General features: G+C 37.2%; 1 protein-coding gene across 1 annotated transcript; it reads left to right on the top strand.

Moving 5' to 3' along the window:
* Positions 1–19,307: 19,307 nt before the first annotated feature.
* On the top strand, positions 19,308–35,885 carry AADAC (arylacetamide deacetylase). The gene is made up of 5 exons (XM_033204281.1): positions 19,308–19,550; positions 22,959–23,181; positions 28,130–28,199; positions 32,130–32,301; positions 34,968–35,885. The coding sequence occupies exons 1-5, from the start codon at positions 19,413–19,415 to the stop codon at positions 35,562–35,564; spliced, it is 1,200 nt and encodes a 399-aa protein (XP_033060172.1). The 5' UTR covers positions 19,308–19,412; the 3' UTR covers positions 35,565–35,885.
* The last annotated feature ends 36,204 nt before the right edge of the window (positions 35,886–72,089 follow it).

Genomic DNA, 72,089 nt, shown 5'->3' with positions numbered 1-72,089 from the left:
TATTGGGTGCATATTATTTAGGAGAGTTAGCTCTTCCTGTTGAATGATCCCTTTACCATTATGTAATGGCCTTCTTTGTCTCTTTTGATCTTTGATGGTTTAAAGTCTGTTTTATCAGAGACTCGGATTGCAACCCCTGCTTTTTTTTGTTCTCCATTTGCTTGATAGATCTCCTCCATCCCTTTATTTTGAGCCTATGTATGTCTCTGCATGTGAGATGGGTCTCCTGAATACAGCAGACTGATGGGTCTTGACTCTTGATCCAGTTTGCCAGTCTGTGTCTTTTATTGGAGCATTTAGTCCATTTACATTTAAGGTTAATATTGTTATGTGTGAACTTGATCCTGTCATTATGATATGAACTGGTTATTTTGCTCGTTAGTTGATGCAGTTTCTTCCTAGCCTCGATGGTCTTTACATTTTGGCATGTTTTTGCAATGGCTGGTACCGGTAGTTCCTTTCCATGTTTAGGGCTTCCTTCAGGGTCTCTTGTAAGGCCGGCCTGGTGGTGACAAAATCTCTAAGCCTTTGCTTATCTGTAAAGGATTTTATTTCTCCTTCTCTGATGAAACTTAGTTTGGCTGGATATGAAATTCTGGGTTGAAAATTCTTTTCTTTAAGAGCGTTGAATATTGGCCCCCACTCTCTTCTGGCTTATAGAGTTTCTGCCGAGAGATCTGCTGTTAGTCTGATGGGCTTCCCTTTGTCAGTAACTCGACCTTTCTCTCTGGCTGCCCTTAAGATTCTTTCCTTCATTTCAACTTTGGTGAATCTGGCAATTATGTGTCTTGGAGTTGCTCTTCTCGAGGAGTATCTTTGTGTCGTTCTCTGTATTTCCTGAATTTGAATGTTGGCCTGCTCTACTAGGTTGGGGAAGTTCTCCTGGATGATATCCTGAAGAGTGTTTTCCAACTTGGTTCCATTTTCCCCCTCACTTTCAGGCACCCCAATCAGACGTAGATTTGGTCTTTTTACATTATCCCATACTTCTTGCAGGCTTTGTTCATTTCTTTTTCTTCTTTTTCTTTTGGTTTCTCTTCTCGCTTCATTTCATTCATTTGATCCTCAATCGCTGATACTCTTTCTTCCAGTTGATCGAGTCGGTTACTGAAGCTTGTGCATTTGTCACGTATTTCTCGTGTCATGGTTTTCATCTCTGTCATTTCGTTTATGATCTTCTCTGCATTAATTAGTCTAGCTGTCAATTCTTCCACTCTTTTTTCAAGATTTTTAATTTCTTTGCGCTGGGTACGTAATTCCTCCTGTAGCTCTGAGAAGTTTGATGGACTGAAGCCTTCTTCTCTCATCTCGTCAAAGCCATTCTCTGACCAGCTTTGATCCGTTGCTGGCAATGGGCTGCGCTCCTTTGCAGAGGGAGATGCACTGTTATTTTTTGAATTTCCAGCTTTTCTGCCCTGCTTCTTCCCCATCTTTGTGGTTTTATCTGTCTCTGGTCTTTGATGATGGTGACGTACTGATGGGGTTTTGGTATAGGTGTCCTTCCTGTTTGATAGTTTTCCCTCTGACAGTCAGGACCCTCAGCTATAGGTCTGTTGGAGATTGCTTGAGGTCCACTCCAGACCCTGTTTGCCTGGGTATCAGCAGCAGAGGTTGCCGAAGATAGAATATTGCTGAACAGCGAGTGTACCTGTCTGATTCTTCCTTCCGAAGTTTCCTCTCAGGTGTGTACTCCACCCTGTGAGGTGTGGGGTGTCAGACTGCCCCTAGTGGGGGATGTCTCCCAGCTAGGCTACTCAGGGGTCAGAGACCCACCTGAGCAGGCAGTCTGTCCATTCTCAGATCTCAACCTCCGTGTTGGGAGATCCACGGCTCTCCCCAAAGCTGTCAGACAGAGTGGTTCGTGTCTGCACCGGCCCCCGCTGCTTCCCCTGTTGGTCTTCAGCTGTGCCCTGTCCCCAGAGGAGGAGTCTACAGAGACAGGCAGGCTTCCTTGAGCTGCTGTGAGCTCCACCCAGTTCGAGCTTCCCAGTGGCTTTGTTTACCTACTTAAGCCTCAGCAACGGCGGGCGCCCCTCCCCCAGCCTCACTGCTGCCTTGCGGATAGATCGCCGCAGACAGCTGTGTTAGCAGTGAGGGAGGCTCCGTGGGCATGGGACCCTCCTGGCCAGGTGTGGGCTATATTCTCCTGGTGTGCCTGTTTGCTTAAAGCGCAGTATTGCGGTGGGAGTTACCCAATTTTCCAGGTGTTGTGTGTCTCAGTTCCCCTGGCTAGGAAAACGGATTCCCTTCCCCCTTGCGCTTCCAGGTGAGGCGATGCCTCGCCCTGCTTCAGCTCTCGCTGGTCAGGCTGCAGCAGCTGACCAGCACCGATTGTCCGGCACTCCCTAGTGAGATGACCCCAGTACCTCAGTTGAAAATGCAGAAATCACCGGTCTTCTGTGTCGCTCGCGCTGGGAGTTGGAGACTGGAGCTGTTCCTATTCGGCCATCTTGCTCCGCCCCCCCAGAAACTTCATTCTTTAACACAGATCCCTAACAGAATAAGCATGAAGGAAATATTCAAGTAATTTTAATTTTAAATATTAGAAAACAAAATATGCTGGCTGAGAACAACAATTAATCTTACTGTGATTTTCATGGCATGAATACTGACAGAATGGAGTATTTATGAAGTATAAACTTCAGAAAAGGTAGAATTGAGAGGCACTGTGATTAGTTATAGAAAATTCTACACAACAATCTTGGATTCAGACATGAAAATGTATTCTTACTGAAATATTCTGTCAAAAGGTCAACTAGTAAAAGGCCAAGGGAAATGGAACACACAGCATGATTCTCAGTTGAAGGAGAGTGAGCCACTGAGGCGACAGGGCAGTTCCCTGGCTGATTGCCCCCAGTGTCCACACTGGCCCTTGGAGACCTATGGTTCTTTTCTAGTGAGGCTAACTACTTGGATACGAAGCCATTCATGATTTCCTTGAAACTTCTCTGTAGCAAACTGCCTTCTTGTAGCAAAAGAAAAAGATAATTCAAGGACATTTAGCCTGGATATTTACACCTGGCTTATATTTTTTAGGTGTTTCAACATTCTCTACTGGCATTTAATGCAGTCCCGAATAAGTGTGATATATGCCTTATTCTCAGGGTTTTTGTTTTTCTTTGTTTTTTCTATTTTCTGTTTTTTTTCTTTTTTTTTTTTTAAGAGATGGAGTCTTGTTCTATAGCCCAGGCTGGAGTGCAGTGGTCCAGTCTCAGCTCATTGCAACCTCTGTCTCCTAGGTTCAAGTGATTCTCCTGCCTCAGCCTCCTAAGTAGCTGGGATTACAGGCTGGTGCATTTTTGTATTTTTGGTAGAGACAGGGTTTTGCCATGTTGGCCATGCTGGGCTTGAACCCCTGGCCTCAGGTGATCCACCAACCTCGACCTCCCAAATTGCTGGGATTACAGGTGTGAGCCACAGTGCCCGGCCCTCTTTGTGGTTTTTGTTTGTTTGTTTGTTTGTTTGTTTTAAAGACAAGTTCTTGATCTCTCTGTTGCCCAGGATGGAGTGCAGTGGTGATCATAGCTTACCGCAGCCTGGAACTCTTGGGCTTAATTGATCCTCCCACTACTTTGCCTTCCAAGCAGTTAGGGCAACAGGCACACACCACCATGCTTAGCTATTTTTTTTTTTTTTTAACATTTTTTGTGGAGATGGGGTCTTCTTTTGTTGCCCAGGCTGGTTTTAAACTCCTGGCCTCAAGTAATCCCCAAACCTTTGCCTCCAACGCCCTGGTACTACAGGCATCAGCCACTACATTCAGCCTCACATTTTCATTTTCTATTAGTTACTTCATTTTCTAGTCATTTTATTAGCATATAGAGTTGGTCCTCTGTATATACGGGTTTTGCATACCACATATATTATATTTTTCATCCTCAAGTTTAATTTTTAAAAACCTGTGTGTAAGTAGACTCACTCAGTTCAAACTTGTTAAATGGTCCAGTGTATGTTGTTACTGGACTTGGGTCAGTTTCACTGGAATATAGCTTCAAGCCTTATTTTTAAAAAGTTATTCTGGAATTATTTATAAAAATGTTTATTTTGGGTCACTGTTTTGCTCTATTTTATTATTTGTATTTATTTTGTGTATATATATGTGTATATATATTATATATATATTTGTGTATATATATTATATATATTTATATACTAAAATAATGTCATTTCTCTTTGAAAGTTCCTAGTCTCTTTTTTACATTTCACTTCCTTGTGTTTGTTTTTTGGTTCTATCATATATAATACCTTGAGTTTCTTTACCTTGGTTTTATTTCTGAAGTTATTTGTCTTTTTTGCCTTATTCCTTTTCTGAGTTCTACCAGTACTAGTACTAGTACTAATTTTTAGTCACTCTTTCCTTCCTTTTGACTAGCAATCACTTGCCAATATCTGCCTATTATTTGAATATGTGTGTTTTTGCTTTTTAATATTTCTTCTATCTTATTTTAAAAAATAATTGTGAAATAATGTGTTATATATTTTGTTTTTGTAGTAACTTTTTTCTAGTTTGTTTTCTTCATGTGTCAGAACCTGTTATTACTTTTTATAATACATAGTAACTTGCATGAATGTTATGTATACAACTTTTCTATTATTAATACTTTAATAAGATGAGTTTTCTTGGGCAAACTATTACAAACATTTCCTGGGAAATAGAGATAGTCAAGATTTTTTTCCTTTATTTTTTGTGCCTAAAGGGCTCCTATTGCTACTATATGTGTGTGTATATATATATATGTATATTTATACATATATTTATATATAAATTTATAAATATTGAAAAATGTATACACGATTTTTATATATCAAATTACACCTATATATTGCTACACTTATATATAGGACTAACTAACATATCTGTCAATTAGATTGATAAATATTGATATAGCTATAAAACCCTCCTTCGTATTTTCATCTGTTTTTCTCTCTGGTCCTCCTGAATCCCCCAGTCTATTACTGGCAATACTTAGCAAAGTATATAGCCATTCCTTCCCGAAGTTATCTTCCACTATAGACTTGGTTTGTCTTGAGATCAGTTACCTCTGGACCCTACTGGGTAATCTGAGGGTTGTTTTTTTTTATTTCCACTTATCTTAGTAATCAAGTCTTGTTATGTTTCAGTCCTGCTGGCAGGAGTCTTTAAACTTGGCAAGGTGCTTTCATCTTTATTGCCAATACTTAACATCTTTTTTGAGGATCTGCCACCTTCAGAGCTCTCCACTCTCCCTTTTTGTCTTTCATTCTGCTCTATCACAGTTGTTTGCTGTGCAGTTCAGTTGCTTTGGTTCAACACTGCACATAATTTATAATTCATGGGTTTTCTTTGATTCTTCGTTTCTTGGAAGAAATAGAGTTTATCACCATGATTGTTGATTATTTGTTTACTTTCATGTTCTGTATGGTTTCCTGCAGAAGAAAAGCATAGATTTGAAGGAACTTAAAGCCCTGACTCCTTTAAAAAAGAAAAGAAAAGAAAAGAAAAACATGTATTTACCAAAGTACATCAGATTACCATAGAATCTGGCATGTTTTCAAAACCTCCATAAAATCATCACCCTTTCATGAAGTACCTTATTTTTTCCCCTCTTTTCCTCCAATCCTTCCAAAAAAAAAAAACCCAACAACTTGCTTGAATTTATTGCCATCTGGTCCTACCTTGTGGTTACCAATCAATTTGAGCATAATATATTAAAATGGTAATTCAAACTTTTAATAATTCAGTGATGAAGATAAATGGAAGTGACTGAATTGAATCAAGTCTCAACTAGTCTGTGATACAGCATTATCTTCTAGAGTAGCAATATCAATTATATTTAGCCACAGTGCCAATTCTGATAGATTGCTCAGCATGACCTTGAAAGGACTCTGAGGTTACAACTTAGGCTTAGTAAGAAATAATACTGCAATCAAGTAACACTGTCAGACCTATCCCAGACTAGGGATTATTAGCATTTGTGAAAACAGTTTTCTATCGTTACACCAGATTGTAAGGGTTTTAAGCTTTTAGGTTTGAGGTCATTTTCAAAAAAAAAAAAAAAAAAGAAATTAGTTTTATCTTCTGTTTTCTTTCTCTTTGCTATTGATTCTCACAGCCCTGCTTACTTCTTTTTCCTGGTATGGCCTACCTGAAGATACACTGGCTGGCCTCCAAAGCATGAACTTCAAAGTCCAGTGATAATTTGAGTTTCCAAATTGTTGAATAACCACACTGGGTAAACAAAGCTCTAACTTGGGTGTAGCCAGAGGCCTCGACACTGTTTAACTTTGAATAATTAGAAATTCAATTTTATTATGTTTTTCTTGGGTAATAGACCCTTCTACGATGGATTAAGATTCATCAGTAAACAATTTTGTATGTACACTGAGGGATATAAATTTCAGAGTTAGTCAGAATTTTATTCTATATCATTTAATGTTTCAAATTTACATCAAAAATTGCTTTTAGGTTATAGCATCAGTATAAAGAGAGCAAGATGATCAGTATAAAGATATGTCCATTAAGCCACTGCTCCATTTCATCATATTTCACTAAAGAGAAGACAGCTGAATAAAGTATAAAACTCCTGTCATTCAATTCAGATTTTAGACACTGGGCAATATGTTTTGAATACTGATGACTCCTCAGTCTTTTGTTATATATTTACTACACTTACTAATAGAATCTAAAGACTTGTGAGATTATAGAATGCCCTTGCAAAATATTACGCTTAGCACTTTCTCCCATATATTACAATTAGTTCTTTCACAGCTAAATTCCTATTTTTAGTTTGTGTTGCATATACCTTTCTGTATTATTTTAATAAAATATTTAGTTGAAACATAACAATCTTTCTTTACAGATGAAATAGCTGAGGCCAGTGATTTATGTTTTGAAAAACAGGTTTGTATTTCTGTACTTAACTGATTTAAATCCAGGGAGGACCAACTAAGCATAAATTACTTTTGTGAGAAAAAGTGGCAAACAATGCCCTCCCTGCTTACTGGTGCCCAGCAGCTGTCCCAAAGGGACGTTAGGAATTAGACCTACAAATAGCACACAATTTCAAGAAAGGACTGCTGTGATGTCACAATTGTAGCCAGAAGAATAGAACTTCATGCAGGTGAGGGTGAAACCCAAATGCTTAGTCAGTGTCTAACAGGATTTGGAGGCTGATTACTCCAGCAATAATGACCCAGATGTAGCATGATTGGGCAGGGAAATGGGATTAGCCACAGGAAACAGCAATCCTGCTAGATTCTGGGCTGGGCCCAAGGTGACCTCGATTTTAAGTTTCTACATAGACTCTCACACTCATGAAAGTTCAACAAATACTGAGGGATTGGTGACCACTGTGTCTCTGGTCATCTTCTCTCTTCTTTGGGCCTTTCATAATGTTGGTCACTAAGGAGCAGCATATTGGCTGCTCAGGAGTGACCACTAGTCTACATGCCAGCACTTACTGCCTCTGGGGACCTACATGAACAGTGTCTTAATCACTTTTACCTCAGTAGACTCATCTAAAAACTAGAAAGATATTACTGCTTACCAGATTTTAGTGAGAGCCAAATGGGTGCATGGATGGAAAGCAAGTATCTGGCAAGGATTAAAAACTCAATAAATAGAGTAGTTACCTGTATCTTTCTGCATAAAATTGCTAGTATTATCAGTGGATATTTGTGATTTTAGTTCCTGATGTAATCATATAAAAAGTTTTCCCAGCTAACATTTGCCAAAAAGATTTAAAAAACATAGCAAATCATGCCCAAGTGACATTTGTGGAAAAACAACTGACAGTTTTATATAGATAAATATATGAATTTCAATATAGACATACATATGAACACAGATTTCTATATGGATTAGGTATAGATTTAAATAAGACATATAACTCAATGTAAATATACATATAGTACATTATATAGGTGAATGTATATATTATGAAGTCATTATTATCTATATCTATCGGCCGGGCGCGGTGGCTCAAGCCTGTAATCCCAGCACTTTGGGAGGCCGAGACGGGCGGATCACGAGGTCAGGAGATCGAGACCATCCTGGCTAACACTGTGAAACCCCGTCTCTACTAAAAAAAATACAAAAAATTAGCCGGGCGAGATGGCGGGCGCCTGTAGTCCCAGCTACTAGGGAGGCTGAGGCGAGAGAATGGCATAAACCCGGGAGGCGGAGCTTGCAGTGAGCTGAGATCCGGCCACTGCACTCCAGCCTGGGCGACAGAGCGAGACTCCGTCTCAAAAAAAAAAAAAAAAAAAAAAAAAAAATTATCTATATCTATCTATAATAGCAGTTGGTTGGCTAATTGCTGCCTTTTGTTTTGACTATAACTAACTTCTTAACTTCAGAAAAAACCTAGTAACAACTGAATATATGATTTTGGATAAAATTAATCTGAGACAGCATTAAATAACAGAATAATTTTTATAAAAGACCTTTCAATAAATGAATTAGGAAATTAGACTATTGTAAAATTTAACTCAATGACTGTTGCAAAATCACTACTTTTAAAAACAGTGGTAGGCTTGGGAGCAAGATGGCCAAATAGGAACAGCTCCAGTCTCTATCTCCCAGGGCGAGCGACACAGAAGATGGGTGATTTCTGCATTTTCAACTGAGGTACTGGGTTCATCTCACTGGGGAGTGCCAGACAATCAGTGCTGGTCAGCTGGTGCAGCTCGACCAGCAAGAGCTGAAACAGGGTGAGGCATCGCCTCACCTGGCAAGCACAAGGCAGAAAGGAATCCCTTTTCCTAGCCAGGGGAACTGAGACACAAAACACCTGGAAAATCGAGTAACTCCCACCCTAATACTGCACTTTACCAAGGGTCTTAGCAAACAGCACACCAGGAGATTATATCTCACACCTGGCCAAGAGGGTCCCATGCCCACGGAGCCTCCCTCATTGCTAGCACAGCAGTCTGCGATCTAATTGCAAGGCAGCAGCAAGGCTGGGGGAGGGTTGCTTGCCATTGCTGAGGCTTAAGTAGCTAAACAAAGCCACTGGGAAGCTCGAACTGGGTGGAGCCCACAGCAGCTCAAGGAGGCCTGCCTGTCTCTGTAGACTCCACCTCTGGGGACAGGGCATTGCTAAACAAAAAGCAGCAGAAACTTCTTCAGATGCAAATGACCCTGTCTGACAGCTTTGAAGAGAGCAGTGTATCTCCCAACACGGAGGCTGAGATCTGAGAACAGACAGACTGCCTGCTCAAGTGGGTACCTGACCCCTGAGTAGAATACCTGGGAGACATCCCCCACTAGGGGCAGACTGACATCCCACACCTCACACGGCGGGGCACACCCCTGAGACGAAGCTTCCAGAGCAAGAATCAGACAGAAACACTCGCTGCTCAGCAATATTCTATCTTCTGCAGCCTCTGCTGCTGATACCCAGGCAAACAGGGTCTGGAGTGGACCTCAAGCAACCTCCAACTGACCTACAGCTGAGGGTCCTGAATCTTAGAAGGAAAACTAACAAGCAGAAAGGACAATCACACCAAAATCCCATCAGTACATCACCATCATCAAAGACCAAAGGCAGATAAAACCACAAAGATGGGAAAAAGCAGGTCAGAAAGGCTGGAAATTCAAAAAATAAGAGCACATCTCGCCCTCCAAAGGAATGCAGCTAATCGCCAGCAATGGATCAAAATTGGACGGAGAATGACTTTGACGAGTTGAGAGAAGAAGGCTTCAGTCCATCAAACTTCTCAGAGCTACAGGAGGAATTACGTACCCAGCGCAAAGTAACTAAAAATCTTGAAAAAAGAATGGAAGAATGGATAACTAGAATAATCAATACAGAGAAGGCCATAAACGAACTGACAGAGATAAAAACCATGACACGAGAAACACGTGACAAATGCACAAGCTTCAGTAACCGACTCGATCAACTGGAAGAAAGAGTATCAGCGATTGAGGATCAAATGAATGAAATGAAGCAAGAGGAAAAGTCTAAAAAAAAAGAGGAAAAAGAAATGAACAAAGCCTTCAAGGAGTATGGGATTATGTGAAAAGACCAAATCTACGTCTGATTGGGGTGCCTGAAAGTGAGGGGGAAAATGGAACCAAGTTGGGAAACACTCTTCAGGGTATCATCCAGGAGAACTTCCCCAACCTAGTAAGGCAGGCCAACATTCAAACTCAGGAAATACAGAGAATGCCACAAAGATACTCCTCGAGAAGAGCAACTCCAAGACACATAATTGCCAGATTCACCAAAGTTGAAATGAAGGAAAAAATGTTAACGGCAGCCAGAGAGAAAGGTCAGGTTACCCACAAAGGGAAGCCCATCAGACTAACAGCAGATCTCTCGGCAGAAACTCTCCAAGCCAGAAGAGAGTGGGGGCCAATATTCAACATTCTTAAAGAAAAGAAATTTCAACCCAGAATTTCATATCCAGCCAAACTAAGTTTCATCAGTGAAGGAGAAATAAAAGCCTTTACAGACAAGCAAATGCTTAGAGATTTTGTCATCACCAGGCCTACCCTACAAGAGATCCTGAAGGAAGCACTAAACATGGAAAGGAACAACTAGTACCAGCCATTGCAAAAACATGTCAAAATGTAAAGCCCATCGATGCTAGGAAGAAACTGCATCAACTAATGAGCAAAATAACCAGCTAATATCACAATGACAGTATCAAGTTCACACATAACAACATTAATCTTAAATGTAAATGGACTAAATGGACCAATTAAAAGACACAGACTGTCAAATTGGATAAAGAGTCAAGACCCATCAGTTTGCTGTATTCAGCAGACCCATCTCACATGCAGAGACACACATAGGCTCAAAATAAAGAGATGGAGGAAGGTCTACCAAGCAAATGGAAAAAAAAAAAAAAAAGCAGGGGATGCAATCCTAGTCTCTGATAAAGCAGACTTTAACCATCAAAGATCAAAAGAGACAAAGAAGGCCATTACATAATGGGAAAAGGATCAATTCAACAGGAAGAGCTAACTCTCCTAAATATATATGCACCCAATACAGGAGCACCCAGATTCATAAAGCAAGTCCTTAGAGACTTACAAAGAGACTTAGACTCCCATACAATAATAATGGGAGACTTCAAAACCCCACTGTCAACATTAGACAGATCAACGAGACAGAAAGTTAACAAGGATATCCAGGAATTGAACTCATCTCTGCACCAAGCAGACCTAATAGACATCCACAGAAATCTCCACCCTAAATCAAAAGAATATACATTCTTCTCAGCATCAAATCGCACTTATTCCAAAATTGACCACATAATTGGAAGTAAAGTACTCCTCAGCAAATGTACAAGAACAGAAATTATAATGAACTGTCTCTCAGACCATAGTGCAATCAAACTAGAACTCAGGACTAAGAAACTCAATCAAGGCCGGGCGCGGTGGCTCAAGCCTGTAATCCCAGCACTTTGGGAGGCCGAGACGGGCGGATCACGAGGTCAGGAGATCGAGACCATCCTGGCTAACATGGTGAAACCCCGTCTCTACTAAAAAATACAAAAAAAAACTAGCCGGGCGACATGGCGGGCGCCTGTAGTCCCAGCTGCTTGGGAGGCTGAGGCAGGAGAATGGTGTAAACCCAGGAGGCGGAGCTTGCAGTGAGCTGAGACCCGGCCACTGCACTCCAGCCTGGGCGGCAGAGCGAGACTCCGTCTCAAAAAAAAAAAAAAAAAAAAAAAAAAAAAAAAAAAAAAAAAAAGAAACTCAATCAAAACCGATTAACTACATGGAAACTGAACAACCTTCTCCTGAATGACTACTTGGTACATAATGAAATTAAGGCAGAAATAAAGATGTTCTTTGAAACCAATGAGAACAAAGATACAACATACCAGAATCTCTGGGACACATTTAAAGCAGTGTGTAGAGGGAAATTTACAGCACTAAATGCCCACAAGAGAAAACTGGAAAGATCAAAAATTGACACTCTAACATCACAATTATAAGAATTACAGAAGCAAGAGCAAACACATTCAAAAGCTAGCAGGAGGCAAGAAATAACTAAGATCAGGGCAGAACTGAAGGAGATAGAGACACAAAAAACACTTCAAAAAAATCAATGAATCCAGGAGCTGGTTTTTTGAAAAGATCAACAAAATTGACAGACCGCTAGGAAGACTAATAAAGAAGAAAAGAGAGAAGAATCAAATAGACGCAATAAAAAATGATAAAGGGGATATCACCACCGACCCCACAGAAATACAAACTACCATCAGAGAATACTATAAACACCTCTATGCAAATCAACTAGAAAATCTAGAAGAAAAGGATAATTTCCTGGACACTTACACTCTCCCAAGACTAAACCAGGAAGAAGTTGAATCCCTGAATAGAACGATAGCAGGCTCTGAAATTGAGGCAACAATTAATAGCCTACCCACCAAAAAAAGTCCAGGACCAGATGGATTCACAGCCGAATTCTACCAGAGATACAAGGAGGAGCTGGTACCATTCCTTCTGAAATATTCCAATCAATAGAAAAAGAGGGAATCCTCCCTAACTCATTTTATGAGGCCAACATCATCCTGATACCAAAGCCTGGAAGAGACACAACAAAAAAAGAGAATTTTAGACCAATATCCCTGATGAACATCGATGCAAAAATCCTCAATAAAATACTGGCAAACTGAATCCAGCAGCACATCAAAAAGCTTATCCACCATGATCAAGTGGGCTTCATCCCTGTGACGCAAGGCTGGTTCAACATACGCAAATCAATAAACATAATCTAGCATATAAACAGAACCAAAGACAAAAACCACATGATAATCTCAATAGATGCAGAAAAGGCCTTTGACAAAATTCAAAAGCCCTTCATGCTAAAAACTCTCAATAAATCTGGTAATGATGGAACGTATCTCAAAATAATAAGAGCCATTTATGACAAAACCACAGCTAATATCATACTGAATGGGCAAACCTGGAAGCATTCCCTTTGAAAACTGGAACAAGACAGGGATGTCCTCTCTCACCACTCCTATTCAACATAGTGCTGGAAGTTCTGGCTAGGGCAATCAGGCAAGAGAAAGAAATAAAGAGTATTGAGTTAGGAAAAGAAGATGTCAAATTGTCCCTGTTTGCAGATGATATGATTGTATATTTAGAAAACTCCATCATCTCAGCCCAAAATCTCCTTAAGGTGATAAGCAACTTCAACAAAGTCTCAGGATACAAAATCAATGTGCAAAAATCACAGGCATTCTTATACACCAGTAACAGACAAACAGAGAGCCAAATCATTAATGAACTCCCATTCACAATTGCTTCAAAGAGAATAAAATACCTAGGAATCCAACTTACAAGGGATGTAAAGGACCTCTTCAAGGAGAACTACAAACCACTGCTCAGTGAAATCAAAGAGAACACAAACAAATGGAAGAACATACCATGCTCATGGATAGGAAGAATCAATATTATGAAAATGGCCATACTGCCGAAGGTAATTTATGGATTCAATGCCATCCCCATCAGGCTACCAATGACTTTCTTCACAGAATTAGAAAAAACTGCTTTAAAGTTCATACGGAACCAAAAAGGAGCCCGCATTGCCAAGACAATCCTAAGTCAAATGAACAAAGCTGGAGGCGTCACGCTACCTGACTTCAAACTATACTACAAGGCTACAGTAACCAAAACAGCATGGTACTGGTGCCAAAACAGAGATATAGACCAATGGAACAGAACGGAGTCTTCAGAAATAATACCACACTCCTACAGTTATCTGATCTTTGACAAACCTGACAAAAACAAGAAATGGGGAAAGGATTCCCTATTTAATAAATGATGCTGGGAAAATTGGCTAGCCATAAGTAGAAAGCTGAAACTAGATCCTTTCCTTACTCCTTGTATGAAAATTAATTCAAGGTGGATTAGAGACTTAAATGTTAGACCTAATACCATAAAAATCCTAGAAGAAAATCTAGGTAATACCATTCAAGACATAGGCATGGGCAAGGACTTCATGTCTAAAATACCAAAAGAAATGGTAACAAAAGCCAAAATTGACAAATGGGATCTAATTAAACTAAAGAGCTTCTACACAGCAAAAGAAACTACCATCAGAGTGAACAGGCAACCTGCAAAATGGGAGAAAATTTTTACAATCTACTCATCTGACAAAGAGCTAATATCCAGAACCTACAAAGAACTCAAACAAATTTACAAGAAAAAAACAAACAACCCCATCAAAAAGTGGACAAAGGATATGAACAGACATTTCTCAGAAGAAGACATTCATACAGCCAACAGACACATGAAAAAAATGCTCATCATCACTGGCCATCAGAGAAATGCAAATCAAAACCACAATGAGATACCATCTCACACCAGTTAGAATGGCAATCATTAAAAAGTCAGGAAACAACAGGTGCTGGAGAGGATGTGGAGAAATAGGAACACTTTTACACTGTTGGTGGGATTGTAAACTAGTTCAACCATTATGGAAAACAGTATGGCGATTCCTCAAGGATCTAGAACTAGAAATACCATATGACCCAGCCATCCCATTACTGGGTATATACCCAAAGGATTATAAATCATGCTGCTATAAAGACACATGCACACATGTGTTTATTGCGGCACTATTCACAATGGCAAAGACTTGGAATCAACCCAAATGTCCATCAATGACAGACTGGATTAAGAAAATGTGGCACATATACACCTTGGAATACTATGCAGCCATAAAATGGATGAGTTTGTGTCCTTTGTAGGGACATGGATGCAGCTGGAAATCATCATTCTCAGCAAACTATTGCAAGAACAGAAATCCAAACACCACATATTCTCACTCATAGGTGGGAACTGAACAATGAGATCACTTGGACACGGGAAGGTGAACATCACACGCCAGTCCTATTGTGGGGAGCAGGGAGGAGGGAGGGATATCATTGGGAGTTATACCTGATATAAAGGACGAGTTGATGGGTGCTGACGAGTTGATTGATGCAGCACACCAACATGGCACAAGTATGCATATGTAACAAACCTGCACGTTGTGCAATGTACCCTAGAACTTAAAGTATAACAATAAAAAAAAGAAAATAAATAAATTTAAAAAAATAAATAAAAACAAACAAAAAAACAGTGGTTTACATGATTTCATTATATTTAATCATACATGTTAACATTATATACATATAAAATTTATTTTGTTGTTGGCTCATTAGGGCATATTAAGCTGCTTGTAATACTCCTGTAAAGAAAGAATGGACAATTGCATTCTGAATACAGCACCCCACAATGTCATCATAGTAGAGCTTCCCAGGATAATTTCAACCATATAGCCCAAGAAAGTTAGCTCTCAATTAAAATGGTTTTTGTAAACACCCATGAAATAATGTCCTTCATTCAGGATGTTGATCAAGTTGCTCTGGCCTTTCTCACTGAATCTAAAAATTTTAAATACATTTTTCAGATTAAGATCAAATAGAGCATTTATGAGAAACTTTCTCCATGATGGTCAGTTAGAATCAATCCCACTCCTCTTCCTACCTTAGCCCCCTATTCAAGGTCTTTCCTCATTCTGCCTTGTATTAAATATTATTTATGAGTACGGTTGAGCTTATTCATAGAGTCTATGATACATCTTTATGATTATCTCAAATAACTTTGTCTATATCTCTGGTAAGATCTTGTTTTGTCATTCATGTCTCTCATTTGGCTCCAAGGTTTTTGTTGGTGGCGGTTTTGTTTTGTTTTAGGATGATGAATTTACCTGATTCCACTTGGTCTCCACAGTATTTCACGCAGAATTATAGACCCATAATGGTATTCCTATTGAATGATGGGTAGATGAGGATTCATTTCACTTAGAATAATTCTTATTTTACAATATTTGAACTTCTGTATATTAAGGTGGTATCATTTTTCCAAGAATATGTAATTTAAGTCCATTTGGATCATATCAGATATTAATGTGCACTTCTTGGTTCAAAATTATTTTTGACACTTAGAATGTGTGTGTATGTGTATGTGTTTTATTTTAGACCCTGTTTGCTGAAATGTTGGGGCCAAACAACTTGATAGAGCCTATGATGTTCCTCTCAAACTTCCTAAAGCTTCCACCAACCTCAGATGAAAATATAACTGTGAGAAGTAAATTTAACAGCATTCTTGTCTGCATATGTGTGCCAAAATGGAAGCCAGAATCATGAAGAAGAAGCTTATTTTATAACCATGGTGGTGGCTCATGTTTGAGTAGTAACGGTAAGTATCAATTGTTGGAAAATTTATTTAATACAATTCTGATATTACTTTGACTACTCATATCATAATCTACAAATTAAATTTCATATTCTTGCTTCCTAAATTTATTTCATTAAAGCAACACAAATTAATTGAATTTTTGAAACCTCAATCTAAATAAAAGTTTAGTAACAGTTGAACTTTGAAATATTTTACTAGTTTTTTGCCCTACCTAAGAGTTTCTGACCCTTCCATTCACTGACAGAACTTACAAATTTCACAGATTTACTAAGCTCCTTTGTGAGCTTGCCAACATACTGTTGCATTGTGAGGTTGCTGACATACTGCTGGAAGTGACTTATTTTTCTTTCGTGGCTCAAATAAATAATTCTTTTCCAAATATGCTTTTCTCATGTCCCCAAATAGAGGTAGGAAAACTGCAGAGTTTCCATATACTAAAATTAAATATTGGCTGGGTGTGATGGCTCATGTCTATAACCCCAGCACTTTGGGAGGCCAAGGTGGGAGCATCACTTGAGGCCAGGAATTTGAGACCAACCTAGGCACAATAGTGAGACTCAGTCTATAAAATAAGTATAAACAATTGAATATTAAGGAATGATTTGCTTTCTTTGAATTGTTTCCTGCTTAACATCATAGGATTAAATAATGGGTTGTATTTTCCTTTTAATTTTTTCTTCAACAATATTATTATCCTTTCCAAGATCAAAACGTACTCCAGAAAAAATGCTTCAGTTTTCCTGTTTAATAAAACAACTAGTATTTTTTTCATGTGGAATATTTCAATGAACAAGACAATAGATTAAATGTAGAAAGACTGTTCAAGGCTCAAGGTCCAGGGTGCTGGGAGTATGGCCTAGAAGGGAAGAGACGTGCCCCCTTGCTCTGCTAGTCTGTGCCCTACAGTGAAGCCAGCAATCAGAGGAAAGCCAGACAGTCCTTTGAAGCGTGGAGCTTGGGACAGAGGCCTCAATTGCCTAGATTTAAGGAGGGTTCTGATTGCCGGTGTTACAGGTTTGGGCTTAGAGTGTGCTGACCCGAAGCAACTTGCAAACGGTGAAGAGAGAGGGTACACTCTTAGGTGACTGAGAAGGGCTAGAGATCTACAGGAAGCTAAGAGAAAAGAATATCAGGAAAGAGGATGGACTTAGTAATTTTCCTTTTTGCATACAAACATTTTATAATTTTATGCAACAGAACATAAGATTTCAGTAATGTAAAATGAAAATTAAATGTTAACTTGAAAAACTATAAAATTGCAAAAGTAATGAAATCGAGACAATCTTGTAGTGTTAAATTTAAACATCGTTTTAAACTCATATTTTCAAAATCTATCTTTTCTAGCTCTGCAAACTAAAATGGCTCAGTACCAATGAGTACATATAATGTCAAGATTTTTTTCTCTACTAGCATATGCCACTAAAGGAAACCAGGACTCCTTGAAGAAAGTATTTACTCCAGGCTTCAGCCAGGAAAGATTTATGTATGTATAAAAAACGTTATGACAGTAAATATACAAAGGTGACAACATCAGTGAGCTTAGCAATGTAGGAATCTGATTTATTATTACTGTTAGGGTCCACCCAACTGGACTGTTTTCCCCTCCTAAAGGCCAAAAGTAAAACCCCCTACCCCAAACCCACCTGTGACTGTCTGACCAGAGGCCAGCTGTTTCAGGATGTGGTCAAGATGTCTACCTTACATAACAGAGCTGGCAAGAAAAACATCCCCAGGAAGTGGTCAGACACCTGGCACAAAGTACCCCCACTCCCAACCTTTTCTTTTTCCTTTACCCCAACCCATTTCTACACCCTGTACAACCTTGCTATAACCTGTAAGCAGGGCTGCTTTCTCTGCTTTTGTCAGGAGGTAGCTGGGCAGGACTGACAATAAATCAGCTTGCCTGAACTTCAGTCTATTGGCTCATCTTTCTTGGCTGTCCTTCCAATTATGCCTTACAATTGTTATTTTTCTTTTGTGCATTTTAATTGTATAACATATATATATATATATATATATATACACACACACACAAGGTCTTGGAAAAAAACTAAGTTGTTTGAAAATGTTTTTTATGTACTCTCCGAGCTACCTTGATTTTTTCTGGCTTTAGTACTTGAAGTATAATGACCTTGGCGAAGTGATTTAGACGTTTAAAAACTCATTTTACTCATTTTGAGAAAATAATAGTACTAGTCTTATAGGTGTCTGGACTCAGATTATATATCCAAATCACTTCGCATAGGGTTTGAATCTCAGAGTAAAAAATAAATGTCCACTATTACTATTATCATTACTATCATTATTATTTTTATAATCTCCCTCTCAAAAAATTTTCAGAATGAATTGCTAATATTTCTGTCTCTGACAAGATAATCTACATTTTATAAGGGCAGAAATAATAGCTATTTTGTTTTCTATACTCTCAACACTTTAAGAATATATTTGGCCAGGCGCTGTGGCTCACACCTATAATCCCAATACTTTGGGAGGCCGAGGCAAGCAGATCACTGGAGGTCAGGAGTTCCAAATCAGCCTGGCTAACATGGTGCAACCCCGTCTCTACTAAAAATACAAAAATTAGCCAGGCATGGTGGCGCAGGCCTGTAATCCCAGTTACTCAGGAGGCTGAGGCAGGAGAATCTCTTGAACCCGGGAGGCGGAGGTTGCAGTGAGCCAAGATTGTGTCACTGCACTCCAGCCTGGGTGACGGAGTGAGACTCTGTATAAAACAATATATATACACACACGCACACACATATATGTACATATATATGTATATGTGTGCGTGTGTGTATATATATGTATATATATAATTTGTTTTTTCCATGATAAGCTATTTTAAAACAAAGATTCTGAATTCTGTATGTTTTCTATGGATAATTCTGTTAGAGTTAAAGAATTTTTTCCCAAGTTATTACTCAATACATGCTGTCTATTGGAATGCAAATAACACTACTATCATTGACAAACTTTGCCCTAGTTTCCTATTACTCATTAAACCTTGAAGTTGCACTTAACACAAGTGTATCTGGATAACAGATAAAATTTTAACCTTATTATGCCAATCCTTAAACTAAGGATTAACTCTATATTCAAAAGAGCAAGATAAAGCTTTTGGGTGGAGCCGAAGCACACTGCTTATTAAAGTACACTATTCAGGCACATCATGTAAGTTTACTTTCTGTGTTTCTAGAGACCAAGAAGCAGGACGTACACCATGGGAAGAAAATCACTGTACCTTCTGATTGGGGGGATCCTCATAGCATATTATATTTATACGCCTCTCTCAGATAACATTGAGGAGCCATGGAGACTGATGTGGATAAACACATATCTGAAAACTATAGAAAATTTGGTAAGTTTGGAATTTTATGAATTCAGATGCGCATACACCATGAATTGACCCAGAGAATTAAGTTTTTCAAGATTCTATTCTTTCAATTTTTTGATTTATTCATCTTTTAAAATAAATGCTGTGGCCTCTGACAATGTATTACTTAGAAATGTTGTTTGTTTTCTGTCTTATGTATTGGAATCATGTTAAAAAACTATCAAGAACAGCAAGCAAAGAGTCATTTGAATAAGTTTTACTAAAACGTACTTTGTTTAGGTAGCTTTAATGTCATGATAGTGGCTCTCCTTTGAATTATTATCTTAGGTATGGTTTGTTACCTAAATTTTATACTCAAATTAGAGATCATCTGATTATGCAGCACTGTGTTCATTATAGATTTTTATGCATTTATCTTTAGAATTCAGAATATAGACTAGGGACACGTAAATAAGTTCTCAAGAAAAGATTCAATAGGCAGGCTGGTTGGCACATGCCTAGGATTAACCACGAGAGGCACAATATGCATAAATGAGAAGGGGAGGGAGACTTGGGTGTCCTGGCAACTGGCTGCTTGCCAGGGCAGCTTGAATGCTGGCAAATTAAAAAGGTGTAGCTCTCTCTGGATCCTTGAGGATATTTTACTATTACTTCTTTGGTTACTTTATTATCTTCATTAAAAAAAATCTCTTTTCAAAACTTAAACCAAATGAATGTTGTAACTCATGGATTAATCTTTTATTTTGCATTTATTCAACAATTCAAGTCTGTCAAATCCTATTAGGCAAACAAGTGGTCTGTCCCCACACAGTTGACATTCTAGTGGTGGAGAAAAAAATAAATTAGAATTAAATGAATAAATGATTTTAATTCATGAGAAGTACCTTGAAGGAGGTAAGATGGAAAAAAAGAGTAATTTGGGCAGAAGGCAAGAGTGGGATACTGTATGTATGGCAAGAAAAAGCCATTCTGAAGAAGAAACATCTACTTAGGGACCAGAAGAATGAAAAGAAACCAACCATTCTAAGTGCTAAGACAAATGTTTTCCAGCAGAGACAGCAGCAAGTACAAAAACCCCAGCTACAGAATATTGACAAGTCCAAGAAATCATATGAAACATTTGGGTTTAATGGGGAAATTGTTGCAATTCGTTTGGAGAGGTTAGAAGCCACATTATGGCCGGGCGCGGTGGCGCAAGCCTGTAATCCCAGCACTTTGGGAGGCCGAGACGGGCGGATCACGAGGTCAGGAGATCGAGACCATCCTGGCTAACATGGTGAAACCCCGTCTCTACTAACAATACAAAAAACTAGCCAGGCGAGGTGGTGGGCGCCTGTAGTCCCAGCTACTCGGGAGGCTGAGGCAGGAGAATGGCGGGAACCGGGGAGGCGGAGCTTGCAGTGAGCTGAGATCCGGCCACTGCACTCCAGCCTGGGCGACAGAGCAAGACTCCGTCTCAAAAAAAAAAAAAAAAAAGAAGAAGCCACATTATACAGTGCTTTGTGGGTACTGGTAGTAAGTTTTGATTTAATTCTGTATGTGATGCAGAACTATTAAAGAGCTTTAAGAAAGGGACACATTTTTTAACCTCATATTTGCTGTCTGTGCTACAATATGTGCGAGATCTTTGATTTTTTTCTTGGAGTCTTTATATTAATTTTTTTATTTATTTAAGCAATTATATATATATTCTTATCTGGTAGCCTTTTAATTCATTCATTCATTCATTTACTTACATTCTGCCCACAATTTATGAAAGTAACATATTTTCAGAGCTCTCAGTAGATATACCTTTTAAAGGTTGTTTTAATGCTTTTTCTTATTCCTGATTTATCTGCTTGTTTGTTTGCTTGCTTTTTTGTGGTCAATTATGCTCCTGGTTTGTCCCTTTTTTCCTGATTAGTTTTCCTGGCTTCTCTGAAAAGTCTGGCAATCTTTGAGTGTTCATACCCTTTATTAAATGTTTACATTATGAACATTACATCAAGAATCAAACTACTCGATTGAGAATCCTGGTAAATATCATTTACTAGCTGTGTAGGCATGGATGACATATTTAACCTTCCTGGGCTCACTTTCCTCATATCTGACATGGATATGAAAATGTATCTTCCTCCCATATAAGCAAGTTGTTAATATTACTGAGATGACTACAATAGAGTGCTCAGAACACTGACTCATTCTACAGTGAAAGGATGGGCTGCAGGCAGGCAAGCTGCCCTCCCTTTTTCTCCCACTCATTCCTTCCCTCCCAACCCTGACTCTCAGCTCCCATGTACAACCAGCTGCATAGCCACACCTCACTGCACCTCCCTATTTCTAAACTAAACCAGTTCCTCGACCTGCCAGGATTTTTCCTTTTCTTACTTGGTTAGCAAAAGACTTAGAAAAAGGTATTTATTTCAAGTCTCAGATAAAATTGTTTTTCCAGTTGCTACTCCCAGGTAGCTTTTTGTAATCACGTGCTGTTTGTTCCCAAAGTACCTTGTACAGAGCTCTGTCATATGTTTACATTGTTTTGTAACCATTTATTTATCTGTCTTTCACACTTAACTCTGAGATGCTTGAGAAGAACATTTGTCTGGTTCATCTCTGAAACCCTAAAGCTTGGTAGGGAGCCTGACACATTTTAGTGAAATAGGAGCTAAATTAGTAGCAGGGGTCAATATAAAACTTCATTTTTGCCCTCTAAAGGTTGCTGAAAGTCAACTGACAGGTCTGGTTAATAGGAGAAAAAGGCATATACATTTTTTAGCATACATAATAGACTTACAAAACATAAAACCTCAAAGAAATGGCCAGATGGTTGACACTTTTTTTTTTTTTTTTCACTATCTTGAGGTTACAGAAAGAATGATGGCTTGGCCAAAAAATGTTATGGTGGCAAGACAGGTTATGGGAAGAAGAGAAGAGGAGACATGGTTAGCGAAAGTGGTCTTGTTAGGTACATGGATCCTCATAGGCAGCAGCCCTCAGAGAGAATAGATGGTAAAAATTTCTTTCAGACCTTTAAATGTGTCAGATTCTCAGTAGATTTTTCCTAGATCTGGACAAATAAAGGCTCTCAGAGAAAGCCTGCATTAACGCAGATTTTCTCTGCAGATGCAAATCATCTCCACAAAAGAAAAGCTCTCCAGCTATTCTTGTATTTCCAGCCCTTCTGAAAAGCCACCTTGCAATATGTCAAGGAGATATATTTTGGGGATGAAATATTTTTATTTCCTTCACAGTATGCTCCCTCTTTTTTAAGAACCACCCTAGGCATAACCTTCGAATTTCTGGTTTCTTTTAAAAGGACCAAACAAGATTCATGCATGAAAATTTAGTTCATTCCATTTGAGTTTCTTAAGTGTTAATGTGTACCTGTGAGTCCATAGATCTCTTTACCATTTGATACTTGAATTTTAAGATGTTTTTGAATTTCATTTTTAGGCTACATTTGTGGAGCTGCTGGGGCTTCACCACATTATGGATTCTCTTCAGGTTGTCTGGAGATTTTATGAAGTCCCACCAACCTCAGATGAAAATGTCACTGTGACTGAGACAAAATTCAACAACATTCTTGTTCGAGTATATGTGCCAAAGAGAAAGTCTGAAGTACTAAGAAGGGGGTTGTTTTACATCCATGGTGGAGGCTGGTGCCTGGCAAGTGCTGGTATGTGAATGCTTTGAAAAATCTCTGTCACTGAGGTAGTTCGCAAACATTTTACTAAGTCTTCAGCAGGTATACATGCCCGTCGGCATGGACATTAACGCCTCTTTTATCTTCTCCTACTTTGTTCTGATGGCAAAGTTTTACTTTTCCTTGAATCTTTATATCACTCTTTTCTGCATATGCATTTCCTCATCAACCCAGGTAGAGGTGAGAAGACACTTTTTTTTCTATTTATTGCAATTACTCTAAGAAAGTTGTGTTATTTCTATCATTCTCCACTTGATATTACAGAACCACTTAATGTTTTCATCCATTTACTCAAATTTACTGTATGCCTGGTAATATTTTGAGATCTTTGAATGTATTTTTGAATAGACAAAATTTCCTCACACCTGTAATCCCAGAACTTTGGGAGGCCAAGGCAGGTGGATCACATGAGATCAGGAGTTTGAGACCAGTCTGACCAACATGGTGAAACCCCGTGTCTACTAAAAAAAAATACAAAAATTAGCCGGGCATGATGGCAGGCACATGTTATCCCAGCTACTTGGGAGGCTGAGGCAGGATAATCTCTTGAACCCAGGAGGTGGAGGTCGCAGTGAGCCAAGATCGCACCATTGCACTCCAGCCTGGGCAACAGAGCAAGACTCTGCCTCAAAAAATTATAATAATAATAATAATAATTCCTGTCTTCCTGTCTTCTTGGAGCTTACATTCTAATGGAGACAGTCTTTAATCAATTGATAAATAACCAAAGAATACAGTGTGTTTTAAAGTGATAAATGTAGGAAATAATAGGTCAGAATGTTAGAAGAAAAACCTTAGACAAATTGGCACCATCCCGAACCAGAATAGGTTCAGAGAGTCTCCAGCGCTGCCTCATGGTTGAAGAAGAGTTACGAATAGAAAAAGGAAAGTGACATTTAGAAAACAGAAGTGAGGTACAGAAATAGGCGGATTGGTTACAGCTCAGCATTTGCCTTATTTGAAACTGGTTTGACAAGTTGGTTACCTTTGGCTGAAACTCAGTGATTGGGACAAGAGTAGGTTACACATCCAATTAAGTTGCACATCACTATGTATCGAGAAACCTTTAAACTAAGGAAAGAGGCAGCTTTAGGCTAAACTTAGTTTATTTGGCAAGAGTAATAAAGATTGGGTGTGAAGGTTGTATATTTCTTGATGTATAGAACTACAGCAGAAAGAGAAAAACATTTAGAAGTGGAAGCACTGGGATAAAAGTCCCAATTGTGTGAGAAAATCACCCTAACCCACCTGAGCTCTAGGGCTCTTGATATTTATCTGTTTACCTCCAATGAATACAGTATAGATTAACTGGAGGAGTGAAGATTGGACTGGACCTACTAAGTTAAGAACTCTGAACTTTAGAGAGGAAGAATAAATTAGTCCTGAAAAGAAAATGGTACAAGCTTGAAATTAAGCAGATTTGTCCATTGATGTGGGAAGTTAGAGGAGAAAAAGACAGAAAAAAAAGAGAGAGAGATCTGAGTGAATGCCTCATTTCTGACAGACTGACTGGGAAGGTGAGGACAGATCTCTGGGGAATGCAAACAAAATTGTTGGGTGAAGGAATAAGCAGACAGCAAAGCACTGAAGTGGTCAAAAAAGTCAAAAATGAAAAGAAAGCCAAAGAAGGTGAGAACCTCAAGAAAGACGAAATAATAAAAGTACTGGATTGTGTAGAAATGTCAAGTAAGTAGGATGGAAGTATGTCTCTTGGATGTTGAACTTTTTATGTTAATATTGTTGAGGAGAGACTTGCCGACATGATGGATATTCACAGAGAAACACATCACAGCAAGCAAAAAGAGAGAGAAGAAAATAAAATGGCAACAATAATTGCTGGCCTTGTACTGATGGAACGTATCTCAAAATAATAAGAGCTATTTATGACAAACCCTCAGCCAATATCATACTGAATGGGCAAAAACTGGAAGCATTCCCTTTAAAACTGGCACAACACAGGGATGTCCTCTCTCACCACTCCTATTCAACATAGTGTTGGAAGCTCTGGCTAGGGCAATCAGGCAAGAGAAAGAAATCAAGGGTATTCCATTAGGAAAAGAAGTCAAATTGTCCCTGTTTGCAGATGACATGATTGTATATTTAGAAAACTCCATTGTCTCAGCCCAAAATCTCCTTAAGCTGATAAGCAACTTCAACAAAGTCTCAGGATACAAAATCAATGGCCAAAAATCACAAGCATTCTTATACACCAGTAACAGACAAGCAGAGAGCCAAATCATTAATGAACTCCCATTCACAATAGCTTCAAAGAGAATAAAATACCTAGGAATCCAACTTACAAGGGATGTAAAGGAGCTCTTCAAGAAGAGCTACAAACCACTGCTCAGTGAAATAAAAGAGGACACAAACAAATGGAAGAACATACCATGCTCATGGATAGGAAGAATCAATATTGTGAAAACGGCCATACTGCCCAAGGTAATTTATAGATTCAATGCCATCCCTATTAAGCTACCAATGACTTTCTTCACAGAATTGGAAAAAACTGCTTTAAAGTTCATATGGAACCAAAAAAGACCCTGCATTGCCAAGACAATCCTAAGCCAAAAGAACAAAGCTGGAGGCATCACGCTACCCAACTTCAAACGATACTACAAGGCTACAGTAACCAAAACAGCATGGTACTGGTGCCAAAACAGAGATGTAGACCAATGGAACAGAACAGCACCCTCAGAAATAATGCCACACATCTACAGCCATCTGATTTTTGACAAACCTGACAAAAACAAGAAATGGGGAAAGGATTCCCTATCTGATAAACGGTGCTGGGAAAATTGGCTAGCCATAAGTAGGAAGCTGAAACTGGATCCTTTCCTTACTTATTATATGAAAATTAATTCAAGATGGATTAGAGACTTAAATGTTAGGCCTAAAACCATAAAAAACTCTAGAAGAAAGCCTAGACAATACCATTCAGGACATAGGCATGGGCAAGGACTTCATGTCTAAAACACCAAAAGTAATTGCAACAAAAGCCAAAATTGACAAATGGGATCTGATTAAAGATCTTCTGCACAGTAAAAGAAACTACCATCAGAGTGAACAGGCAACCTACAGAATGGGAGAAAATTTTTGCAATCTACTCATCTGACAAAGGGCTAATATCCAGAACCTATAAAGAACTCAATCAAATTTACAAGAAAAAAACAAAAACCCTATCAAGAAGTGGGCAAAGGATATGAACAGACATTTCTCAAAAGAAGACATTCATACAGCCAACAGACACATGAAAAAAATGTTCATCATCACTCACCATCAGAGAAATGCAAATCAAATCCACAATGAGATAACATTTCACACCAGTTAGAATGGCAATCATTAAAAAGTCAGGAAACAACAGGTGCTGGAGAGGATGTGGAGAAATAGGAACACTTTTACACTGTTGGTGGGATTGTAAACTAGTTCAACCATTGTGGAAAACAGTGTGGTGATTCCTCAAGGATCTAGAAGTAGAAATACCATTTGATCCAGTCATCCCATTACTGGAGATATACCCAAAGGATTATAAATCATGCTGCTATAAAGACACATGCACACATATGTTTATTGAGGCACTATTCACAATAGCAAAGACTTGGAATCAACCCAAATGTCCATCAGTGACAGACTGGATTAAGAAAATGTGGCACATATATACCATGGAGTACTATGCAGCCATAAAAAAGGATGAGTTCATGTCCTTTGTAAGGACATGGATGAAGCTAGAAACCATCATTCTCAGCAAACTATTGCAAGAACAGAAAACCAGATACTGCATGTTCTCACTCATAGGTGGGAATTGAACAATGAGATCACTTGGACACAGGAAGGGGAACATCACACACTGGGTCCTATTGTGGGGAGGCGGGGGAGGGATATCATTAGGAGATATACCTAATGTAAATGATGAGTTAATGGGTGCAGCACACCAACATGGCACATGTATACATATGTAACAAACCTGCACATTGTGTACATGTACCCTAGAACTTAAAGCATAAAAAAAAAAAAAGAAGAAGAAAAATTGCTGGCCTTAAAAGGACTTAGTTGTGAAATAAGCAAGAAAATTATAGATTGAAACGAGAGCTAAGTAAGAGCATTTTCTTTTATTTTTGTGCAGGAGAAATATAAACAAGTTGGTAGACTGAAATAAATGAAGGCAGTAAGTAGAAATATGTTAGCCAAGTAATGGGCTGGAAGTGTTGACTGATAGATACACATCCCAGAGGAAATGAAAGGGAAGAAGATTTAGAGCACTAGTAAAATAATTGGATATAGATAGGAAGGTTGGAAACGGAAAAAAAGAGTATTACGTCTTCCTCTTAGATCAGAGAAAAAGAAGCAAAGACAGGCCTCAGCTAGGTATATTCTTACAGTAGTAGTACAGATGCGAGCAGTAAGTTCCGGTGTTTGTTTAAGGGGACCTAGTTCTATTCCACTTATATTCAGGTGCCTTTTCTATTGTCCCGTGCAGACTTAGGTGATCCTTCTGTGTTGCTACAATTTTGTCTGCATCTCCTTGGCTCACATATCTGAAAACATATTGGTCAAGTTAGCGACTTGTCTTTTTATCTTTGTATATCCATCATCTAAAATAGAGCCAAATCATTACCTCCTTCCAGTAACAGAGCTGGGTTAATCTAGAGAATGAATCTGACATAGAAGGATCAATGGCAAAATGTGCAGGACAAAAGATAAAAGGGAGGGAGAGCATTAGGAGGTTTGCTGGGAAACTTGAATTCCACTGAGTCATGGATGGATGGCTTCTTATAAATACAGTGTTAATTTGTCTCTCCTGTTTTAAGGTAAAATAGAACTTCCAGAACGTGAAAGAAGTGCAGCAAGATTTTTTTGTGAAGGAAACAGCCTTGTCTTCATTTGTCTATTTTACTAATATGTTGCTTTTATCCTTTTATTTCAGCTGTGAATGATTATGACTTGCTGTCAAGATGGACAGCAGACCGACTTGATGCTGTCGTCGTATCAACCAAGTAAGAGCTGTGCTGTTTGGTTTTCTGGCCAGATGCCTGACATGCCAAGATTCTCTCAGCTTTCTTTTTTTGTTTGTTTGTTGTGCGTGTGTGTGTGTGTGTGTGTGTGTGTGTGTCAGAGTCTCACTCTGTCACCTAGGCTGGAGTGCAGTGGTAGGATCTCAGCTCGCTGCAACCTCTGCCTCCTGGGTTCAAGGGATTCTCAAACCTCAGCCTCCCGAGTAGCTGGGATTACAGGCGCGAATCACCACACCCAGCTAATTTTTGTATTTTCAGTAGAGATGGGGGTTTCACCATGTTGGTTAGGCAGGTCTCGAGCTCCTGACCTCAAGTTATCTGCCCTCCTCAGCCCCCTAAAGTGCTGGGATTACAGGCGTGAGCCACCACGCTCAGCCGATTCTCTCAGCTTTCTCAGCCGATGCATGATTATGCCAAAAATAAATGTTTCTCAGATGACACTAAGTAGGCAATTGCAAGTGAGTGCTAGGCCTGACCTGATTAGAGCTGAGGAAAAAAAAAAAAAATCTGTATATGTGTGTACACGTGTTATTTAGGCAAAAAGAAACACCAAAAAGTGAAAAAAAAAAATTGTTTTCACATAAATTCAAACTGTATCATTTATGGACGTAATTACCTGGACGATATTTCCTTTCAACCCTTAATTCACAGTCTTTAAAAATGAGTGCCCTGGAGTCACAGGATCATCTATAAAAGTGCATTATAAATAATTTCCATCTCAGATGGTCATTGTGAAGAGTAAGTGATAACTCTCTTGAAACAGACTTAGCCCAGTGTATAGCACTTGGTGAGCCTAAACTGTAGGCTATATAATTTTAAATATTTAAAATATAGTCTACAATTTAGGCTCACCAAATGCTATACACTGCAGTAAGTATATTAAAAATTTATTATCAAATTAAACAAAATAGATGAGTTCATATAAAATTGTGTTAAATAATCCACTTATGGAAAGAGCACTTAGGGACAGTAAAATTAGGGGTGGATTGCTGGGTAGACCCATGGCAGAGCAATATATATTTAAATTGAAATTTCAGAAAGTAAATGAACAGTTAAAAAATAACATACTTACCCCATTTGTCAAGTTAAATCATTATTATAACGTTGGGACATAATCTTGATCAATATTTGGTTGTATGTGATCACTCATAAATGTAGTGGCTAGAATAATATTTTGTAAAATGCAATTAGAAAATCCAGGCTTATGGTGTTTTGCATTCCAACTTTATTCTTAAAGAGAATTTTCTTAAACATGGCAAGTCAGATTACAGGATAAGACCTACACCTGTGTTTGATTCATTGAAATGACTCGTAAATCGCATGAACTTGAAAGATAAAATATACTTTAAAATACATATGAAATATATGCCTTACCTTCAAATATTCTCATTTTATTGATATTAAAGATGAAGAACTCCAATATTAAAAGATAGATAATTTTGGTTGTATTTAAATTAAAATGACCAATAAGCACATGAAAAGATGCTCAATATCATTAGTCATTAGAGAAACGCAAATCAAAACCACAATGAAACACCACTTCACACTCACTAGGATGGGTATAATATATATATTTAAAAAGATAATAACAAGTGTTAGTGGGGACATGGAAAAATCAGAATCCTCTGTGCTACTGGTGCGAGTAAACACTTTGACAGCTCCATAAAACAGAGTTACCATATTGACCCAGTATTTCCATTTCTAGGTGTATACACAAGAGAAATGAAAACATGCCCATATAAAAACTTGTATGTTTGTAGAAGCATTATTCATAAATCTTAAAAGTGGAAGCAACCCAATGTTCATTAACTGATAAATAGATGGATAAAATGTGGTGTATCTATACAATTGAATATTTAAAATTAAATCAAATATTTAAATAAAATGTGGCATATCTATACAGATATTCAGTTGTGTAAATATATCACATTTTATTCATCCATTTATCAGTTAATTATTCGTTTGTTAATAAAAAGACTGCTACAGTATGGACAAATCTTGAAAATATTATGCTAGATGAAACAAACCAGTCATAAATGGCAAGTTTTGTGATTCCATTTATAGAAAATGTCCAAAATAGGGCAAATGAATAGAGACAGAATGTAGATTAATGGTTGCCTATGGTTGGGTTTGGAGGATGGGGAGAAATGAGAAGTGACTACTAATGGGTATAGGATTTCCTTTTGGCGTGAGGAAAATCTTCCAAAATTGATTGTGGCAATGATTGCACAACTCTGAATATATTGAAAATCACTGAATTGCATACTTATAATGTGTTAATTTTGTGGGTTATGAATGTCTCAGTAAAATGGTCATATTAAAAATTCAGGTTGGGTGCAGTGGCTCATGCCTGTAATCCCAACACTTTGGGTGGCCGAGGCAGGTGGATCACGACATCAGGAGTTCGAGCCCAGCCTGACCAACATGGTGAAACTCCATCTCTACTAAAAATACAAAAATTAGCCAGGTGTGGTGGTGGGCACCTGTAATCCCAGCTACTTGGGAGGTTGAGGCAGGAGAATTGCTTGAACCCGGGAGCTGGAAGTTGCAGTGAGCTGAGATCATGCCACTGGACTCCAGCCTGGGTGACAGAGCTAGACTCTTTCATTAACAGAAGTCTTAAAGTTTGTGTGTGTGTATATATGTGGGTATAGACATATGTGTACTTTAAACAGTTTTAAATACATATATACTTTTTCAAATCCAAAATATAAAAACACCTACCAATTAATAGAAGTATAGGGGAAAGACTCAGAAAGACAATTTACAGAAAAGGATATCCAAATCATCAAACAATATATGAAAATGTACTGTATACATCAGGAAAATACAAATTAAGACTATTGCGATACCTTTATATACTCAAAATTATAGATAAAATGAGAAAGACATAAAATACCAAGTGTTGATGAGGTTTTGAATCAACAGCACTTCCATAAGCTCTGGTTTGAGAATGACTTGGTAAACTACTTAGCAAAACTCTTTGACATTATTAAGTAAAGCTTATGCATACCTCTGTTACTATCAGTAGCACAGGTATATATCAACAAGAATACATCCATATGGTCACAAAAAAACATGTACTAGAATATTCATAGCAGCACTGTTTGTGCCCAAGACGTCTAAATCCCCATAACATTTTTTTTAATCTGGAAAAATATTTATTTGGTATTTATTGTTTGTTTAATTATTTGCAAGAATATTTAATATGTGATCTACCCTCTTAATGAATTTTTAACTTTGCATTATTTTTGACTGTACAGCAGATCTGTAGAACTTATTCAACTTGTTTGACTGAAACTTTATGCCAGCTGATCAGTAACTCCCCATTTCCTCCTCCCCACAGCCCTTGCAACCATCTTTTCACTCTGATTCTATGAATTTGACTATTTTAGACACCTTATATAAGTGGAAACATACAGTATTGGTTATTCCATGACTGACTTATTTCATTTAGCCTATCAATATGTTAATGGCTAAATGATTTGTAGTATATTCAAACAATAGAGTACTGTACAGGAAGATAGAAGCAATGTGAATGAGGCTCAGAAACATAATGTTGAACAATTGACACCAGATACATAGTATATGCTATATGATTTCATTTATTTAAAGGCAAAAACTAGGCAAAATTAATTTATGCTGTTATATCAAATTAGTGGATACTTCAGGAATTAAAGAGAGTAAACAAAAGGTTTCTGGGATGCTGGCAATGTTATATTTCATGATCTGAGTGCTGATTATGTGGCTGTGTTTAGTTTGAAAATTAAAGAAATTATATACTTATGTGCACTTCCAGCATGTATTAGGTTGGTGCAAAAGTTATTGCAGTTTTGCCATTATTTTGCACCAATAATATATTACGTTCTAATAAAAACAAAAAAATATGTGAACTATGTTTTCTCTCTACAGCTACAGATTAGCACCTAAGTATCATTTCCCAATTCAATTTGAAGATGTATATAATGCCTTAAGGTGGTTCTTACGTAAAACAGTTCTTGCAAAATATGGTGTGAACCCTGAGAGAATCGGTATTTCGGGAGATAGTGCAGGAGGGAATTTAGCTGCAGCAGTGACTCAACAGGTATGATGTTGATGATTTCTATGCTTTTTAAAAATAGTCTACTTATAAACATATTTAATGCATGTATTAAAATATAAATGCAAATAGGAGATATTAATTTTTTGAAACTATTAAAGAGAATATTGAGAAGAAATGACTAAAACATTATAAGGTCAATCTCTGCTTCTGTCATATATTTTTTTCTTTCTTAAGGGAATGTTAATTCTTTGGATAAATCATTAATTTGAAATTATAGCCTGCATGTGGTAGCTCAGAAGGGCAATCCCAGCACGCTCTGAGAGACCAAGGCAAAAGGATCACTTGAGACCAGGAGTTTGATAGCAGCCTGGGAAATACAGTGAGACCCTGTCTCTACAAAAATAAATGAATAAATAAACGAATAAATAAATAAATAAATAAAATAAGAAGAAGAAAAGAAAAATTAGCCTGGCTTAATAGTGTGAGTTTGTAGTTCTAGCTACCTGGGAGGCTGAGGAGGCTGAGGCAGAAGGATCTCTTAAGCACAGGAGTTCAAGGTTGCGGTAAGCTATAATCATGTCTCTGTACTCTAGCCTGGGTGACAGAGTAAGGTCCTGTCTCTTAAAAGCATAAAAAATAAAATAATATGTGTCAGTAAAATATTATACTAAGTTGATGAATGAGATCATGTAATTGTGAGACTAATGACCCTATTACCCTAGTAGAGGTTCAGACGAATTCATAGAATCTTCGATAGCATATTCCTCTATTACCATAACAATAATCCTATTTTTAGAAAATTATCAACACATTCAAAGATTCCCATGCTACTTACAAAGAAGAAATATGAAGAATTCAAAAGATTTTTGTATGTAGATATAAAATCAGATATTTTTATCTGTCATTTAATGATGATATAATAATAATAATAATAAATGGCATTTTTGCCTCAGATTATATGTAGAATAGGTTTTGTTTTTATGATGAAGAAGAAACACTGCTATTGATTGTTTAAACATCTAAACTCTTTTCTCATGTAGTAGTCAGAGTACTCCCATGGAGTAGCAGTCAGGAGAAGGAGCTACCTAAGATCTTCTCTCTAAGAATGTATGTAGAAGGTTAGATTTTATTAGTTGACTTTAGTTACAAATGAGGGTTCTAAAGCAATTTTAAAACATTGCTGTTATTGGTTTTGTTAATTATATTTATTTATGATTTTTCACACTAAAAGCATTTTGACTGCTAGAATCTGTTGAACAATATTCTCAAAAGTAAAGATTTATAGTTGCACTTTGTTTCAATCATAATACAGAACAAGTATTTGAAACTTCACAGGTAGGTTTCTAATCATTACGATGAATTTCATAATGTAGCAGCAAAAGCATTAGACTGGACATCAGGAAACTTGGAGATGCAGTAATTTATAGAATTGATACTGACTTAATCTCTCTAAATAAATATTCATTTTCTCTCCTGTAAGAAAAATGAACTCTTTCAACTTTAAAGAGTTATTTGAGGGTCATATGAATAAATTAATATAAAAATGCTTGGCAACTTGTACCAATCTTTACAAATAGTCTCCAAAATGGTCTATTTTGATAATTATAGTTAAAATGTAGATAAATACCACAATTTACAAAATATTTGAGGTTACATCTAATAATATCTATAATTTTATGTAGAAGTTCTATACATCTTTTATAGTATATTATACACTTTGAAAGCATAAAATTATTTTTTAACCTATATGTTTTCACAATTTAAAACATATTTTGTAATATTTCATTCTTATAAGTCTCCTTTTTTCCTACTTGGTATTGGTATATCTCTTTTTACAGACTGATTATTACAAATATTAGCACAAAGGACTTGATATAAAAGATGATGTTAATAGACCATTTCACGCAGAAGTCTTGCCCAAATCGCCTAAAGTAACATGTTGCTTTAGCATCAAAGCCATGTCAGAAACCTCTATTAAGTGATCCTTCTTCTTCATAGCAAAGCTTATTGATATACTGGTATATTTTATTTTTTTTTTTTTTTTTTTTTTTTTTTTTTGAGACAGTGTCTCACTCTGTCTCCCAGTCTGGAGTGCAGTGGTGTTTTCTCAGCTCACTGCAACCTCCACCTCACAGGTTCAAGCAATTCTTGTGTCTCAGCCTCCTGAGTAGCTTGAATGACAGGTGTGCGCTACCACACCTGGCTAATTTTTGTATTTTTAGTCGAGACAGGTTTTTGCCATGTTAGCCAGCTGGTCTCGAACTGCTGACCTCAAGCAATTCACCCACTTCAGCCTTCCAAAGTGCTGGGATTACAGGATTGAGCCACCATTCCAGGCCTATTTTAATATACTCTTGCATGAACAGAAGAAAATATTTATGCAGTTCTTCTGGTTATCATTCCTAGCAGAAAGCATAGGAGATTAACTTTCTAATGATCACTTAGATCTTTTTGTATTATCCATAAAGCATATATGACAGATGATTTTCCTTAAGTTGAAAATAGTGATGAACATCTAGCTCTAGAAACTCATTTCGAATGTTAGAAAGTTTGTTGTGATGGTATGTTTCATTTATTACTTAAGTCTTTTTGAGATCTTGAACAGATAGATAGATAGATAAAGACAAGATAGACAGATAGATAGTCTTATTAGGGATACTTTATTGTTTTAAATGAAAATGATTTGTGCAAATCATCTTGTTTCTCAGCTCCTTGATGACCCAGATGTCAAGATCAAACTCAAGATCCAGTCTTTAATTTATCCTGCCCTTCAGCCTCTTGATGTAGATTTACCATCATATCAAGAAAATTCAAATGCTCCAGTTCTATCCAAATCACTCATGGTCAGATTCTGGAGTGAATATTTTACCACTGATAGATCACTTGAAAAAGCCATGCTTTCCAGACAACATGTACCTGTGGAATCAAGTCATCTCTTCAAATTTGTTAATTGGAGTTCCCTGCTCCCTGAGAGGTTTATAAAAGGACATGTTTATAACAATCCAAATTATGGCAGTTCTGAGCTGGCTAAAAAATATCCAGGGTTCCTAGATGTGAGGGCAGCCCCTTTGTTGGCTGATGACAAAAAATTACATAGTTTACCCCTGACTTATGTCATCACCTGTCAATATGATCCCTTAAGAGATGATGGACTCATGTATGTCACCCGACTTCGCAATGCTGGAGTTCAGGTTACTCATAACCATGTTGAGGATGGATTCCATGGAGCATTTGCATTTCTGGAATTTAAAATTAGCCACAGACTTATAAATCAGTATATTGAGTGGCTAAAGGAAAATCTATAGTAAAACATGTAGCTGTAACATAGTTTTAAAATAAAGTAAATCTCAAAACCTCAGAAAATTTGCATTAGAAATTGGCCTTTCTTAGAATGGACTAATTTAGTTCCACATGTAGCATAATTCTTAAATAGTCACTTTTCTGTTTTTTTTTTTCTTACTGTGGGATTTCATTTCAATTTTCTACATTGTCTATCTGCTTTTTCTGAGATTTTCCTTCTGACACTGTTAATCTTATTTTTAAAAATATTACATTCTTATATACTTTATTTTTGTGTGTTGGTTACTATTTACAATGCAGGAGAATAAATGTGAGCAAATATTGCCTGTTTGAATAATGTCAAGATTTTAATCAATGTTCATTTACAACCTGAAACATTCCTAATCACAGATATGAATTAAATGCCAATTCTTTTCAAAAGCAGTTGTCTCAGTGAAATGTCAATTTATTACCACAGTAAATTTCTCTATGTAACACTTTTAGAATTTAGGTACCAAGTGTTAAACTAATCAATGCTAAAATAAAAAAATTTTTAAAAAAATCACTGTGGTACTTTGGGGAATTAGCTGCTTTTTATTTGAGGAAAGGTAAAGAAACTGAAGTTTAGTAAAGATGGAAGAAATATTTGGGATTAAAACTGACCTAACAGCCAAAGACTACAGATGTGGAAGTGTGGAAGTCACTGACCAATGATAGAAAAATCAGAGAAAATTTTAATCTCTGAAATTCCCATCCCAATATTGCAGGGAGAAAAATAAATAAAATGGAATATATTTAATGCTGGGCAGAATTACTTGTATTGACTATGAACTATGTAGTGTTTTCTAATTATAAAGAAGCCCAACTACAGGCGGTCTTCAGATGGTGCAGAAGCTCCACACCATTATCAGGGACTAAAGCTTTTTCTATCTTTGTACTCATTGATATGGTTTGACTGTGTCTCCACCCAAATCTCATCTTGAATTGTAATTCCCACAATTCCCACGTGTCATGGGAGGAACCCAGTGGGAGGTAATTGAATCATAGAGGAGACTCTTTCTCATGCTGTTCTCATGATAGGGAATAAGTCTCACAAGAGCTGATGGTTTTAAAAATGAGAGTTTCCCTGCACAAGCTCTCTCTCTCTTTGCCTGCTGCTATCCATGTAAGACATAACTTGCTCCTCCTTGCCTTCTACCACGTTTGTGAGGCCTCTCCAACCATGTGGAACTGTAAGTCCATTAAACTCCTTTTGCTTCCCAGTCTCGGGTATGTTTTTACCAGCAGTGTGAAAACAGACTAATATACTCACCATCCTCAGTGTCTGTTTGCATGCATACTTATAATTATTGTATTTTTTAGTACTATCTAAATATTCTATCTAGGCAGAAAAGGGATATGGCAGAAGAGCTGTATTTGAGGTAATTTTATTTTATCAGAAAAGCAGTAGTAATCTCAGGATATCCAACTAAGAGACTTCTTATATTTCATTTTCTAGGACAGTGTCACAAGGAATTTTGCAAAATAGAATTTTACTAGTTGGGCAAATTGTAATTTCTTATTTTAAGAAATAGGGCAATAACCTAGCCAGAGCAATCAGACAAGAAGAAGAAATAAAGGGCATCCAAATCAGTAAAGAAGAACTCAAACTGTCACAGTTTGCCAGTGATATGATTATATACCTAGAAAACCCTAAAGACTCATCAGATCATAGATCTGATAAATGAATTCAGTAAAACTTCAGGATACAAAATAAAATTACACAAATCAGTAGCTCTGCTATACACCAGCTCAGTGACCAAGCTGAAAATCAAATCAAGAACTCAACCCCTTTTACAACAGTTGCAAAAAAAACAAAATTAAATTAAATACTCAGGAATATACTTAACCAAGTAGGTGAAAGATCTCTACAAGGAAAACTACAAAACACTACTGAAAGAAATCATAGATGACCCAAACAAATGGAAATACATCCCATTCTCATGGATACATAGCATCAGTATTGTGAAAATGACCATACTACCAAAATCAATCTATAAAATCAATGCAATTCCAATCAAAATACCATCATTATTTTTCATATAACTAGAAAAAATATATAAAATTCATGTAGAACCAGAAAAGAGCCCACATAGCCGAAGCAAGACGAAGCGAAACAAAAGCAAAAGCAAAAACAAAAACAAATCTGGAGGCATCACATAACCTGACTTCAAACTGTACTACAAGGCTATAGTTACCAAAATAGCATGATACTGGTATAAAAACAGGCATGTAGACCAATGGAACAGAATAGAGAACCAAGAAATAAACCCAAATACTTAACAGCCAACAAAGCAAACGAAAACATAAAGTGAGGAAAGGACAACCTATTCAACAAATAATGCTGGGATAATTGGCAAGTCACATGGAGAAGAATGAAACTGGATCCTTATCTCTCATCTTATGCAAAAATCAACTCAAGATGAATCAAAGACTTAAATCTAAGACCTGAAACCATAAAAATTCTAGAAGATAACATTGGAAAAAACCTCTTCTACTTATTGGCTTAGGCAAAGTGTTCATGATGAAGAACCCAAAAGTGAATGCAACAACAAAAAAAATAAATAAGTTGGACTTAATTAAGGTAACATACTTCTGCACAGCAAATGAAATAATCAGCAAAGTTAACAGACAACCCACAGAGTAGGAGAAAATCTTTGCAATCTATGCATCCAACAAAGGACTAATATCCAGAATCCACAAGGAACTCAAACAAATCAGCAAGAAAAGAACAATCCAATCAAAAAATGGGCTAAGGCCATGAATAGACAGTTCTCAAAAGAAGATATACAAATGGCCAAGAAACATGAAAAAATTCTCAGCATTACCAATTATTAGAGAAATGCAAATCAAACCACAATACAATATCACGTTACTCCTGCAAGAAGGCCATAATTTAAAAATAAAAAAAAATAGATGTTGGCATGGATGTGGACAAAAGTGCAAAAGAAAACACTTTTACACTGCTGGTGGGAATGTAAAGTAATACAACCACTATGGAAAACACTATGGAATTTTCTTAAAGAACTAAAAGCTGAACTACCATTTGATCCAGTAATCCCGCTACTGGGTATCTTCTCAAAGGGAAAATAAGTCATTATATGAAAAAAAGACCTTTGCACATGCGTGTTTATAGCAGCACAATTTGCAATTGCAAAAGTATGGAACCAACCTAAATGCCCATTAACCAACAAGTGGACAGATAACATATATATGTACACACATACACAAACACACACACACACACACACCATGGAATACTACCTAGCCATAAAAAGAAATGAAATAATGGAATTTGGAGAAACCTGGATGGGTTTGGAGACCATCACTTTAAGTGAAATAATTCAGCAGTGGGAAACCAAATATTATATGTTCTCACTTATAAGTCGGAGCTCAGCTATGAGGACACAAAGGCATAAGAATGATATAATGAACACTGGGGACTTGGGGAGAAGGTTGAGAGGGTGGTGAGGGATAAAACCCTACACACTGGGACAGTGTATACTGCTCGGGTGATGAGTGCAACAAAATCTCAGAAATTACCACTAAAGAACTTATCCATGTAACCAAACACCACCTGCTGCCCCAAAACAATTAAAATAATGAAAAATGAAAAAAAAAAAAAAAAGTCCAGGAGATAAAAGTTGGAAAAAAAATAAAAGCACTTAATCTATAAAACAGGCAAAAAATAAACAAAGAAAAGAAAAGAAGAGGAAAGAAAGGAAAGAAAGCAATAATATAGGCAACTAGTAGAATGTGTCACACATATCTACAGCAGGAATTTGTTAAAAACCAATTGTGGAATAATGATTTTCTGAGTAAATAAGGAGAGTTGTAGGTTAATATTAAAAGTAATGAATAGAAACATAAGTTGCATTATGGTCCCAAATTGACCGTTTCTGTACCATGTACAAATAAAAAATATGTTGGCTGCTTTGAAATAATCTCTAGAACTCATCCATGCCTGGCGTGTTATTGTTTTATCTGATCCTTCTTCAAGGGTAGAAAGCAGTGACACTAACATGGATACTAACAAGCAAACACCTTCTTAGTCAGAAGGTTGGGTTTTTAACTGTTATCTGTGATATCTGTACATTAAGCAAGTATTTTCTTTGACACTTTGATATTCTGCCTTTTGTTCTAAAGGCAAAAAGCAGACAGGAGAAGCAGGTCAGAGTGTCAGCCTACTGAGGTCTCTGAAACTAACATTCTGAAAGTTGGAACTTTATCTTCATAAAGGTGATAATCTTTTTAGATTAGTTTAATTTTTAGTAAAATTGAGTGGCAGTGATATGATTTCAAAACAGGGGGATTACTTTGGGAGAAAATGCAAAAATTCCAATGATCTGGCAATTCTACTTTCAGGTGTTTTTCTCAAAACAAATTGAGACATAGGTCTACAAGACAGACTGGTACAGGTAAGTGTACTTTAGCTTTATTAGCATCAGCAAAAAATTGGGGAGGGTGGAATTCTCTAACATTTTGTATTTTCCTCCTCTTCGACTAACAACTGAAATTCAGTACTTGAGGACACTGCTTTCTCTATATGCCTGATACCACAAGGGCTAGGAATGAAGTGGAGATTTGCCTTACTTACTGCTCCTTGAAGACCATTCCTTCTACCTCCAGTTTTGTTCAGGGGTTAGCAACCTACAGCCTACGGGCCAAATTCAACCTCTTGCCTGTTTTTGTACAACTCTAAGATAAAAATGGTTTATACATTATAAAGCATTGTGGAAAAAATAAGAAAAATAAGAAGCAGTGATGGTAGCAGTGGAGGAGGAGTAACAGGAGGAGCAGCAGCAGGAGGAAGAAGAGCAGGAGGAGGGAGGAACAGGAGCAGGAAACAAAGACTATATATGACTGGCAAAGCCTAAAATATTTATTATCTGACCCTTTACAGAAAAAGCTTGCAATAGACCTTACCACTAATACTCAGTTCTCTTTGAGGTCATCTCCTGAGCCCTGTGTTACTCTCTCTCATATCTTAAAAGATTTTGAGCTCACTGACAATATCTCACAATTACATTGGTAATCTCAGTATTTATCTAGATGATCCGTTGAGCTACCTAGAATCCCGGCTGTTTGGTATTCTCTCCTCCAATAATCTTGTTCTTTTCTTGGATAAAAGACTCTCATGGGCCGGGCGCGGTAGCTCAAGCCTGTAATCCCAGCACTTTGGGAGGCCGAGACGGGCGGATCACGAGGAGATGGAGACCATCCTGACTAACACGGTGAAACCCCGTCTCTACTAAAAAGTACAAAAAACTAGCCGGGCGAGGTGGCGGGCGCCTGTAGTCCCAGCTACTTGGGAGGCTGAGGCAGGAGAATGGCATGAACCCGGGAGGCGGAGCTTGCAGTGAGCTGAGATCTGGTCACTGCACTCCAGCCTGGGCGACAGAGGAGGGAGACTCTGTCTCAAAAAAAAAAAAAAAAAAAAAAAAAAAAGATTCTCATGGTCAATCCTAGAATGTGTTATGATCAATCACTGTGCCCACTCTAGAATATCAATACCAAACATTCTAGTTCACTCCAGTTGGGTCTCTAATTTTAATAACATTTAAGAAATAATAGAAGTTAAAATTCATTGACTATATCCGACATTTCACTCTTCCTCATTGCCCTAATGTAATTTTTTCTCTTCCTTACCCAGAATGTGTTCTGTGGTCAGTTAGAATAATGCCTCCCTTGCATATGCCATCAACCGTCAACCCCTTTGGATCTCTACTAATGTACTTGTTTATCAGAACTCCAACCTTGAAGACATTCACCCACTGCCTACTCTTCACATGTACCTATGCAGCTACACATGGTTGAAGGAAAGCAAAAAAGTGCTGAAATGTCCCAATTAAATGAAGTCTGTAAACCCCAATTATGCCTTTAATAATGCCTAGCAATCATACTATAATTTTCTAGTCCCTTGAGTCTTCTGTTCCTAACTCTCATCAGGTCTATAACACCCCCTCCACCATCTTTTATCTCAACTAATGACTGTGCTTCCCATTTCACCGAGGACACAGAAACAACTGAAGAAAATTTCCACAAGTTCTCACCCTATATCGACCCAAGCACCAATATCCTCATCTCTATAGTGTATTTCACCTTTTATTACTATAGATGAACTGAGCATTTGTGCTTCTGTGTAAGGATTGTTCCTCTCAATATGTGCACACATGAATGACGATTTTGATGTTTCTTCAAGTTTAGTGTGTATTAAGAATCATCTCAAAGGGTTCTTTTAACAAATGAATTTTGGGATACCACTACTCAGAACTTTCCTTCATCAGGAAGCCCTTAGATTATTCCAAATAAAGAACATTTGAAATAAAACCAATCTGGTGACAGAGAAAGATAAATATGTTGACCACTTCAGCTGATAGAAATAAGAATTTTGTTCTTCAGACTGGAAAGAAGGAAGGAAGTGCACTGCCAAGAAAACCTTGACACTTGCCCTGAATTGGGAGGAACAGACAGGAGTCCCCAGTGAAGAGGATAGCTGTGGGAAAGCATTTGAAACAGGAGAAACAATGTTTTGGAGATCCTGGAGGCAGTAAACCACATAGTTCATTTCATTCTTTGGCATCTTTCCTGGAGAGTAGAAGGCAGGGAAGCTAGCTGGAGAAGTGAGGTGCTGAGAAGCCTGGGCTGCTGAGCCAAATACACTGAAGGTTGCTCTGATTGATGTGGTACATGATGTGATCTTTAGGAGAACAGTGTGGTAGGTGGACTGCAGAGACACTAAATGGAAACAGAATGAGGCACTGGCTATACCTGCAGTGATTGTGTGGCTTGAGAAGCTGCAAAAAAAAAAAAAAAAAACTAGGGGAGTGTCTCTGAGGAATTTGTAGGGACACAAGAATTTCAAGAAGGGGGTAATTGGTTCTGTCATTGCCAAAAATAAGATGTGAGAAAGTGTCAGCTAGTCTCCTAAACACCTGTGGCTCATGCAGTTACTTTCTGGATCTTCCTTTTTCCTTCCCTGAGCTTCAAATATAAGGGTGAAGTCAAGTCATTCCTTTATGACATAGGGCAGTGGTCTCATATTACTATCACATGAGAGTTTTAAAACATCATTTGCTGAAGCTACTATTATGTCTCAATCTCTGATGGTATGGCCTAAGCATCAGTATTTTTTTGAAGTTCTTCACAAGATTTCAGTGTACAGGAAGATCAACAAACACTGGCTTAGAGAGTGAGGAACATTTCTTTTCGCATACAGAGTTCCAAAACCATTTCAGTGATTCAATTTTCCAGTAGTAATATTTATCACCGACCAATAATATTCATCAGACTTTACTTTAGGAAATATATATCTTAGAAAATCCTAGAGATAGATAGATAGATAGATAGATAGATAGATACAGATGTACACATACATATGTATATATCGTAGAACTAAATGAGTATATAAATATGTGTGTACACACTCATTTAGTTTTCACAATTTCATTAGGTAGACAATATATGTAGTATATATAAAATATACATATAGTTTTTGACATATATACACACATATATAAAATATATTTAAAAGTATACACACACACACACATATATATATGTGTGTGTATATATATATATATATATTTTTTGAGATGGAGTCTCACTCTGTTGCCCAGGCTGGAGCGCAGTGGCGCGATCTCGGATTACTGTAACCTCTGCCTCCCAGGTTCAAGAGATTCTCCTCCCTCTGCTTCTGGAGCAGCTGGGATCACAGGCGCCAGGCGCCCACCACCACGCCCGTCTAATTTTTTTTTTTTTTTTTTGAGAGGGAGTCTCACTCTGTCGCCCAGGCTGGAGTAGTGCAGTGGCGCGATCTCGGCTCACTGCAAGCTCCGCCTCCCGTTTTCACGCCATTCTCCTGCCTCAGCCTCCAGAGTAGCTGGGACTACAGGCGCCCACCACCACGCCTGGCTAATTTTTTATATTTTTGGTAGAGACGGGGTTTCACCGTGTTAGCCAAGATGGTCTCGATCTCCTGACCTCGTGATCCGCCCGCCTCGGCCTCCCAAAGTGCTGGGATTACAGGTGTGAGCCACCGCGCCCGGCCTAATTTTTGTATTTTTTAGTAGAGACGGGGTTTGGCCATGTTGGCCAGGCGGGTCTTGAACTCCTGACCTCAGGGGATCCACCCTCCTTGGCCTCCCAAAGTGCTGGGATTACAGGCGTGAGCCACCGCTCCTGGCTGACAACAATATTAATAGGTGTTTTGCAGAGAAGGAAAAGGAAGAAATTGAATTTACATGGGTTTCCAAGGTCCCATAGCTAACATATGGCAGAGCTGGAAGCCAGCCCCCATGGGCCAGCTTCAAAGACTTTGCCATCAATTGCTTAAGGATTTTGGAGACTACTTTTTGCTTTCTTAGAAAGAGTGGTAGGAAAACAAGGGAATCTGAATCATAGAAACACCAGATTAAGTATAAAACCACTAACTAGATAACCTCAGGAAAGTCTCAAGATTCCTGAGACTGCCGCAAAGATCCACAGCTCTGTTGTTAATAGTGTACAACGTGGATAATCAAGAGTTCATTATGCGTAGTTTCTTTACCATAGAAACAAATCAACACCACTTCTGATGTACCTCAATCGTGGAAAAAGCATTTAACACTTTGCAATGAATCACTGCAAATTGGTATGTTGCTTTGGTCCCAAGTGTATGTGTTGGGGAGCAGCAGGAGGGAATTTGAGCTGCACAAATACCCAGTGAACCAAAAAGGTGCTCAGGCGTTTAGAAACTCACCAGATGCCAGAGGAGGCATGATGCGCAGGATCCAGGAGTTAGATTTTGATTTCCTCTGTGCTCTGAGCTCTTTACTCCTGGACCTGAGGAGTATCTGCCTAGCAACTCGTCAAAAGGAAGCAGTGGGAAAAACACCCATTGTGGCTGGTGACCATTTTAGCTCAAAAAAACCACAGCTGCTGTTTGTTACCAAATGCCAAAAAAATCACCAAACCTTGTTAATTGTTTCACATAACTTATGTCTAGCCTTCTAGCCTTTAAAATTTTTCATTTACAGGGGGAGCAGGATGGAAAATAAATTAAATTAAAAAATAAAATAAAATAAACTTTTCATAGCTTTCCCGGAGTTTTTCAAGTTTATATTATATTATATTATTGTTAAACGGGGTCTAATCTTGGTACCAGTACTTTAAATTGTTCTCTTAGGATGAATATTCACAATTTCTTTCTCTTGATACCAAAAAGAGATTAATTAGAGCTGGAATTATTTCCAATGGCATTTCAAAAATTCTTAGCTCCTCCCTCTCCCTAGGCTTGAGCATTTTTATAAAATTAAAAATAGCCCTTTTTTGGAAAGTCCAAGATTCTTTAAAACTGAAGTCTCTTATAAAAAATCAAGAGGAGGCTGAGAGGAGGCTTCTCACTCATTTGCCAGTTTCTTTAAAACAAGAGGTACTGTTGTCAGTACTTTTTAAAGTGCTGAAAAAGACTACATGGCTGCAAAAGAAGGCGGAGTGTTTCATTATAGAGCTGTTTTCTCTCAGTGAACATCCATTGACTTCATTTGGATATTGTATCTGAGTGAGACTTCTGTTTCGCAAGTAAAGTCAGTCAGTTGAACTCTTTATCAGACAAATATACTCTTCATTTATCTCTTGATGAGACAATGTCATTCTTCCCTTTGAAGCTGAGGCTTCGGATTCTCCAGAGGTCTCCACCTCCCACAAAGTCTTCACGAGGTGACTCGCTCTTCAAGGAGCCTTACTATTATGCCATATGGTGTTATGACTCAGCAAACCTGTAGTCCCTTCTACTTCCAAGACCTGGAGAGACATGTTCTAACTGCTTCTGGATGAGCCAGGCATACCAGTACTAGTTCATGCCATCCAAAAAGAAACTTCGTGTTCCTTTTAACTCTAAATTACTAAAGATGAAAATTATATTCTTCTGATCTTCAAGAGTTCCCGGAATTACGCTCTCTGGTGATTAAACTCCCTTCCCTAAAAAGTGGCTCATCCTAATAGTGCAATGTTCACTATGTGTCAACTTTAAAATTCGATGCCTGTAAAATACTCGAATTAGAGAATGCATTTTTTTTTTCAAACGGTTCTTCTTAACTTTCTGAGGGTGAAGACCAATTTAACAGGATTACATGTAAATTGGCCTTTCAGCTATGACCATTTCAAATCTAGGAAAATTTTTCTCCTGCATATGCTTTATCCTTAGGTAAAGATACATAGTATCTATTTAGAGATCTAATCTCAACTTTATAACCTTTAAAATATTTATTCTATAAATTAAATACCAAATATGAACATAAAGTGTGTACACATATACATATATGTACATATGTGTGTGTGTGTATATATAGGTATACACATATACATAAAATCTCAAACAAAGAAATTGGCAATAAGATTAAACTGTGACCCCCTGGAGCATAGGAGAAGTTATATACATGAGCTAGAACTCAATCAGCAGTTTGGAATTGAAGATTGGTTAGGAAATAAGAAACTTCATACTTTATACTAATTTAAGTAAAACACTTCGCTTGAATATATTTAAGTATATAGACTGTTAGATGAATTCTATTTTTAATCTAATTAAATTAGAAGTAACATGCATTAATATATTAGCTAAATCTCACTTATTTACAGTGAATTGAAGTTGGGCATATTCCTTGAAGATATTTTGAACATTATTTTAATGATTATTCAATTAATAGGTGATTTTACTTTATTTGCTAAAGAATGACTTTCAATAGTTTAGTCTCAAAATTGTTACACATGATTACCAGTGTGAAATATATGAGCACACATAAAAATAATATCTCCCTGACAAAAGCAGCTCCTGTTAGGAAATATTTTATTAACTAATCAAATAATCTTCTGGGAAATATAGAGAGATGTTTGAAAGTTGCAACCAAATTATGAGGACACAATAAAACTAAAGGAAATGCAAGAATACCTGAACCATTTATTCATAAAATACCAATTTATACAATTGATATGAAAAAATGACAGTTATTTTGTCATTTTCTTTTGAAAATAAACAAACTATGCCTGTAATCTCAGCACTTTGGGAAGCCGAGGTGGGCGAATCACGAGGTCAGGAGATTGAGACCATCCTGGCTAACATGGCGAAATCCCGTCTCTACTAAAAATACAAAAAATTAGCCAGGCACGGTGGCAGGCGCCTGTAGTCCAAGCTACTCGGGAGGCTGAGGCAGGAGAGTCACTTGAACCCAGGAGGCGGAGGTTGCATTGAGTCGAGATTGCGCCACTGCACTCCAGCCTCGGCAACAGAGGGAGACTCTGTCTCAAAAATAAATAAATAAATAAACTATTACTTAAAAATTAATTAATGGAAAATAATGGATGAGAAATTATTACAATTTACTCCTTTAGCATAATCGTGTATGACTTCTGCACAGTTTTCTCTTAGAAGAAAATGAGAAGATGGGTATAGTCAATGAGTTTAGATTTTTTAGTGCTGAATTTTCCAGTACGGTGCAAAGAAACTGAAATTGCCTTCACAGTCAGAAGAAAATAAGATAAAATTCAGAAAAAGGAAATAAAGCCAAATGCATTCAGTTGGAACGGAACTCCACCACCGGTTAGTGACTACAGAGTAAGGATTGTTTTCTTTCATACGTTCTTAGTCCGCCCCCTTGTGGGCTCCAGAAAGCTGTTACCCAGCATAAGCTAACGTGATAAAGCTAGATAGATATCCAATAAAATCATGTTTTAATAATTCCTTTAATGTGGTTTAGAAAAAATGCCTAAACTTGCTTTAGTTGATCAAATAAAAGCATTTAAAATTATAAATAAATATCTCAAAACTTAGACCTCTAAATAAATTGAAAAAAGATATTTCCTTTAATTCCTAAATTTTTTTTAAGAATGAAATTACCCGTCCTAGGCAACATAGCGAAAGTCTGTCTCTAAAACAATTATCCAGGATGGTGGCATAGTCCCAGCCTCTCAGCAGGCTGAGGTGGGAGGATCCTTTGAGCCAAAGAGTTTCAAGTCGCAGTGAACTGCTATCATTGTGTCACTGTGCTCCAGCCTGGGCTGAGACAGAGACTCGTCTCTCAAAATAAAAGAAAAAGAAAATAAATTACTATATAAGCCTCATAGAAATTGGAACTATAAAACAATGGTCAAGAAATGTTATCTGAAACAATCTGGCTGAGGTTTTTTTTGTTTTTGTTTTTTTGTGTGTGTTTTTTTTTTTTTTTTGCATTTATTTAATGTTCCATGTATAGAATGGAAAGCATTTATGACTTCTTTGTAAAAATAAACTACACTACTATTATCGGAGAGAGGAATAGGCACATTAACTACAGTATCTTCGTGTAATTGAAAATTGCTCCAATGGAGATGTGCGAGTTTGAAGATTTGAACTTCATTGCCGATGTCATTGTCATTCCTTGATTTGCCTAAACTTAAAATTTCAGTATTTGTAGATTATAAAAGGTATCCTGTGATAACCATCTCCTGGCATATTTATAACTAATAGCTAAATATTGTTGATATGTTTTAAATTAAATTCTTAAATTTTTAGTATTTAAATAAGCAATCACTAAGTAACTATAATCAATACGCTTGATTTTCTTTTTTATTACGTATCCATGTTTCATTTTATCTTCTACATTACTCACAGTTCTATGAATTCAGGCATACGTTGTTTTTCATTTTTGGCAGTACAATACACTTTTGACTTTCCATGTTTAATTGGATGAGTAGATTCTTACACATAATAAGACAAATAATAAACATTAACACTTTGATTAATTATAATACCATTTTCTTGAGTAGTGTTCCAGGATTCAGTATGATCATAACCTTTAAGTAAAGTTCACTACGTTGTTTCAAGATATAAAGCAAAGTAAAACCAGGTGGTACAAACTATGTTACATGTTCATACAGGCCCACGCATGTGTGCGCACACACACACACACAATTTTCTTACCAAGACATCTCCCTATAACTCTTTGATGATCCTGGCCAAGGTTCCCTTGCCTCTTTGGATTTAGTTTTCTTATCTATGAAATGGTAGTATATCACCATTTTTTTGAACTGAGGTCTACAAATCTGCTTGTGTGTCCACAAGTGGTCCAGGAGGATTTTAAAGTACAGTTTTCCCTCAGTATCTCTAGGGAATTGATTCCAGGACCTCTCACAAATACCAAAATCGACTGATGCTCAAGTTCCTGTTGTAAAATGGCATAGTATTTGCATATAATCTAAGGAAATCCTCCTCTGTAGATTATGTGTAAATCCTCCTCTATACAGTCATGCATCACTTAACCATAGGGATACATTCTGAGAAATGTCTTTAAGCAATTTTGTTGTTGTGTGAATTTCATAGAATGTGCTTACACAAACCTGGATACACGACTATACACCTAGGCTATATAGTATAGCCCTATCACTTCTAGACTGCAAACCTGTACAGCATATTAGTGTACTGCATACCACAGGCAATTGGAATAAAATTGTATTTGTGTATCTAAACATATTTAAAGATAGCAAAGGTGGTGCCATGCCCTATAATGTTAAAATGGCTGTGATATCACTAGGCAGTAGAAATTTTTCAGCTTCATTAGAATATTATGGGGCCACCATTGTATATGTGGTCCATTGTTGACCAAAACATCAACATGTAGCACATAACTGTACTTTAAATCATCTCTAGATTGCTTATAATACCTCATCCACTGTAAATGTTATGTAAATAGTTATTATACCATGTTGTTTAAGGAATACGACAAGAAAAAATGTCTGCATATGTTCAGTGCAGATGTGATTAAAAAATATATTTTTGATCCAGGATTGGTTGAATCCACAGATGTATAAGTCATGACTATGAAGGGATGACTGTGCTTTGTTTTTATAATTATGGTAACATAAATATACACAAATTGTGGATAATTTAGATGACCACTTTATAACTGGGCACGGCCATGAAACCAAAACCTAAAGTAGAGGTTTTGAATTTTTAAAATTGAAAAATATTTGTAGTCCTCACAGGTACTCTTGATAGTCCACAAGTGCCCAAATTTGAGAAACGTTTCTCAAATTCCTTTCAGCATTTAATATTGATTTAAAAATACGATGTTCATTTGCTTTAAATGAAGCTACCAGCAGAAAGCAGCACACTGAAAAAAAAAAAAAAGACAAAATTGAATTTCCTCTATTAGGTTTGCGTACTCAACTCCTACAAGCATCTTGAAAGAAGTAGAGCGGTTTAGACGATAATGCGTGTGATGTCTAAAGTCAAGCAGTAACAATGTTTGTGATGGAAAACCTCCAAGAAGTGCTTGCTAAAATTTCTAACAAAATGATGTTAATCTGTAGTGCTCTTTCTCAGCATGTAATAGAAGAGATGTCATAAACTCTGAGAGAAAAGAAAAGCCAAAACATTAAAAGGATTCATGACATCAATGATACAGAAGCAAAGAATGTTAAGCATTTAAAGGAAATACACTCCACAAGCACAAAAGTCACTCCCTTGTGATTTCAAAATAATTGAACTTACGCAAAAATGAAGTTATGAATGGACTGAACATTATTAAGAGCAATTTATCAAAAGAAAGACAGGTTGTTGATCAATTGCAGAATGAACATACTCCGAAGGTAAAGATCGTTCACAGTATTTGGACTAATCAGTTGTAATAACTCAAAACAGAAGGAAATAGATGGCAAGTAGAAAAAACTCCAGGACCAGATGGATTCACAGCTGAATTCTACCAGAGGTACAAGGAGGAGCTGGTACCATTCCTTCTGAAACTATTCCGATCAATAGAAAAAGAGGGAATCCTCCCTAACTCATTTTATGAGGCCAACATCATCCTGATACCAAAGCCTGGAAGAGACACAACAAAAAAAGAGAATTTTAGACCAATATCCCTGATGAACATCGATGCAAAAATTCTCAATAAAATACTGGCAAACCGGATTCAGCAGCACATCAAAAATCTTATCCACCATGATCAAGTGGGCTTCATCCCTGGGATGCAAGGCTGGTTCAACATTCGCAAATCAATAAAGGTAATCCAGCATATAAACAGAACCAAAGACAAGAACCACATGATTATCTCAATAGATGCAGAAAAGGCTTTTGACAAAATTCAACAGCCCTTCATGCTAAAAACGCTCAATAAATTCAGTATTGATGGAACGTATCTCAAAATAATAAGAGCTATTTATGACAAACCCATAGCTAATATCATACTGAACAGCCAAAAACTGGAAAAATTCCCTTTGAAAACTGGCACAAGACAGGGATGCCCTCTCTCACCACTCCTATTCAACATAGTGTTGGATGTTCTGGCTAGGGCAATCAGGCAAGAGAAAGAAATCAAGGGTATCCAGTTAGGAAAAGAAGAAGTCAAATTGTCCCTGTTTGCAGATGACATGATTGTATATTTAGAAAACCCCATCGTCTCAGCCCAAAATCTCCTTAAGCTGATAAGCAACTTCAGCAAAGTCTCAGGATACAAAATTAATGTGCAAAAATCACAAGCATTCTTATACACCAGTAACAGACAAGCAGAGAGCCAAATCAGGAATGAACTTCCATTCACAATTGCTTCAAAGAGAATAAAATACCTAGGAATCCAACTTACAAGGGATGTCAAGGACCTCTTCAAGGAGAACTACAAACCACTGCTCAGTGAAATCAAAGAGGACACAAACAAATGGAAGAACATACCATGCTATGGATAGGAAGAATCAACATTGTGAAAATGGCCATGCTGCCCAAGGTTATTGATAGATTCAATGCCATCCCCATCAAGCTACCAATGAGTTTCTTCACAGAACTGGAAAAAATTGCTTTAAAGTTCATATGGAACCAAAAAAGAGCCTGCATTGCCAAGACAATCCTAAGTCAAAAGGACAAAGCTGGGGGCGTCACGCTACCTGACTTCAAACTATACTACAAGGCTACAGTAACCAAAACAGCATGGTACTGGTACCAAAATAGAGATATACACCAATGGAACAGAACAGAGTCCTCAGAAATAATACCACACATCTACAGCCATCTGATCTTTGACAAACCTGAGAGAAACAAGAAATGGGGAAAGGATTCCCTATTTAATAAATGGTGCTGGGAAAATTGGCTAGCCATAAGTAGAAAGCTGAAACTGGATCCTTTCCTTACCCCTTATACGAAGATTAATTCAAGATGGATTAGAGACTTAAATGTTAGACCTAATACCATAAAAACCCTAGAAGAAAATCTAGGTAGTGCCATTCAGGACATAGGCATGGGCAAGGACTTCATGTCTAAAACACCAAAAGCAACAGCAGCAAAAGCCAAAATTGACAAATGGGATCTAATTAAACTAAAGAGCTTTTGCACAGCAAAAGAAACTACCATCAGAGTGAACAGGCAACCTACAGAATGGGAGAAAAGTTTTGCAACCTACTCATCTGACAAAGGGCTAATATCCAGAATCTACAAAGAACTCAAACAAATATACAAGAAAAAAACAAACAACCCTATCAAAAAGTGGGGAAAGGATATGAACACACATTTCTCAAAAGAAGACATCCATACAGCCAACAGACACATGAAAAAATGCTCATCATCACTCGCCATCAGAGAAATGCAAATCAAAACCACAATGAGATACCATCTCACACCAGTTAGAATGGCAATCATTAAGAAGCCAGGAAACAACAGGTGTTGGAGAGGATGTGGAGAAATAGGAACACTTTTACACTGTTGGTGGGATTGTAAACTAGTTCAACCATTATGGAAAACAGTATGGCAATTCCTCAAGGATCTAGAACTAGATGTACCATATGACCCAGCCATCCCACTACTGGGTATATACCCAAAGGATTATAAATTATTCTACTACAAAGACACATGCACACGTATGTTTATTGCGGCACTATTCACAATAGCAAAGACTTGGAATCAACCCAAATGTCCATCTGTGACAGACTGGATTAAGAAAATGTGGCACATATACACCATGGAATACTATGCAGCCATCAAAAAGGATGAGTTTGCGTCCTTTGTAGGGACATGGATGCAGCTGGAAACCATCATTCTTAGCAAACTATCACAAGAAGAGAAAACCAAACACCGCATGTTCTCACTCATAGGTGGGAACTGAACAATGAGATCACTTGGACTCGGGAAGGGGAACATCACACTGGGGTCTATCACGGGGAGGGCGGAGGAGGGAGGGATTGCATTGGGGAGTTATACATGATATAAATGATGAATTGATGGGTGCTGACGAGTTGATGGGTGCAGCACACCAACATGGCACAAGTATACATATGTAACAAACCTGCACGTTATGCACATGTACCCTAGAACTTAAAGTATAATTAAAAAAAAAAAGAAAGACTAATATCTGTTGAGCTTCTACTGTGTGTTTATTTTAATCAAATAATTACTAAGATCATCTACCAATAACAATCATGGGTTCAAACGCGGTCTCCACTAACAAATAGTTCAAAGCCCACAAATTTGTAACAATCACTAAAAAAAAAGCAGAATTCAAAAATTGTCAAATACAGAATTTCTTATTTTTAGGAGCCAATATAATTAGTTACCAATATTTATTTTTTGTTTGTTTTGGGGGTTTTTATTTCATTTTATTTTTGTTTTTTGGGTTTTGGTTTTGCTTTTGTTTTGAGACAAACAAAAACACTCTGTCACCCTGGCTAGAGTGCAGCAGTGCATTTATGGCTCAGCCTTATCCTCCCCAGACTCAGGTGATTCTCCCGTATCAGCCTCTGGAGTGGCTAAAGGCCTGTGCCACCATGCCAGGCTAACTTTTCTTTTTTCTGTAGAGACCAGGGTTTTGCCGTGTTCCCCAGGCTGGTCTTGAATTCCTGGGCTCAAGGGATCCTCCCGACTCTGCCTCCCAAAGTGGCTGGATAACAGACGAGTCACCAGGCACAGTCAGTTACCAACACTTAATTACTATATTAATGCTACTTTTGTGATCTAATTATTTGAGTTTTATTTAATTTGATCTGATATGTTGTGTATAATAAAGACAATCATGAATCTGTTACCAAAATATTTAATGATTATACTTTTTCATTAAAGAAACTAATTTAAAATTCATGACTGAATAAGCATTTGTCATAAAATACATCATTATCCTATAATTAATATGTCCTATAATTATATCCTATAATCCTTTCTTTTTAGTACATATGTGTTCTTTCTAGACATATAGCAGAGGAGATATGCTTTAATATTAAAATTATAACTTTAATTTTTTAAAAAAATTATATTTCTTTGTGAATCAGTCTTTAAAAATTTTAGACTCTTTATGGCACCATATATTCATTTCTGAACAAACACACCAAAAATAAAAACAAAAACCCAGATAAACACCAAAACTGCCCATCTAAGTTAGATCTTGCCCCTTTCTCTCTCGCCAATAATGGAAAAATCACCAGCTTTCACAACTTTGCAGAAAAGGTCAAAAATAAACAAAAGAACAGGTCCTGTGTTTTATTATGATAACACAAATAAAAGAGAAAGCTTTGCCTTCCTAAAGCTATCTATCATGTTCACAATTGCCAAACACTTACTTAGAGATAAACTGAGCTGAAGGTATATGGAGAGAAGGGGACTATCATAATTGTGCCGTGACTTCTGGCTGACCGAATTCTGTGAAACCGACAGCACCCCTGATATTCTCCCTCACTTCAGAGCAGTGTCTCAACACTTTACTAATTAGTGTACTAGCTTTGTGATTTTGCCATATCTATGTGTCATTCATACTATTAATTTTCTTAATGTTTTCTATTATTATGAAATTAAATACACTTGTTCTTAAAAAGTCAACTTTATATTATATCATAAATAGGAAAGCAGTGTCTCCTGTCATGAATGTAATAGAAACAAAATACTAGTACATACTATCTGAATACTCTTGCCTATCAAAACTCTGAGCCTAAGGTCTCATATGTCTTTTATAAAGGATAACAGTAAGTGTTACAGAACACTAAAAACTTGAAATAATCAAATAAGAGTTTGTTCTTGATGTATTGGTTGAAAGGTAATTGTGAAAAGGAAATGCAAGATGAGAGTTTGGTAATAAAAAAGTCAGGATTGAAAGTGTTTTAGATTCTTACATTTCCAGGTACTTCAGAAAAATATCAATTTTATGTCAAGTTCCAAGACAACCCAGAATATCCCATCAGGCCACCCAAAGTTTGGAGTGAAGTCTGCTGGAGGCATAATAGGTTTCATCCTCCACAGACTCAGCTCTCCATCTGTCCATATCATTCCTTTCTCCTGATATACGATTCTCTCACTATGTTTCCTTCAAGTTAATAGGCTGTTAAATGTACACTGGCTACTATATTAGAGTAACAGCAACTTATTGGGTATAAATAAAACTATGAGATTTGACAGAAATATAGTTTGGAATTTGCTGTTGTTTTCCAGGTTGACTTCCATCCAATACTAGGCTGAGGTCGGTTATGTTTATTTTGTTTGCTTGTTTTCTCCCCAGTTGTATCAATTATTGAGCATTTAAGATCCAGTTTTGTTTGCCTCCAAAGTTTGCCATTGATCAACATATAATTCAATTTCTAGAAGCAAGTGATGAAACTTAACTGAACCAACTATGCCCAAACCACATCAGTTAACACCACTTGGCTGAATATAATTCTTTTCATTCTCTAAGGCTCAACCTGAAAACATTTTATTTTTACTTTTTCAATAAGAACTTTATTTCATTGTTGCAACACTCAATTTTTGTCCTCCTTTTAAAAATTATTTTAAAAGTTATTTTTATTTCATATTTCCCTGTAGTACCTATTACAATGTTTTGTATTAGAAACTAAATAATTGCTGAATTCATTTATGAATAAATAAATAGGAAGTGACTATATTTGAACCAAACTCTATTAAAGACTTCCCAATTATGTTGATTACATTAAAGAGAATATATATCTTGCTTTTTGCATACAGTACATTGAATCTCTAATGAAAACAAGCTTTGAAAATATATTTAGGAGATTAACTTTGCATTTTAAAATCCAACATGTAGAATTTTTACAAAGATGACAGTATTTTGCATAGAAATGTACTCCCTCCCTCAAAGGAAGAATGGAGAAAGTCATTGCTTTATCCTGATTCCATTTAATAAAATTTGTATCTGTTCTCAGAGAATTTATATAACCAAGTATTTAATTTTTATGTATTAAAATTGACATAACTATGTCATGTAATGGCAACTTATATTTAAATGCAGAGACTAAAACTTTTAGAGTTGTTTTATAAAAGCAGACCTAACAAATACTTTTAAAATGTTTATCTTTTTAACTTAGCTATAATTTATTACTGAGTAAGATATAAATCAAAGTTAATCATTCTCTGTATTTTTATTGCTTTAAAAGGCATATCTGAAATGGTGAATTATTTTCTCATTAGAATTTTAATCAATTACAAACGTTCCATTTTATAATTTATTTATTTTTGTAGTCAATATTTAATCTGCTATTATGTGTTAGGCACTTCAAGTGAATAATAATTAATCAGCTTTGTCTTTTCTGTTTAGTTGGGACTCGTTTTTAAGTAAAAGAAACACGTTTAATCATTTAAATAATAAAGCAGTTTAGTGGGAATTTGAAGGAATATGGGAGAGCAATTTCTAAAATACGGCAAAGCAGCTCATAGAAAACCAAAGACAGAAGCTGCATAGAGCCAGAGATCATGGAAAAGTGAAGGTAACAGCTATCAGTGACCCAAGGGCCTATCTCTTAGAGGGTGATTCCCATACCTTGCTCTGGATTTCTGATTTAAAATGGCATAAATGACACAGCAACAACTTTTACCTTATAGAAATCTTGATACATGCTTTGACTTCTGCTGCCGCTGATGCCTCATTTTCTCAGTTACCCAGTTTGAAATTTCCAAAGAGAAATCTAATATCTAGGCTTACTTTTCCAAACCAGATTATATGGAGATTCAGAGATCAAACCATGAGAGCCCACCCTTGAACATCGTGCACAATAAGGGCTTACTTGCTCAGCACGCCCTGCGGGTTAGCAGGATCTCTTAAGTATGACTGAGATTTCTTGAATATTTTCCTCCAAAAACTTTTGGTTTCTAGAGGTAGATAAGCACATCATTCAGAGTATTCTTTGCATATTCACAGTAGAACCTAATTTCACTCTTTAGTTTTTTGAAATAATGTTAACATAATCATATATGTTTTCTTATCTCACTTTACAAGTAAAAATCTTGTCAGATTACATGAAAATTCTATTCCCTATGTTATATTTCTTTTTTTCTTTTTTCTTTTACTTTAAGTTCTGGGATACAAGTGCAGAACATGTGGGTTTGTTACACAGGTATACATGTTCCAGAGTGGTTTGCTGCACCTATCAAGCCATCATCTAGGTTTTAAGCCCCACGTGCATTAGCTCTTTGTCCCAATGTTCTCCCCCGCTTCTCACCCATGCCCCTGACTGGCCCAAGGGTGTGTTGTTACCTTCCCTGTGTCCGTGTATTCTCATTGTTCGACTCCCACTTATGAGTGAGAACATGTGGTGCTTGGTTTTCTGTTCCTGTGTTAGTATGCTGAGGATGATGGCTTCCAGCTTCATCCTTGTCCCTGCAAAGGACAGGAACTCATTCCTTTGTATGGCTGCATAGTATTCCATGGTGTATATTACCACATTTTCTTTATCCAGTCTATCATTGATGGGCATTTGGGTTGTTCCATGTCTTTGTTATTGTAAATAGTGCCGCAATGAACATTCATGTGTATGTGTCTTTATAGTAGAGTAGAATGATATATAATCTCTTGGGTATATACCAGTAATGGATTGCCAGGTCAAATGGTATTTCTGGTTCTAGATCCTTGAGGAATCACCCCACTGTCTTCCACAATGGTGGAACTAATTTACACGCCCACCAACAGTGTAAAAGCTTCCCTATTTCTTCACAGCATCACCAGCATCTATTGTTTCTTGACCTTTTTAATAATCGCCATTCTGACTGGCATGAGATAATATCTGATTGTGGTTCTGATTTGTACTTCTCTAATGATCAGTGATATTGAGCTTCTTTCATATGTTTGTTGACTGCATAAATGTCTTCTTTTGAGAAGTGTCTATTCATATCCTTTGCCCACTTTTTGATGGGGTTGTTTGGCTTTTTTTCTTGTAAATTTGTTTAAGTTCTTTGTAGATTCTGAATATTAGACCTTTATCAGGTGGGTAGATTGCAAAAATTTTCTCCTATTCTTTAAGTTGTCATTCACTCTGATGATAGTTTATTTTGCTGGGCAGAAGTTCTTTAATTAGATCCCGTTTGTCAATTTTGGCTTTTGTTGCCATTGCTTTTCTTCATGAAGTCTTTGCCCATGCCTATGTCCTGAATGGTACTGCCTAGGTTTTCTTCTAGGGTTTTCATGGTTTTGGATTTTACATTTAAGTCTTTAATCCATCTTGAGTTAATATTTGTATAAGGTCTAAGGAAGGGGTCCAGTTTCAGTTTTCTGCATATGGCTAGCCAGGTTTCCCAGCACCATTTATTAAATAGGGAATCCTTTCCCCATTACTTGTTCTTGTCAGGTTTGTCAAAGATCAGATGGTTGTAGATGTGTGGTGTTATTTCTGAGGTCTCTGCTGTGTTCCATTGATCTATATGTCTGTTTGGGTAGCAGTACCATGTTGTTTTGGTTATTGTAGCCTTGTAGTATAGTTTAAAGTCAGGTAGCATGATGCCTCCAGCTTTGTTCATTTTGCTTAGGATTGTCTGGGCTATATGGACTTTTTTTCTTTTTTCATTTAAATTTTAAAGGAGTTTTTTCCTAATTCTGTGAAGAATATTAAGGGTAGCTTGATGTGAATAGCATTGAATCTATAAATTACTTTGGGCAATATGGCCATTTTTATGATATTGATTCTTTCTAACCACAAAGATAGAATGTTTTTCCATTTATTTGTGTCCTCTCTTATTTCCTTGAGCAGTGGTTTGTAGCTCTCATTGAAGAGGTCTTTCACATCCCTTATTAGCTGTATTCCTAGGTATTTTATTCTCTTTGTAGCAATTGTGATAGGGAGTTCATTTACAATTTGGCTCTCTGCTTGTCTGTTGTTGGTGTATAGGAATGCTTATGATTTATGCACATTGATTCTGTATCCTGAGACTTTGCCTAAACCGCTTATCAACTTAAGTAGTTTTTGGGCTGAATCAATGAAGTTTTCTAACTATAGAATCATGTCGGCAAACAGAGACAATTTGACTTCCTCTCTTCCTATTTGAATACTCTTTATTTCTTTCTCTGGCCTGATTGCCTTAGCCAGAACTTCCAATATCGTGTCGATGAGGAGTGGTGAGAGAGGGCCTCCTTGTCTTGATCGGGTTTTCAAAAGGAATGCTTCCGGCTTTTGCCCATTTAGTATGTTATTGGCTGTAGGTTTGTCATAAATAGCTCTTATCATTTTGAGATACATTCCATCAATACCTAGTTCATTGAGAGTTTTTAACATGAAGGGATGTTGAATGTTATCGAAGGCCTTTTCTGCATCTATTGAGATAATCATGTGGTTTTTGTCATTGGTTCTGTCTAAGTGATGGATAATGTTTATTGATTTGTGTATGTTGCACCAGCCTTGCATCCCAGGATGAAGCCAAATTGATCATGCTGGATAAGCTTTTTGATGTGCTGCTGGATTCAGTTTGCCAGTATTTTATTGAGGATTTTCATATCAATGTTCATCAGGTATATTGGACTGACATTTTATTTTTTTTGTTGTGTCTCTGCCAGGTTTTGGTATTGGGATGATGCTGGCCTCATAAAATGAATTAGGGAGGTCCTTTTCAATTGTTTGGAATAGTTTCAGAGGGAATGGTACCAGCTTTTCTTTTTACCTCTAGTAGAACTCAGCTGTGAATCCGTCTGGTCCTGGACTTTTTTTGGTTGATAAGCTACTAATTACTGCCTCAATTTCAGAACTTATTATTGGTCTATTCATGGATTCAACTTCTTCCTGGTTTAGTCTTGGGAGGGTGTATGTGTCCAGGAATCTATACATTTTATAAATTTTCTAGTTTATTTGCATAGAAGTGTTTATAGTATTCTCTGATGGTAGTTTGTATTTCTGTAGGGTCAGTGGTGATATCCACTTTATTATTTTTTTATTGTGTCTATTTGATTCTTCTCTCTTTTCTTCTTTATTAGTCTAGCTAGTGGTCTATATATTTTGTTTTTTGTTTTCAATAAAAACAGCTCCTGGATTCATTGATTTTTTGAACTCTGTGTGTGTGTGTGTGTGTGTGTGTGTGTGTGTGTCTGTATCTCTTTCAGTTCTGCTTTGATCTTAGTTAATTGTCTTCTGCTAGGTTTTGGATTTGTTTGTCTTGCTTCTCTAGCTCTTTTAATTGTGAGGTTAAGATGTTGACTTGAGGTTTTATAGCTTTCTGATCTGGATATTTAGTGCTATAAATTTCCCTCTTAACACTGCTTTAGCTGTCCCAGAGATTCTGATACTTTGTGTCTTTGTTCTCATTGTTTTCAAAGAACTTAATTTCTGCCTAAATTGCATTATTTACCCTTGATGCATTCAGGAGCAAGTTGTTCCATTTCCATGTAGTGGTGTGGTTTTGAGTGAATTTCTTAATCTAGAGTTCTAATTTGATTGCACTGTGGTCTGAGAGACTGTTATGATTTCCGTTCTTTTGAATTTGCTGAGGAGTGTTTTACTTCCAAGTAAGTGGTTGATTTTAGAATCAGTGCCATGTCCACTGAGAAGAATGTATATTATTTTGATTTGTGGTGGAAAATTCTGTAGATGTCTATTAGGTCCACTTGATCCAGAACCTAGTTCAAGTCCTGAATATCCTTGTTAATTTTCTGTCTCACTGATCTAATATTGGCAGTGGGGTGTTAAAGTCTCCCACTATTATTGTGTGGGAGTATAAGTCTCTTTTGTAAGTCTCTAAGTATGTTTTATGAATCTAGGTACTCCCATATTGGGTGCATATATATTTAGGATAGTTATCTCTACTTGTTGAATTAATCCCTTTATCATTATGTAATGCCCTTCCTTGCCTTTTTTGAACTTGGTTGGTTTAAAGTCTGTTTTGTCAGAGACTAGAATTGCAACCACTGCTTTTTTATATTATTTATTTTATTTATTTATTTATTTTGCTTTCCATTTGCTTGGTAAATTTTCCTTCATCCCTTTATTTTAAGCCTATGTGTGTCTTTGTGCGTGAGGTGGGTCTCCTGAACACATCCTGAGCACATCAATGGGTCTTGCCTATCCAATTTGCCAGTCTGTGTCTTTTAATTTGGTATTTAGCCCATTTACATTTAAGGTTAATATTTTATGTGTGAATTTGACCCTGTCATCAAGATGCTATCTGGTTATTTTGCACAGTAGTTGATGCAGTTTCTTCATAGTGACATTGGTCTTTATATTTCGGTGTTTTTGTAATAGCTGGTACTGGATTTTCTTTTCCAAATTTAGTGCTTCCTTCAGCAGCTCTTGTAAGGCAGCCCTGATGAAATCTCTCAGCATTTGCTTGTCTGTAAAGGATTTTATTTCTCCTTCTCTTATGAAGCTTGGTTTGGCTGGATATGAAATTCTGGGTTGAAAATTATTTCCTTTAACAATGTTGAATATATTGGCCCTAACTCTCTTCTGGTTTGTAGGGTTTCTGCTGAGAGATCCACTGTCAGTCTGATGTGCTTCCCTTTGTAGGTGACCTGGTTTTTCTCTCTGGCTGCCCTTAGCATTTTTTCCTATATTTCAACTTTGGAGAATCTGATGATTATGTGTCATGGGGTTGATCTTCTCATGGAGTATCTTAGTGGTGTTCTCTGTATTTCCTGAATTTGCATGTTGCCCTGTCTTGCTAGGTTAGGGAAGTTCTCTTGGATAATATCCTGAAGTGTGTTTTCCAACTTGGTTCCCTATCTCTTTCAGGTACTCCAGTAGATCATAGGCTTGGTCTTTTAACATGGTTCCATATTTCTCTGAGGTTTTGTTCATTTGTTTTCATTCTTTTTTCTCTAATCTTATCTGCATGCCTTATTTCAGCAAGACGGTCTTTAAACTCTGATATCCTTTTTTCTGCTTGGTCGATTCGGCTGCTGATACTTGTGTATGCTTTATGAAGTTCTCGTGCTGTGTTTCTCAGCTCCATCAGGTCATTTATGTTCTTCTTTAAATTGGTTATTCTAGTTAGCAGCTCTTTTAACCTTTTATCAAGGTTCTTAGCTTCTTTGCATTGGGTTAGAACATGTTCCTTTAGCTCAGTGGAGTTTATTATTACCCACCTTCTGAAGCCTACTTCTGCCAATTTCTCCATTTCATCCACTATTGAGTTCTGCACCCTTGCTGGAGAGGCATTGCAATCATTTGGAAGAGAAGATCCACTCTGACCTTTTGGGTTTTCAGTGTGTTCTCATAGATTCTTTCTCATTTTCATGAATTTCTCTAATTTCAATCTTTGAGACTGTTGACCCTTGGATGAGGTTTTTATGGGGACTTTTTTTTTTTGTTGATGCTGTTGTTGTTGCTTCCTGTTTGTTTTTCTTTCAGTGGTCAGGTCCCTCTTCTGTAGGGCAACTGCAGTTTGCTGGGGTTCACTTCAGGACCCATTCACCTGGTTCATTCTTGCGCCTGGAGATGCCACTCGAGGAGGCTGGAGAACAGCACAGATAGGTGCCGGCTCTTTCCTCTGGGATCTCTGATCTCAAGGGGCACTGACCTGATGCCAGTAGGAATGCTCCTATATAGAGTGTCTGACAACCCCTGTTGGAGGGTCTTATCCAGTTGGGTAGCATGAGGAGCAGGACCCCTTTAATGAAGCACTTTGTCCCTTGGTGGAGTGGGTGTGCTTCACTGGGGGGAAACCCATTCATCTGGGCTGCCCAGATTCCTTGGAACTAGGGGAGGAAAGACTAAGTCTCCTGGTCTCTGGAGACTGTGGCCACCTCTATCTACCCTAGGTGCTCAGGTCCAAGGAGATCAGGAGATCAGAGTTCTATCCCAGAGCCCCTGGCTGGAGTTGTTGGAGTTCCTGCGGAGAGGCCCCACCCAGTGTGGAAAGATGAGTCAGGGTAAGGCCCGAAGAGGCACTCTGACCACAGTCTGCCACAGCCGCTGTGTTGAGCTGTAGGGGATACTGGTTGGGACCAAGCCATCCAGCCCTCCCTGGCTCCACCAGGGGAAAAGCAAGGCCTGGAGTTATAGAGATGGCTGCTGCCCTTCCCCGACCCTGGGAGCTTAGTGTATGAGGCAGCTATCAGTCCCAGTGTTGGCTGCTGCCCCTCCCACAAGGAGCACAAATGGATTAGACATCAGGCAGCTGCAGCTGAGGTCCTGGCCGCCCCTCCCCCCAGGAATTCGACAGGCTTAAGCAGATTGTAGCTGACTGGCTATTGAGAATCTGTGTGACTCTGTGGTTGGGACTCTAGGCCTCGGTGGCATGAGCTCACAGATGGGATCTTCTGATCCACAGGTTTCACCGTTCTGTGGAAAAAGCACAGTGTCCCAGGCTGGGTAGCATGCTCACTCACCACCTCCCTTGGCTGGAGGGTGGGGACTCCCCTGTCCTGTGTGGCTCTCAGGTGCGCGGCTGCACCACACTGCTCTTCCTTCCTCTCTGTGGGTTATGCCAGCGGCCTAGTCATTTTTGATGACAGAGCCTGGATACCTCCGTTGCCAGTGCAGGATTCGCACGCTGTTATGGTTCTTTTTGATGGGAGCCTCCATCATCACTGCTTCTAGTCAGCCATCTTGGCCACGCCCCTCCTTAAGATATTTTTCTACATTTTGTTATAAAAAGTTTTAAACTGTTTTCTAAGATTTTATCTCAGTTTTATGTCTCTACCTTCATAATATACCAGTGCTAATGTTTTTCTTTCAGTTATGCTCTAGTTAGGACTGAGAGCTAAGACCAGATGGTTTTTTCTCAATAAAGGGAACCAAGCAGCACACCATGATTTTTATATTTTGGAGAAATATTTGTAACATAAAAGTTATTCATCTCTAGAAAGTTTAGAAAAATTCCTTGCAGTTTATTTTTGAAGTTTTTTTTTTTTTTTTAATTGTTCTTGACACGTCCTCTATTTGATGCTGTCCTTTTTGCTATGTTGGGTTTTTTAAGTAGTTTTCCATTTCCAGTTGGAAATAAACTTTGTATTTCTTAAGTATAGTATTTTGCCTGTCTACTTTTTCTACCTTGTATTTAATGACATATCGTATCCTATTTTTTATTAATTAGGTGATTTTTGCCTAGCCAGAGATTTAAATAACCTGATTTCATTAGCTTTCAGATTATGTTTACTTCTGCTCTTTTCTTATCGCCTCTTTCTGGATTCCTTTTTGGCTCTTTATTATAGATAAAAACACGGTGGCAGTGTGTTTGCCCTTTATCTATCTTACAAATGGAAACACCTTGGTCAATACACTACTCCTTAAGGAAGGTTTGGTGAAAAAGTCTACCTTCTGTGAAAGGTTATGTTTTTATTTTCAGTTTTTGTCAATTTTTTTCCAACATGTAATATGATGATTTTCAAACACTCAGAAAATTTGAGAGAATTTAATATGAATACTCATATACCCACCACCTAGATGCACCTGCTTCATCAGTTATTTTATTTGTCTATCTATTCTCTAGCAATCAGTCCATCCTTTTTTTTTTTGAGACGGAGTCTTGCTCTATCGCCAGGCTGGAGTGCAGTGGTGGGATCTCGGCTCACTGCAACCTCCACCTCCTGGGTTCAAGCGATTTTCCTGCCTTAGCCTCCCAAGCAGCTGGGATTACAGGCACCCAGCACCACACCTGGTTAACTTTTGTATTTTTAGTAGAGATGGGGTTTCACCATGCTGCCCAGGCTGGTCTAGGACTCCTGACCTCAGGTGATCCACCCGCCTCGGCCTCCCAAACTGCTGGGATTATAGGCATGAGCCACCACTCCCGGCCCCATCTTTTTTTTTTTTTTGTACATTGCAGACATCAGTACATTTAATTCTTAAACATTTTAGCATGCATTTTAGTAGCCAGAGTACAGTATTTATTTTTGTTCCTGCTCTTTTTGAGGTAAATTTATATACAATGAAAGACAAATATATATATATAAATATATATCATATATAAAAATACGTACATTCTTATACAGCACATATATATCATATATATATTATATATATAAAGGAGAGTTTATAAAGTATTAACTCACACAATCGCAAGGTCCCACAATAGGTCATCTGCAGGCTGAGGAGCAAGGAGGGCCAGTTTGAGTTCCAAAACTGAAGAACTTGGACTCCAATGTTCAAGGGCAGGAAGCATCCAGCTCAGGAGAAAGATGTAGGTTGGGAGGCTAGGCCAGTCTCTCTTTTCACATTTTTCTGCCTGCTTCTATTCTAGCCATGCTGGCAGCTGACTAGATTATGCCCACCCAGATTAAGGCTGTGTCTGCATTTTCCAGCCCACTGATTCAAATGTTAATCTCCTTTGACAACACCCTCACAGACACACCCAGGATCAATACTTTGTATCCTTCCATCCAATCAAGCTGACACTCAGTATTATGCATCACACTTAGGCAACCCAAATGCTATCTCTATCAAGTTACAGAACATTACTATCATGACCTCTCAAAAAGTTTACTGGAAAGTGCCTCTTTCCAGTAAATCCCAGTCCCATGGCCACAGATCCAGCCTTTGCTCAAATGTTTCCACAATGAATTTGTGTTTCTATACTCCGAAATCTTTTAATTTGCCCTAGTTTTCATCACAAATCAAAGTGTTGTTTGATAAAATACTGTTAAATTTCAATAATAGGAGTCATGTTATAGTAGTTTATAGCCTAAAGTATTTCAAAAGTCATAAACTATCTGATTTGATACTCCCCTACCACCACCAAGCAAATTTCTTTTACAGATGAAGATCTGATTACAGATGAACATCTGAGGCTGGTAGAGGTGGAAAAACATGTTTGAGTGCAGTCAGAACCTAATCCCAGATTTGAAGATTCTGAAGCCAATGCTCTTTTCTGTTGTTTCATATAATGTAGTGTTCTAATTTTGTTTTATTATGAAATGAGAATGCACAGATTGGCTGTAAAATATAGAAACATAGATAAAATTTCTTTTTTTTGCAGAATGAACCTACTTATTTTTCTCCATAATGTGCCAAAAATGAAATTTTACTCAGTAAAAATGAGACACATGATGTGAGGCAGCACATCACAGACACATGTACAGGTTTGATGGAAATGCTGTGTGGATGGACTGTCTTCACTGCGGTTTTGCACAGCACCTTGACCTATGCATTGCTAGTGAGGCATAACATACTGGACATGTCACTAATGTTGTGAAACATGTCATGCATTACAATGTGATATCAATAATTTATATATATATTTGAATCTGTTCCTGAGTTTTACAGAAACATTATAGCATTTATACTTCTGACTATTAAGATTATATTAAGAGTAACTTTCCTTGCCATAATATAAATAATGTTTATATGTGATTTTTATGAATAAAAAATGATTTTACTTTACAAATATCAGCTATTTTCCTGTGTCGACCCAAATAAACCTCTAGAGATGTCTACCAGTGGCTAAATTTTGTATTTTTTGTAGAGCCAGAGTTTTGCCATGTTGCTGGGGCTGGTCTCCAACTCCTGGCCTCAAGCAATCCGTCCACTTCTGCCTTCCAAAGTGCTGAGATTATAGGCATGAGCCACTGTGCCTGGCCCAATTTGATTAATACTGATTTTAGTGTAAAACATGGTAGAAATTAAGTATATAAATGTCGAATTTGGCTTACAAGTAAATTTAATAAGCTACTCTCATTCAGCATATGATTGGAAGAGGTGATGCACCTTCTCCAAAGATCTGTGATTATTTTACTTTACACAGAGCATTGAGCAAATATAAATTTCTCTGCAACTTCAAGAAATACCACTAGATGAGGATGAAGAAATTGCATCATATAAATCTCCAAGAGAAGGATAACAGAAATGGAGAAAACAGAGCTCTACATGTTTTTGGAATATAGTAAGACTTGAGAAAGCTAAAACAGCCCATGCCTGTTAAAGGCTAGCAAAGATGGCCGTAGAAAAACCTGATCATTTCAGGAGTTGATATGCAAGGTTTTTTGAAACTCAGTGGTGTTCAGACAGTGGATAAGCTACTTAGGAAAAATCAATCAATGCTGTTAACTGTTGGCTTGGTTCCAATATTTTGCCAAAATGGGCATATCTGATGCCATGGTATTTAAAAGCAAGCAGTGCAAGTAGCCTGGAGCTGTGGTGATTCAGCACATACATTCTCAGTTAATTTTCTGCTATCTGTCTTTCATGGGCCTGTTGTCACCAAGACTGGTGACTACTTATTTATTTTAATTTATCCTGAAAATTCATATCCAGTCTTCTATAAATTTAATATCTTATGAACGTTTTCATCAAATCCCTATGTCTTTACACCCTGCCCCCTCCACCTAACCATTGTTTCTGTGTGTGTTGGTGTCCTGATCGCCTCTTCTTATAAATACTCCAGTCACATTGGATTAGGGCATACCCTAATGACTTCATTTTAACTTAGTTTTTTCTTTAAAGATTCGCTCTCCAAATGCAATCACATTCTGATGTACTGGGGATGAAGAATTTTTTTTTTTTTTTTTTTTTTTTTTGAGACAGAGTCTCGCTCTGTGGCCCAGCCTGGAGTGCAGTGGCCGGATCTCAGCTCACTGCAAGCTCTGCCTCCTGGGTTCACGCCATTCTCCTGCCTCAGCCTCCTGAGTAGCTGGGACTACAGGCGCCCACCACCACGCCGGGCTAGTTTTTTGTATTTTTTTAGTAGAGAGGGGGTTTCACCGTGTTAACCAGGATGGTCTCGATCTCCTAACTTCGTGATTTGCCTGTGTCAGCCTCCCAAAGTGCTAGGATTACAGGCTTGAGCCACCGCGCCAGGCTGGGATTAAGAAGTCAGCATGTGAATTTGGTGATGGTGGGGAATTCAGCCCCTAACAGGAAGAAAAGATAATCAATTCACCAATGAAAGTAGGTGGATTTCCACACATACAGGCCCTACTAAGTGCCCAGCACATTCAATAAAAAATACTTACCCTAAGGTATTCTAACATCAAACTTAAAACCCATAGGAGAAGAGAAACTAGATGCAAGGTGCAAAAATTATTTCTTGTAAAAGACTGAATGGCATTGAACTTTTTAATTATTATTAGAGATGAGGGTCTTACTATGTTGCCCAGGCTGTTGTCTTTTTTGTTTTGTTTTTTGACACAGAGTCTCCCTCTGTCTCAAATCCTAGTCTCAGGTGACAAAACTGCCTTCCAAGTAGCTGAGACTACAGGCATGGACCACTGCACCCAACATGGCACCATGGCATTGAACTTAACAAAGGTTTGAGAGCTTAAATACAATGTAAATTTCTTTTAAAATTCTGAAGTAGAATTATTTGCAATCAAACATTCACCTTCTGAGGTAAGTATATATATACGTGTGTGTGTATGTGTATATGTGTATGTGTATATATATATACACCACACACACACACACACACACACAGATTGGTAGTTAGTTACAATACATTGGTAGATACTGAATGGAGATCTAACAAAAATTGCAATCTAATTTTGTAGGGATGATGAAAGAAGATGTTGTGTTTAAATATCTGTAAGAGGGTATATACTTATCTTGAAAAGAAAGTCAAACAATAGCACCTAAAATTGAAAGAGTAGCCGAGGTGGGTGGATCACTTAAGGTCAGGAGTTCGAGACCAGCCTGACCAACAAGGTGAAACCCCATCTTTACTAAAAATACAAAAGTTAGCCTGGCATGGTGGTGGGTGCCTGTAATCCCAGCTACTTGGGAGACTGAGGCAGGAGAATCGCTTCCAGAGGTTGCAGTGAATTGAAATCGTGCCAATGTACTCCAGCCTGGGCAACAAGAGCAAAACTCTGTCCCCCCCAAAAAAATGTAATTATCAAATTTAGAATTAGGGAAATACATACTAGTATTTTCTTATCTACATATACTCTCTCTATATATCTACACATACTGTATATATACATATACATATATACATTTATATACACATATATACACACACACATATATATATAAAATCCTATTAAAACATATTTTGAAACAGTATCTGTGCAAAGTACTCTTCTGGCTATGACCGAGGGCAGGGTACAATATAATATATGTGATATAATCCTTGGCATTAGCAGCAGAAGATTTATCTCCAGTTAATATTCCAATGTAGGATTTGAAACTTGAAGAACAGACAGAGTTTTGACAGGAAATGAGGGAGAAAGAATTCCCCCCTTGTGGGGAATTTTATCATGGATTAAAGAAAAAAAGAGTGTGTCATCCAACATGTATTTGAGACTCAGTATGCCAAAGAACAAACTTAGTTGGTTAGAAAGATGGAGTGTGATAGATTGGTTGGGCTTCTTGAAAGTTAAAGGATTTGTACTTAATCCTCATGTAGTAGGTAGCTGCTGAAAGTTTTTAAATAGGAGAATATATGATGAAAGGGGTTGCTTTAAGTTTCTTAAAATTTATTTTGAGGATCATTTGAGCTAGAAATGAGAATCTTGCTTTTTTTATTAATACATGATTGCCCATATTTGGGGGACACGTGATATTTTGATACATGCTTATAATGTGCAGTAATATGAGAAAATCTAAATCAAAATGAGAAAGTGGAAAAAATGTGTGTGTGAGTGTATTTGTATGCATGTATTTGTGTGTATTGAAAGACAGATTCTTTCAGAATGCAAACATCATTCTATCACATTTTTACTTAAAACGTTTCTGTTGTTTCCTCTGCCTTCATATTGTGAATATCTTTAACTGTTCCCACATGGTCTTGCACTAGGCAGCTCTGTATATGACAGCCCAGTCTCTCATAAATTGCTGTACTTTGAAGAGTGAATTTTAAAATGTTATTTTAACCTACGTTATTTCTTATATTCAGCCAATAGAAAAGCAGCACCATCAGAAACAAATTTATTATTTAAGGAATTAAATAGTACACTTAATAGACTTTAAATATATCATTTTTTGACTGCAGAGTTGAGAATTTAACATACAAGCTGTTTGGAATGTTACATTGTAGTTGATATAAAAACATTGGTCAAAGTTCTTATTTTTGTAAAATAAATAAAAATACACTGTGCTTTAAATCAATACAATTTGCTGAAGTTTATCATATGTCCTTTGGAACTCCTAATTAATGTATCCAAGAGTTTAAGTCTGAAACTTATAGAACAAAGGAAAATGCTTTTAAAAATACGAAACAGAAAAGGTAACCTAAGATGCAGTTTAATAGTATTTCCATTTAATTCAAGTAACATTTATTGGGCTCTATGTGCCCATAATATGAGAGGTGCTCTAGAACTTTAACAATGACAATATTGAACTTGCTATATTCACACAGCAGAATGTGTTATTTGCCCTATTAAAAAGTGCTAAGAGAAGGCTAAGCTTTGAATTAGTTAAGAGGAGGAAAGGTTAAGAGCACAGTACAAAATAGTAGCCAATAAGACAATTATTAACACATTTCCTCTAGAAAATAAACAACAGTTCATAAATCAAGGTTCTATAATGTTGAATGGAGAATAATTTGTATGTGCAATTCCATCTGGGTATGTAAATATATTGCTGCAAAATGAATCAGAAAAGTGGGACATTATAAAACAGTTAATAGATTTCTATATGAATCTGGCCAAGAATCAACATCAAATAAATTATATCTTGGGCCATCAATGTCATAAAAACAAATATGCGAGAATTATATACTTATTGCTCAAGTTTAACTAACAGGAGCTCTACTCTAGTTAACATTTTCCACTCTTCCCCACCCACACATTCTATATACAAACATATGCATGAGGGCTTGGGCCACACAATTATCGTGAACACATAGTTATAGAGAAAAAAAAGACTTTTCTACTCTAGATATTGAGAAAGAGATGTAATGATTAATCCAATTTGAAATAAGACCCAAGACAGATAAGGAAAAGTTGAGTTGACAGTATAAAACTAAAATTGTAAAAGAAAAAAAAATACAATGACCTGCTCCTACTTATAAAATATTTTTAAATATGGGAAAGATTAATCAATTGTGCCTCTTTCTCTGTTTTATTTCTAGCTAGCAGTACTCATAAGTTTACTTTTTAAAAAGGTTAGATGTATTTAAATTATCCTTTCAACAGCCCTTACAGTATCGAGACCAAACAATGAAGAGAGCCAGACATTCTGAGTATCAGGGATGGTAAGAAACCCTGTCTGGAAAAGGGAATGGAGGCAGGAAATAACACAGACATAGAGTGGAGTAGGTGTTCATTTATCATTGTCCAGCTGGCTCCCTTGAAGTTAAGTAAGGTAAAATTAATCAGTAACTTGCCCATTAAAGAGTTAGCATTAGAAGTAAACTAACTACAGCAAGTCCAGATGTCCTGAATCTCCTGGTTACAAATACTCCAATTTCCTATTAGGCTAGGCAGAGACTATGGTACTGATATGTCTGGAAGCAGAGTGCCCAGAACAAAAACCCAGTTCTATCTTTTACTGTCTAGGTCACTTTGAGTAAGTTACTTAAGCATGCTAAGTTTCTGTTTCCTTATCTATAAAACATGGATACTCTATTAAATTTGAACTTATTTTCAGAAGTGAAAATATTGCAAATAAAGTTCCAGCAAGTGAACGACACTTAAGTCATAAAATCAAGTAATCATAACCATTTAAGAACTGATTGAATGTGCAGGGGAGATAGGGAAGAGAAATCAATAGTCTGCTATCCTCTTAGATTAGATAACCAGGTAAATGATGATGCCCTTCATCAATATAAGGGAAACAAACAGGACAAGTATGGTGTGCATGTGAGCTGAGGAAGGGTGTGGAGAAGAGAAAGATGATTGTAGCTTTAGGGATATTGTGATTTAGATGCCTGTTTATAAGGTGTACATTTAACTACCTACTTCATCCATATCCCTTTCTAAGCAAAACTATATTCATATACCATATTACTCTATGCCCTGCCTACTACTTACTCAGAGCCACAGAACTTGCTGGGAAATGTAAGCTTGAACAATTAGACCACTCATTCAAAAACTGGGAGTTAAGTCATTTATGCTAAGAAGTGCTGTAGGAACATGCAGTCCTATTGGCTAAGAGAACCATCAGAAGCCCTGCAGAAATGAGTAAGCTAAGAAAGCCACTAGAGAAAGAATAATGAAGTAAATATTGCGATGATACACGAAAGATAGATAGATGGGGTCGGGGGTTATACAGGCAGGTAGACTAGATAGATAGATAGACAGACACTAGTTTCCATTCATTAATTGCCAGCTTTTAAAATTCTAGCTTTTCAATTAAGTCTAAATGAGGTCACATTTATGTTTTCATTCATACAATAAGCCTCTTTTGTGAATAGATAGGTCCTGACTATAATACTGTGGGTGAATCTATCTATTTAGTTGGTATTTCTTATTTTCTATAATCCCAACAGACTCTAATACATTTGTTACTACGTATGGTCA

This window comes from Trachypithecus francoisi, unplaced genomic scaffold (genome assembly GCF_009764315.1).
Source record: "Trachypithecus francoisi isolate TF-2019V2 unplaced genomic scaffold, Tfra_2.0 Lachesis_group0, whole genome shotgun sequence".
In the NCBI taxonomy this organism is placed as follows: domain Eukaryota; kingdom Metazoa; phylum Chordata; class Mammalia; order Primates; family Cercopithecidae; genus Trachypithecus; species Trachypithecus francoisi.
Note: the sequence above shows the minus strand (reverse complement) of the source record. Positions and strands in the feature narration are given on the sequence as shown.

What these genes read in the sequence shown, in the direction of transcription:
- AADAC (XM_033204281.1), top strand. Translation starts at nt 19,413, where the DNA reads ATGGGAAGAAAATCACTGTACCTTCTGATTGGGGGGATCCTCATAGCA. An exon ending in CTGGTGCCTGGCAAGTGCTG is followed by an intron (nt 23,182 to 28,129) that starts GTATGTGAATGC and finishes CTTTTATTTCAG; the next exon opens with CTGTGAATGATTATGACTTG. An exon ending in CTGCAGCAGTGACTCAACAG is followed by an intron (nt 32,302 to 34,967) that starts GTATGATGTTGA and finishes CTTGTTTCTCAG; the next exon opens with CTCCTTGATGACCCAGATGT.